The 68020-nt window shown below is 52.9% G+C and overlaps 5 protein-coding genes across 9 annotated transcripts in view; 2 read left to right on the top strand and 3 right to left on the bottom strand.

Annotated features, from left to right (window-relative positions):
* Positions 1–18080: 18080 nt before the first annotated feature.
* Positions 18081–30770, top strand: NELFCD (negative elongation factor complex member C/D). 3 transcript variants are annotated; one of them, XM_060621314.3, is made up of 15 exons: positions 18081–18214; positions 21893–22008; positions 22247–22356; positions 23461–23570; positions 24658–24765; positions 25369–25521; positions 25737–25867; positions 26521–26686; positions 26922–27056; positions 27499–27638; positions 28346–28460; positions 29465–29560; positions 29640–29780; positions 30135–30264; positions 30358–30770. In XM_060621314.3, the coding sequence occupies exons 1-15, from the start codon at positions 18095–18097 to the stop codon at positions 30390–30392; spliced, it is 1806 nt and encodes a 601-aa protein (XP_060477297.1). In that variant the 5' UTR covers positions 18081–18094; the 3' UTR covers positions 30393–30770. The 3 variants fall into 3 exon arrangements, with proteins under 3 accessions (XP_060477297.1, XP_060477307.1, XP_060477302.1); XM_060621324.3 differs by having other exon boundaries at positions 29640–29691; XM_060621319.3 differs by having other exon boundaries at positions 18092–18214; positions 21896–22008.
* A 60-nt stretch (positions 30771–30830) lies between these two features.
* CTSZ (cathepsin Z) lies at positions 30831–39544 on the bottom strand. The gene is made up of 6 exons (XM_078443905.2): positions 39377–39544; positions 38835–38998; positions 34532–34711; positions 32583–32733; positions 32136–32298; positions 30831–31327 (listed from the first exon to the last, which is right to left on the bottom strand). The coding sequence occupies exons 1-6, from the start codon at positions 39505–39507 to the stop codon at positions 31217–31219; spliced, it is 900 nt and encodes a 299-aa protein (XP_078300031.1). The 5' UTR covers positions 39508–39544; the 3' UTR covers positions 30831–31216.
* A 13522-nt stretch (positions 39545–53066) lies between these two features.
* TUBB1 (tubulin beta 1 class VI) lies at positions 53067–60422 on the top strand. 3 transcript variants are annotated; one of them, XM_060621265.3, is made up of 4 exons: positions 53069–53269; positions 56742–56850; positions 57360–57470; positions 57581–60422. In XM_060621265.3, exons 1-4 carry the CDS (start codon positions 53213–53215, stop codon positions 58675–58677), a joined length of 1374 nt encoding a protein of 457 aa, XP_060477248.2. In that variant the 5' UTR covers positions 53069–53212; the 3' UTR covers positions 58678–60422. The 3 variants fall into 3 exon arrangements, with proteins under 3 accessions (XP_060477268.2, XP_060477248.2, XP_078300030.1); XM_078443904.2 differs by lacking the exon at positions 53069–53269 and adding an exon at positions 55590–55680; XM_060621285.3 differs by lacking the exon at positions 56742–56850 and having other exon boundaries at positions 53067–53269.
* Positions 60423–62325: 1903 nt separating this feature from the next.
* ATP5F1E (ATP synthase F1 subunit epsilon) lies at positions 62326–65809 on the bottom strand. Its single transcript, XM_060621291.3, has 3 exons — positions 65670–65809; positions 63943–64069; positions 62326–62481 (listed from the first exon to the last, which is right to left on the bottom strand). The coding sequence occupies exons 1-2, from the start codon at positions 65699–65701 to the stop codon at positions 63946–63948; spliced, it is 156 nt and encodes a 51-aa protein (XP_060477274.1). The 5' UTR covers positions 65702–65809; the 3' UTR covers positions 62326–62481; positions 63943–63945.
* Positions 65810–66682: 873 nt separating this feature from the next.
* The window catches only part of PRELID3B (PRELI domain containing 3B), a 9530-nt gene continuing 8192 nt past the window's right edge, over positions 66683–68020 (bottom strand). Inside the window, exon 6 of the mRNA XM_060621256.3 lies at positions 66683–68020. This exon is cut by the window's right edge and continues 420 nt beyond it. The gene's annotated coding sequence lies outside the window, so the exon portion shown is untranslated.

A 68020-nucleotide genomic window follows, 5' to 3' on the forward strand; every position in this document is an offset into this window, starting at 1 on the left:
TTCCCGCCTCCGCCTTCGGGGAAAACCTACCCGGGCCTTTGTTCCGGGGCCAGGCTGCGGGGCCCTTCCCTTTGTGCCGTGTCCCTCCTCGACTTGCGCTGCGTGGCGAGTCCCCCGAGGCGGTAACAAGGCCCCGGGGCCGACCGCCGTCCCCCAAATCGGCGGCGCCCGCAGGTGGGGAGAGCCCTGCAACTGGGGCGCGGGGGCAGCGCCTGGCGGGGACACCCGAACTGTCGTCGACCAGTTGCCGGAGGCTCCGTGTGCCCTGTTCTGAGGGGTCACAACTCCGGCGGGGGGGGAGAGGGGCGGGCAGAGCTAGGAAGACCTCCACTTCGGCCGTTTGCGTCCCGGAGCCCGCCGCGGCCTCGGCTGTGGGTATCGGAGAAAGTTCCGTGCTGCTTCCGGTGGGGGAAGGGCGGCCGGAAGCGTTTCCACGCACGCCGGCGCCTTCCGTGCCTCTGCTCCCGGGTGGGTGCTCGCCGGGGAGGCCGCTCCAGCCGGGTGCTAGGGGGCATGGCCGGCCTGGGGGCAGCGAACCCCCGACCCGGGGCCGCTCCAGCGCTCCCGTGCCGCCTGAGGAGGGAAAGCAGGAGCAGAAGCAGGGGGGAAGTGGGCGCAGCCTCACCGAGGGACTGGGACCACCCCGCGGGCCACAGACGCTTGGGTCCCCCGCACCTGGCCGCGGCCTTTCTCAAGGCCCGTTCGCTGCGGTGCCTTCTACCCCGCGCATCATGCCCAGCTCTCGGCAGATAATTAAAAGGCCGAATGAAAGGTAATGTTAAGAGACAGAGCAAGCATCAGAACCAGACTCGGAGATGACAGCAGTTTTTAAAAATGAAGAGTAACATGCTCATCATTTTTACTGTAATGTTTATTTATATTTATTTATTTTGACACAGAGAGAGAGAGAGAGAGGGAGACACAGAATCCGAAGCAGGCTCCAGGCCCTGAGCTGTCAGCTCAGAGCCCCACACGGGGCTTAAACTCACAAGCCGTGAGATCGTGACCTGAGCCACAGCCCCACGGTTAACCGCCTGAGCCACCCAGGCGCCCCAACAAGCTCATCGTTTTAATGGGAAAAGTAGACAGCATGCAAGAACACATGGAGGATGTAGGCAGAGACATGAAAATTCTAGGAAAAAGGAAAATGCTGGACAGGCAACGCTCTGTGACAGAAAAGAAGAATGCCTTTGTTGGGCTTATTGGTACGCTGGATACGGCTGAAGAAAGAGTCTCTGAGCTTGGGAATATGACAATAGAAAGTTCCAAAACTAAAAAACCAAAGACAAAAAAAAAAAAACAAATAAGAAACCCTGAGAAGAAAATGGAACAGAATATTCATGAACTGTGGGACAACCAAAAAAAAGTGTAACATACCCATAATAGGAAGAGCAGAGGAGACAGGAGAAAGGGGTAGAAAAGTCTGAAATAATAATGGTGGAGAATTTACCCAAATTAATGTCAGACACCAAAGCACAGGTCCAGGCAGCTCACCGAACACCAAACAGGATAAATGCCAACAAACAAACAAACAACAACAAAACAAACACCTATGCATGTCATATTCAAACTTAAGAAAATCAAAGATTAAGAAAAAATGAAAGAAACCAGAAGAACGGCAACCCGGGACTAGCTTGGGGATGGGAAGTGAAAAAAAGAGAAAGAGAGAGAAACCAGAAGAATGATCCACCTCACCTACAGAAAAGCAAAGATAAGATTTCTCTCCAGCTCCTCCTTAGAAACTGTGCAAGCAAGAAGAGAATAGAAAGAAATATTTAAAGCATTTGGAGAAAAAACCCACCAGTCTAGAACTCTGTATCTTGGGAAATTATCCTTCAAAAGGGAAAGAGAAATACAGCCGTTCTCAGAAAACAAACAAACAAACCTCAAAAACTGAAGGAATTTGTTGCCAGTGGACCTGCATTGCAAGAAATGTTAAAAGAAGTTCTTTAGAGAGAAGGAAAATAATGTAGGTCAGGAACTCAGACCTGCAGATAGGAAGGAAGAGCACTGGAGAATAAGTGAAGGTAAAATCCAAACTTACTTTCCTTATTCTTAATTGATCTAACAGATGTGAGTTTGTTCAAAATAATATCAACAATGTGCTCGATTATGTATTGATACGTGTACATATCTTATGTGTGCTTCTGTATGGTAACATGAATGACAGCAGCGGCACAAGAAATGGGAGGGAGGGATGAGGAATAGTTTCTTATTATAAGATCTATAACTGTACCCACAAAGCAGTCTAGTGTTACTGGAAAGTGGACTTGGATTAGTAGTAAATGTATGGCAAACTCTAGGGCAACCGCTGAAAACAAAAATCTTTTAAAGGAATACAACGTATATGCTGAGACAGGAGAAAAAAAACGGAGTCACATAAAGAGCTCAATTAAATTGACAAAGAGCAGAAAGAATGCCAGCTGAAAAATAGGAACAAAGAATAAAGGCAACAAATAGAAAATAGGAACAAATAGGATAGGTATTAATCCAGTAATACTAATGATCCCTTTATTTTTTTTTTAAGTTTATTTATTTATTTTGAATGAGAGAGCACGAGCAGGGGCAGGGCAGAGAGAGGGAGAGAGATTCTCAAGCAGATTCTGCGGTGTCAGTCCAGAGCCCGATGTGGGCTTGAACTCAGGAACCACGAGATGGTGACCTGGGCCGAAATCAAGAGTCGGATGCTCAACTGACTGAGCCCCCCAGGTGCCCTTAATGATCACTTTAAATGTAAACGTAGGGGCGCCTGGGTGGCTCAGTCGGTTAAGCGTCCGACTTCAGCTCAGGTCACGATCTCACGGTCCGTGAGTTCGAGCCCCGCGTTGGGCTCTGGCCCGATGGCTCAGAGCCTGGAGCCTGCTTCCGATTCTGTGTCTCCCTCTCTCTCTGCCCCTCCCCCGTTCATGATCTGTCTCTCTCTGTCTCAAAAATAAATAAACGTTAAAAAAAAAATTTTTTTTAAATAAAAAAAAATAAATGTAAATGTAAGCACATCAATTAAAAGAAATTGTCACTGTGGATAAAAAAAAAAAGACTCATCCATATGTTGTCTACAAGAAACCCATTTACACTTGGACACGTACAGGGTAAAAGTAAATGGATAGAGGTGCACCTGAGTGGCTCAGTCAGATGAGCATCTGGCTCTGACTCTGATTTCTGCTCAGGTCATGATCCTAGGGTCCTGGGATCGAGCCCTGCATTGGGCTCTGCACCAAGCATGAGTCTGCTTAAGATTCTCTCTCTCCCTTTGCCCCTCTCCCCCACTCTCACTCACTCTCTCTCTCTCTCTCTCTAAAATAAAATTTTAAAAAGTAAATAAAGATAATGCTAACGCTAATTTAAAAAATGGGAGTAGCTACATTGATTTCAGATGGAGCAGACTTCAGAGCAAAGAAAATTGTCAGGGATAAAGACGGCCCTTACATAATGAGAAAGGGGTCAGTTCTCCAGGAAGACACAACAGCCCTTAATGTGTGTGCATCTAACCACAGAGGATCAAAATGCTTGAGGCAAACACTGGAGGAACCGCAAAAAGAAATGATGAACCCACTGTCCAAGTAGGAGACTTCAAACCCCCTCTCTCACAAATGGGTAGATTCAGCAGGCAGAAAACCAGTAAGGATATCGTTAAAGTTAATAATCCTGCCCATCAACTGGATAGAATTGATGTCCGTAGAATGCTTCATCCAACAAGAGCAGACTCTTCTCAAGCCCACATGGAACATTTACCAAAATAGACCACACTCTGGGCCATAAACCAGAATATAAAAGATAGAAGCATACAGTATCTTCTGTCAGACCACAATGGAATTAAAGCAGAAAGCATTAACAGAGAAACAGTTGGAAAGCTCCAAATATATGCAGATTAAATAACACGTAGGTCAAAGAAGAAATCACAAGAGAAATTTTAAAATATTTTGAATTAAATAAGGGGCGCCTGTGTGGCTTAGTTGGTTGAGTGAACGACTCTTGATTTTGGCTCAGGTTATGACCCAGGGTCATGGGATTGAGCCCCATGTCTGGGTCCACTGGGTGTAGAGCCTACTTGAGATTCTCTCTCTGTCCCTCTGCCCCCTCCCCTGCTTGTGCTCGCTTGCTCTCTCTCTCTAAAATTTAATTAAAATGTAAAATAAAATATGCTGAACTAAATTAAAATACAACCTTTCAAATTTTGTGGGATGTACTGAAAGCAGAGCTTACAGGGAAATTTATAGCACTGAGTACATATATTGAAGAGAAGAAAGATCTAAACTCAATCATCTAAGGTTCCACTTGAGGAACTAGAAAAAGAAGAGCAAAATTAAATCCAAAGTAAGATGAAGAAATATATAAAAATTAGTGCAGAAATCAAAGAAATTGAAAACAGGAAACCAGTAGAGAAAATCAACAAAACCAAAAACTGATTCTTTGCAAAGACCAATAAAATCAATAAGCTTTAGCCAGGATAGCTAAGAAAAAAAGAGAAGACACAGGGGTGCCTGGGTGGCTCAGTCAGTTAAGTGTCGCAACTTTGGCTCAGGTCATGGTCTCACAGTTCGTGGGTTCGAGCCCCGCGTCGGGCTGTGTGCTGACAGCTCAGAGCCTGAAGCCTGCTTCAGATCCCGTGTCCCCCTCTCTCACTTCCCCTCCCCCATGCTCGCTCGCTCTCTCTCAAAAATAAAACATTAAAAAATAGAAAAGAAAAAGAAGAAAAAAAGAGAAGACATAAATTACTACTAATATCAGAAAAGAAAAAGAGGATGTCACTACAGATCCCATGGATATTAAAATTATACTCAGGGAATATTATCAACAACTCCATGCCAACAAATTCAATAACATAGAAAAAGTGGATGGGTCAGTTCCTTGAAAGATACAATCAGCCAAAACTCACACAAAAAGAAACAGACAACTGAATGGGCCTATATCTATTAAAGAAATTTAATCAATAACTAAACACCTTCCAAAACAGAAAGCAACAGGCCCAGTTTGGTTCACTGATCGATTCTACTTTTAAGAAAGAAATCATACCGATTCTCAACCATCTCTTTCAGTGGAGAGAAGCTGAAGGAATACTCGAACTCATGCCTCTGAGGCCAGTGTTATTACCCTAATACCAAAACCAGACAAAGACAGTACAAGAGAAAACTACAGACCTACATCTCTCATGAACATAAGTGTAGTATATATTATATTAGCACATTAAATCTAATAATATGAAGTAACATCACGACCAAGTGAGATTGGTCCCAGATATGCAAAGCTGGTTCAACATTCAAAAATCAATTAATGTGACCCATCATATCAATGGGTTAAAAAAAAATAATAAAACCACAATGCATATTACTAAGTATAAGAAGTTATATATTGTGTGATTCCAAATATATGACATTCTGGGAAAGGCAAAACTATGGAGACAGTATAAAGATCAGTGGTTGCCAAGGGTCAGGGGAGATGGAGAGGCAGAGTACAGATGATCTTCAGGGCAGAGAAACCACTCTTTATTACACCATAAAGATGGATATGTAATTATAAATTTGTTCAAACCTTTAGAATATATAACACCAAGAGTCAACCCTAAGGTAATACAGACTTTGGATAATGATGTGTCCACATAGGATCATCCATTTTAATAAATGCACCACGTGAGGGGGGATGTTGATGTTCGGGGGCTCTGTGCATGAGTAGAGGCAGGAGGTCTATGAGAAATCTCTGTATCTCCAATGCTGCTGGGAACCTAAAACAATTAATTTATTTAAAAATGAAAGAAAGTGGTTGGAAGGAAGGAGGGAAGGGGAAGGGCGGGAGAGGGCAGAGGAGGGGAGGGGAGAAAAAGACAGCCCGTGAAAAGCCTTGTAAACATTTAAGGAGACTGCAGCTTATCCCAAGAGCATTAGGAAATGGGATGGCTGTTGTATTCATTTTCCATGGCTTCTGTAACAAATAATCACAAATCAGGGATTTAAAAGAAGAGAAATTTATTTTCTCACGGTTCCGGAGGCCAAAAGTCCAAAATCAGGGTGCCAGTGGTCCCCATGCTTCGCTTGAAGACTTTAAGGGAATCCATCCTTCCTCCCTCCCTCCCTCCTTCCCTCTCTCCCTCCCTTTCTTTCTCTCTCCTTCCTCTTCTACACTCACCTGGCTCTGATATTCCCTGGCTGTGTCCACCGAAGAATCACTCTAATATCTGCCCCTATTTTCACATGGCCTTCTCCTCTGTGTCTCTTACAAAGACACTTATCATTGGATTTAGGGCTCACCCAGATAATCCAGGATGATCTCATTTTGAGATCCTTAACTGAGTTACAACTACAAAGACCCTTTTCCCAAATAAGGTCACATTCACAGATTCTGGGGGTTAGGACATGAACATCTCTTTTGGGGGACCACCCTTCAACCTGCTACAATGTTAAGCTTCTTAACACACATCTGTTGGGTTGCTGCATGAGTTAAGCCTCTTTAGGTGACTTTTGCAACCTACTCTGGCCACAATAAGCCAAAAAGTCGGGGAGGGGACACATGGGGGTTACTGGAATATCACCGGGAAGGTGACAAAATTGAAGGAAAAGTGAACTAGCTGGCTTTAGAAAGGCCCAGGGCAGCCCCAGCAGTAAAAAATCACGAGTTACTACTTTAGATCAGGGGTTGGCAAATATTTTGTGCAAATGACCAGATCGTAAATATTTTCAGCTTTGCAGACCGTACAGTCTCTATTGGAACTGCTCAACTCTGCTATTGTACACGAAAACAGCCACGGACAGATACAAAGGAATGAGCATGGCTGTTTTCCAATCGTTATTCCTTGTTTATTTATGAAATTTTCCAACTTGGGGCACCTGGGTGGTACAGTTAGTTAAGCATCCAACGCTTGGTTTCGGCTTAGGTCGTGATCTCACGGTTCATGGGTTCGAGCCCTGTGTCGGGATCCATGCTGTCAGCACGGAGCCTGCTTGGAATTCTCTCTCTCTCTCTCTCTCTCTCTCTCTCTCTGAGTCCCTCCCCTGCTGCTCTCTCGGTCTCTCTCTCAAAAATAAATAAACTTAAAAAAAAAATTCCACCTTGGTTTTCAAAAGCAGGAGAGCGTCTCATTAGCGCACGGTGGTCACATGCCCACATCATTGCTGGGACTTAGGGTAAGGTGGGGAACAGCCAACAGATGGACCCACCGAAAACGAGTGAAATTGAAGACTTGGTTGCCCACAGGAAAACCGAGATGCTATTACCAACAAAAGGGAGAAAAAGGTACGGCCAGCATCCTAGTAGCTAGACCCATGCAGAATGCGGGATGTGCCAGGCACGGAGGGCCCTGTATGAACAAGAGGCATCATGACGGTAGCTCTCACGAAGCCCAAAGCATACGTGATTTTGGAGTAATAGACAGAGATGCACACTCCAGAGGAGAGGAACACAGGTCCACCACAGGGTGCTTCAACCTCAACACCACGGACACTTGGGGCTGGATGGATCTTTGTTGTGGGGGCTGTCCTGTGCGCCGTAGGACGTCTAGTAGCACACTTGGACTCTATCCACGAGATGCAAGTATCAAACCCCACCTACCTCTCAGTTGTGACAACTAAAAAGATCTCCAGACTCTGCCAAATGTCCCCTTGGGTGCGGGGAGGGGGGGCAAAAATGTGCCTGGTTGAGGACCACTGGTCTACAAGAAAATACACTAGGGGAACCTGCTCTCTGCTGGGGAGTCAGAAAGGCTACCCTGGGGAAATGAAGGATGAATAGAAGTCACCTGGACCAAGAAGAGGGCGTCACAACCCAAATTGAGAGAACACGGCAAATGCAAAGGCTCTGTGGCCGGAGACAGCGGCGGCAAGCCGAGGAACCGAAAAGGGAATGGCAAGGCTAGACCCAGCCACGCGGGAGTTTGGCTCTGTGCGAAGCCACCGCGATATTTTAGCAAATCAGCGACAGTAAGATAACTAAAACAAACGAAACAAAGCAGCCACAAGAACAAAACTCCCACGGCGGTAGAACAAAAGCCAGCAAGAAGAGGCACGTTGGAGGCTGGGGCTGTAATCTAGGTGAGACAGGCCAGGCCAGTTGGTGGCGTTGAAGACGGAGAAAAGTAAAAGGATTCAAGGTCAGGGGCATTAGGCGATGAATTGCAAATGGGGTGAAATGGACAAGTTTCAGGCATGACTTTTAGGTTTCTTACCTGACCAGAAGCGGTGATAAGCATTCGCCAAAGGGCTGAAAGAGGACAGGGGCGAAGATTAGTGTGGGTGGAGGGAGCCCATGCTGTCAACTTTGCCCAGGTTGCATTTGAAATGCCCTAAGAGGGGCGCCCGGGTGGCTCAGTCGGTTAAGCGTCCGACTTCGGCTTCAGGTCATGATCTCGTGATCTGTGGGTTCGAGCCCCGCATCGGGCTCTGTGCTGACAGCTCAGAGCCTGGAGCCTGTTTCAGATTCTGTGTCTCCCTCTTTCTCTGACCCTCCCCTGTTCATGCTCTCTCTCTGTCTCAAAAATAAATAAATGTTAAAAAAAGAATTTTTTTTTTTTTAAATAAAAAAGAAATGCCTTAAGAGACCCCAGGAGCTGTTGACAGAGAGGTGGACGTGTAATGGCCTGGAGCACAGAGAAGGACTTGGGGCTGGGGAGCTACATTTGGGAGTCACGAGGCAAAAGGGCAACGGAATCTGTGGGTGGGGGTGCAAATACAGAGCAAGAGAGAAGGCCTAGAGCGAGCCCTAAGAACCTACCTTTAGGGGCCGCCTGGGGGGCTCGGTCATTTGAGCGTCTGACGCCTGATTTCGTCTCAGGTCATGACCTCAAGGTTTGTGAGTTCAAACCCCGTGTCAGGCTCTACGCTAACCGTGGAGCCTGCCTGGGATTCTTTCTCTCTTTGTCCCTCCCCCCCCTCAAAATACATAAACATTTTTTGGAAAAAAGGAAAAAAAATGAATCTCCAACATTTAATGGCCAAGAGGAGGACAAGGAGGGGTTGGCGAGAGAGGTCAGAGACCAGTGGGAGAAACCCTGGAAAGCTGGAGGAGTGGGAGGTGTGTCTTCTCTTTTATTAATGTGTTGTATTAAGATTATTGATTTGAGACCTGCCTTCTTTTCCAAGATAGGCACCTACAGCTATGAATTCCACCGTAATTTATATGTGACTGCTTAGTCACATCCTGTACATTTCCTTACGTTGTGTTTTTAATTCTCCTCAACGTTGTTTTTTTTTTTTTTAACTTCTCTTGTGATTTCTTTTTGGCTCTGTAAGTTATTTAGAAGTGTTGCTCAATTTTGAAAATCTTCAGGTTTTCCTAGGTGTCTTTCAAGTGGGGGTTTCCATTTTAATTCTGCTGTGACCAGAGAATGTACTTTGTATGGTTTTAATCTTTAAGAATTTGAGCCTTGTTTTGTGGTCCAGCTGATGGTCTATCCTGGAGAATGTTCCATGCGCTCTTGAAAAGAATGTGTATTCTTTAGCCTTTGGGTCTTTTCTATAAATGTTAGGTCAAGTTGGTTGAGAGTGTTATTCAAATCTTCCGTATCCCTGTTGATTTTTGGAAACTGTGATAAAAACACATAACATGACGGGGCGCCCGCTTGAGATTCTCTCTCCCTCTCCTCCTCTCTCTCTCTCTCTCAAAAAAAAAAAAAAAAAAAAAAAAAAACCACACATAAAATGTATCATCTTAACCATGGTTAAATGTACAGTTTAGTAATGCTAAATATGTTCCCATTGTTGAGATAGGGATCTCCAGAACTTTTTCATCTTGCAAAACTGAAACTCTACACCCACTGAAAAAGCAACTACCCTTAGCCCCTCATAACCGCCGTCCTACTTTGTTTCTGTGAATTTAAGTATTTTAATTTTTTTTTAATGTTTATTTACTTCTGAGAGAAAGAGAGAGAGAGAGACAGAGGCGTGAGCAGGGCAGGGGCAGAGAGAGAGAGACACAGAATCCGAAGCAGGCTCCAGGCTCTGAGCTGTCGGTACAGAGCCCGACGACGCGGGGCTCGAACTCACACACTGAGAGATCGCGACCCGAGCTGAAGTCGGACGCCTAACCGACGGAGCCACCCAGGCGCCCCTCTGTGAATTTAAGTATTTTAGACACCTCATATGAGTGGACTCATACAGTATGTATCTCTTTGTGACTGGCTTGTTTCACTTAACATAATGGCCACCGGCTCATCCATGTTATAGCAGGTAGCGTGTAGTATGTTCATCCTTTTGAAGCCTGAACACTATTGCCCTGTATGCATATACCACATTCTGTCTACTCAGTTATCCATCCGTGGGCATTTGGGTTAATTCCACCTCTTGGCTATTGTCAATAGTGCTGCTATGAACAAGAGTGTGCAGATACCTCTTTGAGACCCAGCTTTCAGTTCTTTGGGGTATATACTCAGAAATGGAATTGCTGGGCCATACGGTAATACTATTTTTAATTTTCTGAAGAACTGCCATATTGTTTTCCATAGCTGGCGTACCGTTTCACAGTCTTACCCTTGCTGACTTTTTTTGTCCAGTTGTTCACGAATTGTTGAGAGTGAGGTATTGAAATCTCTACCTACCAGTATTGGATTGTCTATTTTTCCTTTCGGTTAAGTCAACCTTTCCTTTATTTCTTTGGGTTAATCGACGGAGGTTGATAATATCCATATACATTTATAATTGTTATATCTAAGTCACATATTGACTGTTTATCATTATGAGCTGTCTTAAAGTCTATTTATCTGATATTAATATAGAAACTCCAGCTTTTTTTTTAATGTTTATTTATTTTTGAGAGAGAGAGTCAGAGCATGAGCGGCGGAGGGGCAGAGAGAGAGAGGGAGACACAGAATCGGAAGCAGGCTCCAGGCTCCGAGCCATCAGCACAGAGCCCGATGCAGGGCTCGAACTCAGGAACCGTGAGATCATGACCTGAGCAGAAGTCAGACGCTCAACTGACTGAGCCACCCAGGCGCCCCAGAAACTCCAGCTTTTTAATGTTACTATTTGCATAGTATATCTTTTTTTCTATCCCTTTGCTTTCAACCCATTTGTGTCTTTCAATCTATGGTGTTTCCATGTATAGATAGCACATAGTTGGGTCTTGCTTTTTCATCCGTTCTGACAGTTTCTGTCTTTTGAAATATTTAGTCTATTCAAGACTGGATATGATTAGATTTATGCCTGTCATTTTACTGTTTATTTTCTTCTATCTGTCGTATGTCTCTCTTTTCTTCTCCTTTGCTGTCTTATTTTATGTTAAATATGTTTTCATGAATCACTTTGACTTGTCTATTTTTTTTTGTACTATCTTTTGAGTTATTTTATTAGTGGTTGCTCTAAGGATTCCAACATGCATTTTAATTTAGCACAATCTGCTTCAGAATACTAAATTTCAGTTACATACAGGAACTTTCTCCAGCATGTCTCATTTTTCTCCCCGTCCTTGGCGTCATTATAAACGCAACCATACAGTGTTAGGATTATTGCTTTGCCCAATCTCATATTGTGTTAAAAGGCAAGAGAAGAGACGGAATTTACTTATAGAATCTGTTACATTTACCGTTTCTGCTCCTCTTCATATCTTCTCATGAATTCAAGTTACCGTCTGGTGCTAATTTCAACTTGAAGAGCTTCCTGTAGTATTTCTTGGAAGGCAGATCTCCTATCAACAAATTCTTTCAGTCTTTGTTTATCTGCAAAAGTGTTTGTTTCACCTTCACTTTTTATATTTGCTAGGTATGGAATTCGTGCTCGACAGTGTGTTTTATTTCAGCATGTTGAGTATGTCATTCTACTGCTCTTGGATCCATTATTTCTGATGAGAAGTCAGTCACCAATCGTATTTCCCTTGTCGCTTTCATTTGACATCCATCTGTACGATAAATAGTACTCCGTCCCCTTGCTTTCAACTGGCAAGTGTCTTTAGGTCTGAAGTGAGTCTCTTGTAGGCAGCATATGGATGGGTCTTGTTTTTTTTTTTTTGCTTGTTTGTTTGTTTTAAATCCATTTGGACACCCTATTTCTTTGGATTGGAGCATTTAGTCCATTTACATTCAGAGTCATTTTTTTTTTCAGAGTCATTGATAAATATGTACTTAGTGCCATTTTATTACTTGTTTTTTTGTTGTTTCTGGAGATTTTCTCTGTTCTTTTCTCGTCTTTGTCACTTTTGGTCTTTCTCTTATTGCTTTCAAGAGTAAGGGCATCCAGGAGCGCCCAGCTGGCTCAGTTGGTGGAGCGTTACAACTCTTGATCTCCGGGTTGTGAGTTCAAGTCCACTGGGTTCAGAGATTACTTAAAATCTTAAAAAAACAAAAAAGAATAGGAACATCCACAGGCAAAAACGTCACAGATTTCATACTTAACTGAAGTTTCATAATTTTCATTAATAAATCTCAGTTTATTGTATGACTTTGACCAATGTCCAGCGGGTTATGATGGCTATGTTTGACAGTTTTATCCAGCTTTTTAAAAAAAATTTTAATGTTTATTTATTTTTGAGAGACGGGGAGAGAGAGAGAGGGAGAGAAAGAGAGAGAGAACATGGAAAATGGGGGAGGGACAGAGAGAGAAGGAAACAGAATCTGAAGCAGGCTCCAGGCTCTGAGCTGTCAGCACAGAGCCTGATGTGGGGCTCAAACCCATGAACCATGAGATCATGACCTGAGCCGAAGTCAAGACACTTAACCAACTGAGCCACCCAGGCACCCCTGTCTAGCTTTTTTATTTTTTAAGCTTATTTATTGAGAGAGAGAGAGAAAGTGCAGGGGAGGGGAGAGAGGGACGAAGAGAGAATGCCAAGCAGGTTCGATGCTGACAGCAGAGACCCCCATGTGGGGCTCCAACTCACGAAGTGTGAGATCATGACTTAAGCCAAAGTCAGATGCTCAACCAACTGAACCACCCAGGCGCCCCAACTTACTTTCTTTTTGAATACTTTTTAAATGTTTATTTATATTTGAGAGAGAGAGAGAGACAGTGTGCAAGCAGGAGAGGGGCAGAGAGATGGAGACAGAATCCGAAGCAGGCTCCAGGCTCTGAACTGTCAGCACAGAGCCTGGCTCGGGGCTCAAACTCACAAACTGTGAGATCATGACCTTAGGTGAAGTCGGCCGCTTAACCAACTGAGCCACTCAGGTGCCCGCCTCCAACTTACATTTTTAAAAACACCCTGGATACTTGTATTAGTTAAGTATTGCTCGTAAGAAAGCAATTAGTTAAGTATTGCTCATAAGAAATACCCCAAATGTATTGGCTTAAAACAACACATATTTATTATCTCATAGTTTCCGTAGGTCAGAAATTTAGAAGCAGTTTACCTTCATGCTTCTGATTCACGTTCTCTCATGGGGTTGCAGTCAAGTTGTCACCTGGGTCCTGACTGGGGGTCAAAATCCATTTCCAGGTTCGCTTCCTTGGCTGTCGTAGGAGGCCTCAGTTCCTCACCATGTGAGTCTCTCCGGAGGGTTGCCCGTGATGTGGCATCGGTCTTCCTCCAAAGCGAGTAATGCAAAAGACAGTGTAACCGAGATGGAAGTCACAGGGTCTTTTTATGGCCTAGTCTGAGAAGCCTCACGGTGGCCCTGCTTCGCTGCGCTCATTAGAAGTGAATAGCTAAGTTCAGCCCACACCCAGCGGGAAAATTAAACACCATCTCTTGAAGAAAGAAGTACTCGAGAACTTTATGATGGCAAATGAGTCACTTTAGAGAAACAGAAGGAAATTAAGGGGTGGAAACCATACCCTATAAGTCATTATAGACACAGCTGCCAGGTTATTCTCATCATATGAAGGTCTGTCCACGTGATTTTCCTGCTCAAAAGTCTTCATACTTTTCCATTGCCTACACCCGACAGGACGAAGCTTAAAATCTGTAGCGTGTAATTCAGGGCCCAGCTGCCCCTCTCCCTTTCCCGTGGATCGACCGAACGGAGACATTCTTCTTCCCCACGCCTTTCCTTCTTGTTCCTCCTCCCTAAAATGTTCTTTCCTCCAATCTCGACATGCCCAAATCCTTTTGGTACCCGCCTTGCTATCTTTGGATTTCTTTCTTTCTGATAAAGTGACTTAGCAAAATTAAAAAAGAAAATGCTTTGTGGATGTTTGGAGAATGGACTGTAATAGAGCAAGGATAGACGTAGTCGGGTTTGTTCAAGGCTATTGCAGACATGTGAGTGAGGGCTAGTGGAGACCTGGACCGAGTGGGAGCAGTGGAGACAGAAGTGGATAGGTTGCATGTATGCTCTTACAGTGGAACTGATACGGGATTTGCCTTAGCACCGGGTGGGCGTGCAGCACCATGGAATCGGGGATGACTTCCAGGTGTTTGGCATTGCTCATTGTGGAGCTGGTAGCCCTATTTCCTGTGAGAGGGCCACATTTGGGGTGCTCATGCCGACGTGGAGATGCCCACAGGGAAACCTATGGTAAGGTCAAGGGACAGTTAGGTCAATTAGAAACATGGGTCTGGAGATCAGAGAAGACAAACTTGAGAGTTCTCAGCATACAGATGGTTTTAGGATGGGGCATGGGTGGGGTCCCCCCAGGAAGAGAGCGGAAGAAGAGGAGGGTCCACACCTAGTTGCTGGGGACCTGCAGGATCTAGAGAACAAGCAGAGGGACAGCTCAGAGGGAGAAGTCTGAGAAAAGCTGAAGGGGGAGGGAGAGAGCCAGGAAAGGGTGTGCCTTGTTTGCAGAGAAAGGATAATATTCCAAGGAGGTTGCAGGGGCGCCTGGGTGGCTCGGGCAGTTGAGCGAGCGACTTCGGCTCAGGTCACGATCTCACGGTCTGTGGGTTCGAGCCCCGCGTCGGGCCCTGTGCTGACAGTTCAGAGCCTGGAGCCTGCTTCGGATTCTGTGTCTCCCTCTCTCTCTCTCTCTGCCCCTCCCCTGCTCATGCTCTGTCTCTCTGTCTCAAAAATAAATGAAAACATTAAAAAAAAAAAAGAGGATTGCAGCTGTCTGTGCCCGTTTCTCTTGCAGTATTGAATGGATGAAAACGGGGAAGTGTTTTTGGATATGGAAAACTTTTGGCGTTGGCAGGTGTAGTTCAGTAGCAAGAAGGAGACAGAAGAATGAGAGCAGTGTGGTGAAATGGGATGGGAGGATGGAGAATTTAAACACTCGGGTATTTGGTCTACACTCACCCAGTAAGACCCTGCAAACCGCACTGTGTGGCCTCCTGAGCCTCTCCCACGTGTCCTGGCTTCATCCTTACGCCTGCCTCATTCTCAGTTACCACCAGGTCTCACCTGATCAAGTCCACTAACAGCGTCCCCGCCTCTACTTTGCTCCTTCACATCCTTTCTCCACGGCAGCCAGAACGACCTTCGGAAAACCCTACATCTGATCGCATCACTCCTGTGTTTCAAAGCTTTCAATGGTCACCATTACCCTGGGGATGAAGTCCAAACCACTGGCGAGTTTCTAGGTCATCTGGCTCCGGCCTCCCTCCCTCCCTCTCTCTCCCCCCCTTTTCCCACATCTGCCCTCCAGTCCTTTTCTTTCACCGTCACCTTCATTTTTCCAACTGTGCCCCACGGTCGTTGTCCTCCAGGTTCAAGTCTGAAGTCTTAGCTTAAACACGGTTCCCCTAGAAAGACCTTCCTTCACCTCTCCTTGAACCCCCTCCCCTCTACACTGTCATCTGAGATGGCTTTTCTTTTCTCTGCCATTCGCACCAGGCAGGCTGTCTCTGTGCTTTACGACCGTGTCACAGCACTTAAGACCAAGTAGGCGCTCAGTAAATATTTCTTGAGTGGATTAAGGGGAACCAACTTCTCATTTCCATGGTAATGCTCCGCCAGAATCTTTCGTAAATGGGAAAATATCTTAAATGGCTTTATTTACTTTCAGCAATGTAAGCTAATGTGGACATTTTAGATGAGGCTTTTCAAAAATCAACAGGTCAACAATATCTCGGGAGGCAAGACCCACAGACTCAATTATTCTACATCATTGCGACTTATAGATCGAATGTAATGCTTTCATTAAAGGATTGTTTGTTAATCCAGTTAATAATGAGTCACCTATTGAGGTTGAACGAGAGGTGAGTTAAACAATCCCTGATTCTGTAGGAGTAATTAGTTATCCATATATTAATTTGCCTGCTTTCAATTCAGGCACTATTAAAACAAAAAAATCCAAGGGGAGAGGTAGTAGGAGTTTAACAGCCATCCATTCTTTGCAACGTTTTCAGAAAGCAAACGAAAATGAACGCTGAAACCAGCCAACAGCAGGGGCACTCATTAACTTAATGCACTTTAATCTTGTGAATAGAAGCTAGAGCTTGAATCATGGAATCTGGAGCTGCAGACTTCCACCCCCAGCCACCTGAAAGACATCTCCACATGGCTGTTCTGATGGCACCTCCAATTCAGCACATCCCAATCTGAACTCGTTATCCAACACATTGTGGTTCTTTGCGGAAACCCGCCCTCCTCAGCAACATCTTCCTGGGTGCACTCCTTGGCCCCCTGAAAGTGTCAGGTTACCACATCTTGGGGACAATCTCGCAGCAGCCACCCTGGTCCCTTCTCAGTCTCCTGGATAACTCTCACTGAGGCCTCTTAAATTCCTTTCCCACCTCCATGTTCCCCTCCATAAAGCCTCCTGCCTCAGGTATGGAACTCAGCTTTGAAAACCCAAATATGGTCCTGTCACTTCCGCAAAGCAAGTAAACCAAAAGACCCCCAAAATATCTCATCCCCATCGTAATAACTCATCCTTACTGAACACTGATTGTGTGCAAGCTCCGTGCTCAGTGCCCTGCATACGTTATTGCATGAAATCCTTCCACATACCCCTCAGTTAACATCCTAACTCCTCACCAACATCTGGCCTCCCTGTCCTGCCCACTTCATCCAGGCTTCTCCCTGGCTCGCCAGGTGCCAGTGGGCTTTGCGTTGCCAGGACACATGGCAAGCCTTGGCTCCTCAAATGCTCTCTGCTTGGTCCAAGCTCGCTTGACTTCCTTTGTCCTATGACTCTCAGCTCAAATGTAAGTTTCACAAAGAAGCCTTGTCTGATGGTCCAAAGTTGGCCCCTCCTATTATCATAAAACACCAGCATTTGTTACCTTCTGTCATTACTTTTGTTTGTTCCCTGTTCAGCTCCCTCAGCAGAAGGTAGGCTCCTCCAGGACAAAGCCCAGGTCTGATTTGTTCACCAGTGAGCTGGAGGAGTAGCATGGGGCCAGATGATTGGGGCGCTCAATAAACAGGAGTGGAATGAATAAGAGAAGGAATGAACGAAATCACAGTTCCCAGTAAGCACTCTGGAAATGGTCGCTATTATCAATATCCTCGAGCTCACATCTCTAGTGCTCTTCCTCACCGACCCGGGCTTTCTCTCCAAGCACCCAGATCTGACAGTGTTGACGCCCCTGCTCAGATCTTTCTGTGATGATCACAAGACTATCACTTTGGTATCTCCTACTACGTGCAGGGAACCATGATGTGGGCTTAAAAAGCATCATCTCAGTTATCCTTACCGACTACCCCACGAGGTAGACTCTCGTTTCCAGGGCATTTGAGAGCGGTTTTGCCTTAGTGAGCCCTTCTTCCATAAAGAAGTATTTAATGTTATATATTACACTGCATCCACTGGTAGAATTGGTATACCAATTATACAAATACAATCCAGGCTGGATTCATTTTTACAATATGCATTGTTATTCTGATTTTAAAGGAAATGGGAACATTTTCGTGGGCCCTGGACACTAGGCCCAATAGGTCAGCCCTGCTCTTGTGCCCCGTTGTCAGATGAGAAAACTGATGCTCTCAGGACCGAAAGTCACGGCGAAGAAGGAGTGGAGCCGGGACCCGAACCCAGGACAAGAGAGAGTCTGGTGTTTAACTTCTATCCGGAGTTAAAACCCCTGGGACCCACCCAGGTTGTGCTCCAGGATCCCTTCGGGGCGCTCTGTCCTCCCCCGGGGGCCCAGAGCCACCAGCCCAGGACAGCCTTTGTGCCCCGCCCCCTCGCTCAGGCCCCGCCTCCCGCCGGCTCCCGCCGGGGTCCGGGCGCCTGGAGCCACGACTGTAGGGCAGCTCTCTATGCCCCGCCCCTTCCCCGGACCGAGGCGCGCGGCCGCGGGGGGGGGGGCGGAGCCGCGGGACCGCGCGTGCGCTCGCCCGCCTCTGCCCGTGCGCATGCGCCGTGTTCGCGCGCGCTCGCGGGAGAGGATGGCGGGGGCCGCGCCGGGCGCCATCATGGAGGAGGACTACTTCGGGAGCGCGGCCGAGTGGGGCGACGAAGCGGACGGCGGCCAGGTGAGGGGGGGCGCCGGGCGCCCCCGACGAGGACCGTTGGTCTCCGTCGCCGGCGGGCCGGCCCCGCCCCCGCCGCGCCGGGCCCCGCGGTCACCGAGTGGTTCAAGCACAGCCCGCCCCGCCCCCTCCCCGCCCGGGGCGCGCTCCCCGCGCCCCCAGAGCGCCCGCCACCCGCCTTCGTCCCCGGGCCAGCGGGGCCCGCCCAGAGCGCCGCTGCCCGTCGAGGGGCGAGCACGCGGCCTCCGTGCGTCTCCGTTTCCTCCCTTGCAAACGAGTGGGGGCGGGGACGGGGCGGGAGACCCGGGCGTGAGGTCCCCCGGCGCCGCGGCCGCCTCGCTGGGGTCTGGGCGGCGGAGGGGTAGACGCCCCTACCCGTGGTCCCAGTGGCCACTCCCTTGGGGCCGGCCTCGGCCTACCGGCCCGCCAGGCATAGAAGGCACGAACTCGACGGCGGATCGGGCTCAGAGCGCCAAATTTGAACCACTAAGTCGCTTAGAAAGTCCAAACCAGCATCATGAGGGGGAAAGTACAACTTGGGGCTTTCGTAACACGTGTTTTACTGTTTGTAAAACGTACTTTTCGGTGCTTTGGTCTGATCCAGTCAATCCTTCCATCGTTGACCTGGAGGGGTTTGGTATGGAGGCTGAGGAGGGGTCTTCCCTTGTCCCCCCTCCCCCCCTCCCCCAGGAGGGTTGGGAACTCCGACCTGGTAGCCCCAGCCCTGCCAGTGTAGTCCAAGTTTATTCTAATCTGAAAACCCACGAAGTGCTGGTTTAACTTGCAGCTTCTCAGGTCCCTCCCCTGGAGCAGATAGGTTGGCCTGGAGGGGAGCCTGGGAATTTGCCGTTTAGCAAGAGTCCACATCAGGTGTGGGCAATACCGAGCGCTTTGAAGGAAGGACGGAGTGGGGCGCAGGTGGTTGAAGGGGGCAGGGGTGCAAGGAGGGCTTGGGAGCTGAGGATCGGAGATGCGAAGACAGGTGCTGTGTTTGTGGAGCAGAAAGGAGTCCTCGCTGGTGAGCAGTCTGGTGGATGCGGCGGCCCGAGGTCTGCGGGGGAACCAGGTCTGAAGGGCCTTTGACGGCTGCTGAACGTGACTTGTTCAAGAGTTTGGGGCGGGGAGTGACAGCACAAGGTTCGTGTGTTTGGAGGCAGCTTCAGCGGACGGCCCGCGCTCGCGCTGTCTCACTCCCCTCGCAGGATTGCGAGCTGGCGAAGGAGTGGGGACCCAGCCCAGGTCCTTTGTCTCCACCGCCACTTTATCACACCGCTGGACAACCAATGGGACGTGAATGAGCTTAGTGGTGGCTTCGTGTTCCGAGCGTCCCGTTCAAGATGTCACGGCACTGGTCACTCTGGGCCTTCAAGTCATGACCTTACCACTGAGGCATATCCAGGGGCCGTCTAGACCAGGGCCCTCGTTTTATAAGCCGACAGTCCACCTTGTGCCCTAGTGTGTGCCGCTAGGAACGGCAGGGCCAAGCGTAGACCCCGCCGACAGGAGGCTGGGGAGTCTCGCGTTCGGGGAACTTTTGTCGTGACCCCCATTCGGTGCACCGACCCTCATAGGCTCTCGGTGATGAGAGGGGTGGACCAGATGTTCCCTTCACGTACATGCTGACTGCTCAGAGGAGGAAGAGGAAGTCCAGCAAGGTGACCGAAGGGGTGACGTGAGCTGGATTTCGAACGATGGGGGTGGGTCAGTTCTCGTGACGCTAGGTGTGCTCACTGGACGCCACGTTGCTGGACCTGAGAGGCGGAAGACGCGCACGGAGGCCACGGTGATGTTAAGTCTAGGTGATGACAGTGAAGAGCTGCTGAATGCCGGTGGTGCAGTCTGGCTTCGGGTTGCCGGTGGGGGCTGGCAGGAGACGAGACCGGCCAGGTGGCAAGTGAAGGGTTACAGTCATGCTAGAGGTGGGAGAGCCTTTCTGAGGGAGACTGGAAGCTTTACGCAAGAGAGAAGCATCAGACGTGCGGCCTGTGAAGACCGTGGTGGCGTCAACATGGAAGGTGACCGACAGGCAGGCGTGAGGCTGAGCCGCCCGGGACATACCGCTCCCGCAGGCACGCACAAAATCAGGAACGGGAAAGGCGGGAGGAGGGGCCAACGGGAGAGACCCGGGGGAAGCAGAATGGGCGGGTCCTCACGACGGGACGCGCGGTGGAGTGAGGGAGCAGAAACCGAGGGTGACTCACACCTTTGTGAGTTTGGGGTACCAGGCGGACGACGGAACCCTTCACTAAAACATAGGTGGTGGGACAAAGATCTGTTCGGAGGTCAGTTCTGGACCTAATGAGTTTGGAGAAGTAGCAGGCATCCGAGGGGCAGTGAGAATAAACTGCTGACGCTTGAGTCTGGAGCTCGAGAGAAAGAGAGAGATCCAGGCTAAATTCTAGATTTATGAGCAGGGAGGTGGCATCACCCAAGAGAAGAGGGAGCAGGAGAGAGGAGGGCTGAGGACAGAGGCCCCAGAAAACAGCCCCACAAGGACGAGTCTCGGGGTGAAGGCCAGCCTTCCTTCACGGCCTCCTCCAGGCTCCCCGCACAAGGCAGGTCTGAAAGACTCCCCAGTCCCCACGGAAGGAATCTGCTCCCAAAGCATTGCTTACAGAATTGCCCAGGGGTGGGCAGACTTTTTGGTAAAGGACCACATACTAGACATTTTAGGCTTTGCCGGTCCCTGTCCCGACTACTTAACTCTGCCATGATGGGGAGAAAGCAGCCATAGACAATATGTAAAATTCCAAAAAATTCTCAGATGGGTGTGGCTGTGTTCCAACAAAACTCTACTTAGAGAAACAGAAGGGCTGGATTTGGCCCTGAGCCGTGGTTTGCTGATCCCTGGTCCAGCTCTTACACCATCATGTTAGTCACTTGCATGGAAGGTTGGTCTCTCCTCGTTTGTAAAGTCCTTTGGCAGAAAAGGCTAGATCCTGTCTTCTATTTCCGGGGATTTCTAGAGGCGAGTACAGTGCTCAGTACAGAGTAAGCATCTAAAAAGCATCTGCCTAGTGGTTGGGATGACCGTGTTAACACCGGATGGACCTTGATGTCACACATCATCCTGCTTTGTTCTTAGATTCAGTGACTTGCCTAAGGTTGTTTCCACACAGAACAGGGCCTGGTGTCCAGCCAGTCCTGCTGATTGGAGGCAAGTCTGTGATCTCTGCTTCCTAACAGCGTATTGATGGCTTGTGCCTTCGAGAATCACTCCATCAGTCTTTGTTGGAAAGCATTAAATGGCACGTGTGAAATAATAATAGTGAAAACAATAATAACTGACATCTGTTGAACTCTCACTGAACGTCAGGCGCTAGGCTTGGTTCGTCCAGAAATTAGGTTACAGAATCCTTCCAAAAGTCCAATGGGAACAGCACTGGTACGATCTTTAATAGAGGAGGAAGCGGATACCCCGAGAGCTTAAGTACCTTGCGTGACCACCGTACACACGCGTGCCAGCATGTAGTTGCGATACAGACCCCCTTGGTGTGTTTCTGGATTCCATTTTCTTAGCCACTCGTTATTTGTCCAGCCCACTTCCTGAGATGATCACAGAAGTCAAATGAAGTAACGTATGTGGAATGCTTTTGAAATGGACAGGGTTCTGCAGATTTAAGGTGAGATTGCAGGATACTTGCGTTGATGAAAAAGTAGCCTGGCTCTTTTTATCACCAGCAGGAGGATGATTATGGAGAAGGAGAAGACGATGCGGAGGTCCAGCAAGAATGCCTACATAAATTTTCTACCCGGGATTATATAATGGAGCCCTCCATCTTTAACACTCTGAAGAGGTGTGTGAGAAGGGTCATGTGTGTGGGGAGGAAGCTGGGGAACTTAGAGACTGTGTAATGGACCCAGAGGGTGATCTGCAAAAGCCAGAGTAATGTGATTTGGGAATGGAAAGCTTCTAGACCCCGCCCCACCCCGCCCCCGCTTTAAAAATCTTAATATCCTGACTATCTTGTCATTGATCCCCATGCCCGCCTACATTCCTATGAGTGTCCTAGCTTTTTTTGTTACCTTTTCTAGGTATTTTCAGGCAGGAGGGTCTCCGGAGAATGTTATCCAGCTACTGTCTGAGAACTACACTGCCGTGGCCCAGACCGTCAACCTGCTGGCTGAGTGGCTCATTCAGACAGGTGCTTTGTGGGTGGCCCCGTCGTCCTGCCTGGTCACCCCCCCCCCCCCGACTTTTTTTTAATAGACCTTTGGATCATTATAATGCTGATAAACCAGAAAGGCCTTGTTTGTTTTCCTGGTTTTTAAGACTTCTGTAAGTGGGAACTGAACTTCTTACCCATGTTCATCTGCTTGATTCCTATCTTTGATTCACTAATTTGAGGTTTACGGGTAGCCTGCAAATGGGATTCTCATGGAGCTGTTTTCCCTACTATGTTGTAGAATTATGGGGTCAGACTGTATATCCTCACTGCGTCATTTCTTTTTTTTTTTTTTTTTTTTTTTTTAATTTTTTTTTAATGTTTGTTTATTTTTGAGACAGAGAGAGACAGAGCATGAACGGGGGAGGGTCAGAGAGAGAGGGAGACACAGAATCTGAAACAGGCTCCAGGCTCTGAGCCATCAGCACAGAGCCCGACGCGGGGCTCGAACTCACGGACCGTGAGATCATGACCTGAGCCGAAGGCGGACGCTTAACCGACTGAGCCACCCAGGCGCCCCTTCACTGCGTCATTTCTAAGAGGTCTGTTATAGCAAGCGGTGGATGATGGATAATTTAGGCCTGGGTATGATTGTGGCTTTTAGCTAATCTGATCAGGGTAGAGCCTCACTGTAAGGCCACTGAGCTGGGTGCAGATGACGTCATGGAGTAGGTGCTGCTGGAAGGCAGTGGGTTCCCTGCTGCCCCAGCTCCTGAACACGGTGCACCTCTCACGGCTGGCATCTGCTCTCTTTCCACCCTGTCGGGTATGTCTTTCTGTCCTCCTGCCTGTCTGTTTTGGCAGTTTGTCCTTGTCTTTACCGAGGCGTCCAAGATGCTGCTGTCCTTTCCGTGAAGGCAGACGGCCTTCTGTGTTCTGCCTTGGGCTCCTTTTTGGGGTCTTACCGTTGACCAAGGTTAATAAATCTGAATTTTTATGAGAGGTCCCGAATTCCAAGTGGTCAGAAGCAATTCTGTGATCTTTGGTTCACATACAGACTTTTGACCTGTCTACTTTTTCCAAAGTAGTGTAACAAATTGAGAGATGGCCATTTTCCATCTGGCTTTTGTCATTTTCTTTCAGGTGTTGAACCAGTGCAAGTTCAGGAAACTGTGGAAAATCACTTGAAGAGTTTATTGATCAAACATTTTGACCCCCGCAAAGCAGATTCTATTTTTACCGAAGAAGGAGAGGTGAGGAGTCTGTCTTCTTTTTCTAATGCCAGTTCCTAGGATCTTTTGCTCATTCCACGTGTACGGTGGAACGTGGCGTATCAGGCAAGTAATGCAAAAAGTTGGGTCCTAAAGTCAAGGGGTGAGACAGAAATTGTGTAGAGTCAGAATTGCCCTCAAAATGCTCTCTGCAGGGTAGTGAGCTCTTGCACACTGAGAGGCACACGGGTGGTGAACTAGAGAGGAGGACTGGCAGACTCACACCTCCCACTTCTGTCGACTCTCGAGCACCGGTCCTGGGAGTGGTGTGGGGTACTCGTCCGGGTCCTCCAGGAAGCAGACACCAGGCCGGGATTCTGTGTGCAGGAGATACGAACAACACGCCTGTGAGAGAAGACGGGCGGGGGCTGGGGAGCCACGATGCAGGTCTGGGCTCAGAAGGCAGAAGGGAGGAAGGAAGGTTGGGGGTGAAGAGCCTTAGGCGACCGTGCAGTTTTCAGAAAGTTCCAGCGGTGTCAGTGGGTGTCTTCGGGCCACAGTCCCCTGTCGCTGGAGCCCCATGTCTCCTGGGAACCAGCCTGCCGGGAGCCCTGCCGTACTCGATTGGTGGCTGGGAGTATCCGGCGGGCAGCTGGCCTTGGCACCGGTGGGGGGTGGACTCTGTCAGTCACACAGTAGGGGAGCTGAGAGACGCGTGTTCGCGGCCACCACACATGGCGATGGCCAAAACCTCTGCCCTATCACACGGCCTTTTCCTCTTGCCAAGGGCAAGATGTGGCATATGTGTTACTTGTGCCTACGCTGCGGCCACACTACGTGTACTTCCCTAGACTCGAGTGGCTCCGAGAAGCGCCCTTCAGTGCACTCTGGTGTGCGGTTGAGTCTTCCAGAAGCCGTGAGTGGGCTTTCAGGGCTCCAGCGCTGCCGCTCGGCTGCCCGTGTGGCGTCGCCGGCTCTGCTCTGCTTCCTGTGCCGGGACCACAGGGCTGGAGCTCGACGCTCACGGGGGCTCTTCCAACTGGAATGTCCAGTGGTTGTTTATACGATACCGTCTTCACTAAAGCTCAAGCGAGGCCTTTTATCTCGCCGTCCATTTGTTTGTTGGCAGACCCCAGCTTGGCTTGAACAAATGATTGCACATACCACGTGGAGAGATCTTTTTTACAAACTGGCTGAAGCCCATCCAGACTGCTTGATGCTGAACTTCACTGTTAAGGTAGGCAGGGGACTAGTGTCACAGAAAAGGCGAAGGCATTTATGAGTGAGAGTTATGTTAGTTGGGAAGTGGTCTGTTTCTTTTGAAAGGTCATATTTGCTTTTTGGTAAAGGTCTCCATCACTTCGCCTCTGTAAATCTGAACGGTGAGAAAGAAAAGCATAGAATATGTATATATGTTTTTGGATCAACGTGGACTGTGTTTTAGGATTTGGCAGGAACGTATTTTTAGAGTCCATCGTGTGCTGAGAGGACCCTTTAAGAAGGCCTGGTTTGGGGCGCTCGGCTGGCTTAGTCGGAGCATGTGACTCTTGATCTCGGGGTCGTGAGTTCGAGCCCTACGTTGGACACAGAAATTAGTTTAAAAAAAAAAAGGCGGCCTCGTTCGTCCACTTCATGTTACACACGAAGAAACCGAGATGGGATGGTTAGCCTGGGCCACAAGCCTAGTCAGTGGTGAGGCGGGGATCAGAATAAGCGTTTGAGACCTGAGACCGGTGTTTGCTTGTCCCACCTTCCCACGCACGCTGACGACAAGCCAACTTTCTGTGAAACGTGTGGTCACTACCTGTTGACGCTCTGGCCTCTCGTTTTTGTATTGTAGCTGATTTCTGACGCAGGGTACCAAGGGGAGATAACGAGCGTGTCCACAGCCTGCCAGCAGCTGGAAGTGTTCTCTAGAGTGCTCCGTACCTCTCTAGCTACAATTTTGGACGGAGGAGAGGAAAACCTTGAAAAAAACCTCCCTGAGTTTGCCGTAAGTTCTTTGTGTGTCTCAGAAGGCGGCCGTGCATCGGGGTCATGCGTTCTCAAACATGAAATGCTTCTTGCCTGGAGAGAATGTCCAGGTCAGAAGGCCAGTTCCAGCACAATAACTCGCATGCAGAGTGGTTGGGGGTTTGGCTCTTTTGTCGACATCTGTCACTGCTGCAGTTACGGAACCCCAAACCCTCTCCCCCTGCAACGTTCCAGAAGATGGTGTGTCACGGGGAGCACACGTACCTGTTTGCCCAGGCCATGATGTCCGTGCTGGCCCAGGAAGAGCAAGGAGGCTCCGCCGTGCGCAGGATCGCACAGGAGGTGCAGCGCTTCGCCCAGGAGAAGTGAGAGACGGTGTTTGTGCTCGTCCTGGTCCTGACTGGGTGCTCCCCGCAAAGCTCCCCCTTCGCCCTGTGTCCACCGGCAGAGACTCTAGGCCCTCCTCTTGACAGACAGATTAACTGCCTTCTGTCTAGTAGAGCTAGAAAGGTCAGGGTAGTTTTAGATACACGGAGAGAGCTTGCTTTCTGAAGTTTGGCTTTGATGAGTACTTTATAAGGTACTTGATTATTGTGCAGTTCACTGGGTTTGTGAACCTGTGTTTTCATATATTAGGATTCATCAATAGCAAATGATAGCGGTCCTGAAATAGTTATTCAGTAGTTTAATTGTTCTGTTGTGGTCCATATCTTACGGAATAAAATTAGCCCTTGCTGGCTTTATTCTCTCCTAACGGGGTCTTAATAAGACATGAAAAGTGAATGGCTCCTCTTGGAAAGTCTGCAAGCTGTATCCAACCCTTCTTTCCCAGTTAGCTCTAAATGCTGTTTTTGTGGGTCAGTCAAGATACCAGTGAATGACAGACATATGAAAAAAAAGGGACCCAAACAATTCCAAGAATGAGGTGTGAAAAAAAAGGAAGGGAAGAGGCAGAGAAGGAAGGAGAGGGCAGGGAGCCACCTTCCTAACAGTGGGATCTGTGCTTTCCCTCACCCAGAGGTCATGATGCCAGTCAGATCACACTTGCGCTGGGCACAGCTGCCTCCTACCCCAGGGCTTGTCAGGCTCTTGGGGCCATGTTGTCCAAAGGAGCCCTGAATCCGGCCGACATCACGGTCCTCTTCAAGATGTTCACGAGCATGGACCCGCCTCCTGTTGAACTCGTAAGTTGCTTTCGTTTTAATAATAAGGTGGGACCCCCTCCGTGCCGATTAGAAGGGTTATTTTGGAAAGCCTGTGTTTCTCCTAAGTCCCTGAATACAAATTCGTTTCTGTCCTTTTCCTCGTCCTCCCCCGTCACGTCCTCGGCGTGCCCTCACTCCTGCCGTAAGCGCATGTGGACTGACCTGACGTCTCCTCCGCGCGTTCCTTTTCATCGAGCCCTGTGTGTCTCCTCAGATCCGGGTGCCGGCCTTCCTGGACCTGTTCATGCAGTCGCTCTTTAAACCAGGGGCCCGGATCAACCAGGACCACAAGCACAAGTACATCCACATCTTGGCGTATGCCGCCAGCGTGGTTGAGACCTGGAAAAAGGTGCCATCAGTTCTGAGGATCGATGCACTTTTAGGGGGACAAGTAACCTCCTCTCTTTGGTGTTATTTGGGAATTTGGGCTGTAAGAAGTCATGAGCCCAACTAGCGTCAGAAACCTGTTTGTAGCGCTCGTGCATGAAATAGTCAAAGTGCTGAATGTCTCAAGAGAACGTGCATAGCATCTGTGAATACTTTTCACACTGGCATTTGAAGTGCGACTACAGAGATAAGCAGGTCCCTCTCTGCCACAGGCCCAGCCTCACTGGCTTGTTCCTGCACGCTGGGCGACTCCGACGGGTGGCAGCCGAATGGACTCGGCTCCAGGGACAGGGGAGGGGGTTTGCAGAGAGGGGTAGCCCGTAGCAGATGACCCCAACTGCAAGGCCACCGGGACTCACTAACTCTGTGTGTGTGTGTGTGTGTGTGTGTGTGTGTGTGTTCAGAACAAGCGCGTGGGCATCAACAAAGATGAGCTGAAGTCAACGTCAAAAGCCGTGGAGACTGTTCACAACTTGTGCTGTAATGAAAACAAAGGGGCCTCCGAGCTAGTGGCCGAGCTCAGTACACTTTATCAGTGCATTAGGTGAGCAAATTAAACCTTAGTTCTGAACTTGATCCTTCTGGAGGAAGTTGGTTGAATTTTCATTTTATTAAAGGCTTATGTATTTAACAAAAGCTTCAGAGACACTTACGGGTTTCAGTTTTTTTGTAAAATGTATCTAGAGGACTTTAAATTGTTTCAGCAGCACGAGTACTTCTCAGGTGCTTATCTGCCAGAAGTCTGTTCATGAATTAGCCTAAGGAAATGGAAGACCAACCAGAATTACAAAAGCTGCTTCGGAGGGAAGGGTCTATTTACCGTAAAAATCAGGCCAACGAAGTGTTGCTTGTGTAGAAGTGACGTGATCACAGCAAGGATACAGACGCCTGCGTTGATCAGACAGGCTTACAGATAGGGTGGTCCTCTTAGGTGTTTGAGGCTTTCCCCTGGTAGTCTCTACTAGGGACAGAGAGAGGGTTTGCCAAATAAAACTTCAGCCCAGTCCAGGCTCCCTGAGAGTTCTGCATTAACGATCTTCTTTTAAACCAATAGTGGTTGAAAATAAGCCAGTAACTGAGTTTGGGTCCCTGTAGCACACGTTGAGAGGATCCTGGCCTCCTGAGACCGTCTCTCTGACCAGCATCTCCTTGGCAGAGCAGAGGGAGAGCCACTTGCTGGGATAGATGGGGCGGTGGCGTTTCTTTGTTTAACTTCATTTAAAGGAAGCATTGTGCCCCATTTTCCCGTAGGTTCCCAGTGGTGGCCATGGGTGTGCTCAAGTGGGTGGACTGGACTGTGTCAGAGCCGCGATACTTCCAGCTACAGACCGACCACACCCCGGTACACCTGGCCTTGCTGGACGAGGTACGGGGGCTGCGGGGCCTTGGGCGGCACTCCGTGTCCGTGCCTTATCCTGCTCGTGCCTGTCCTGCCAGTACATCTGTCACTGAACCCACAGGCTACTCGGTACAGAGCTAGTGACTCTTTATCCTCAGGGAGGATTTTCCTTTTAAGGAACTGGTTTTCGGGTGCCTAAATGGCTCAGTCTGTTAAGCGTCTGACTCTTGATTTTGGCTCAGGTCGTGATCTCACCATTCGTGAGATTGAGCCCCCCACCAGGCTCTCTCCACTGACAGCACGCAGCCCGCTTGGGATTTTCTCTCTCCCTCTCTGCTCCTCCCCCTGCCCCCAGAAAAAAATTTTTAATGTTTCCTGATCTATTTTAATTTTTTTAATGTTTATTATTTATTCTTGAGTTAGAGAGACAGCACGAGCAGGGGAGGGGCAGAGAGAGGGAGGGGCAGAGGGGGAGACACAGAATCGGAAGCAGGCTCCAGGCTCCGAGCTGTCAGCACAGAGCCCGATGTGGGGCTCAAACTTGTGAGCCACGAGATGACCTGAGCCGACGTCGGATGCTCAACCGACTGAGCCACCCAGGCGCCCCTATTTTTGAGAGAGGGAGCACAAGCTGGGGAGGGACAGAGAGTTAAGGGGACAGAGGATCTGAAGCAGGCTCTGTGCTCCCATCAGAGAGCCCGGTGAGGGGCTCGAACTCGGGAACCATGAAATCGTGACCTGAACCGAAATCAAGAGTTGGACGCTTAACCACTGAGCTTCCCGAGGGCCCCCAATAAAAGAAAATTTAAAGAAGGAACTGGTTTCATTGGCTTCATAGATTTCTCAGTTTTTAGCAAGTGTTCCGAAAGGACGAGCAAAGGCACGGAAGCTGACCGGCTTCGGGCGAGGGCTGCCGTCACTAGCCGCCCGCCGTGTGCCGGCCGCGACGGTGATGGCGGTTCCGGGCACCGACGGTGAGCCCGGGGGCCCGGCCGCGGTGCTCAGCGAGGCCCCCTTTGGCGTGTTTGTAGATCAGCACCTGCCACCAGCTCCTGCACCCCCAGGTCCTGCAGCTGCTTGTTAAGCTTTTCGAGACGGAGCACTCCCAGCTGGACGTGATGGAGCAGGTGAGCGGGCGGCCCACGGGCTTCTGGCGGCCGGGGAGGGGACCCGTGGTGACGGCTTTGTCTGCCCCCGCCCTCGTAGCTCGAGCTGAAGAAGACCCTGTTGGACAGGATGGTTCACCTGCTGAGTCGAGGTTACGTACTTCCTGTTGTCAGTTACATCCGAAAGTGTCTGGAGAAGCTGGACACTGACATTTCACTCATTCGCTATTTTGTAACCGAGGTCAGCAACACACCGTTTGTTTGTTTCACGTTTCTACTGTTAACGGCTACTGCTAGCGGCGCCTTTGGGCTTAATTAGTTTATTTCGCGCCCAGCTCTGAGAACTGTGCTCTCTGCTGATCGTGGGGACAATGGTTACATACCATTTACCAAGCACATCCCACCTTCGGGAGCCATATTATGTTTTGCCCGTGGAACCACCTGGGGTCTTGACGTTGGAGGCTCGTATTGTCGCCGGGGAGCAGAGGGCGGGGAGGGGAGGGTGACTGTCCCCAGACCGTCTGCCGTTTCATCGGACGCCGGTGGGACGCCGCTTGTGGCTGTGGGGGAACGGCCTGGTGCGCTGTCGTCCTAGGTGCTGGACGTTATCGCTCCCCCATACACCTCCGACTTCGTGCAGCTCTTCCTCCCCATCTTGGAAAACGACAGCATCGCAGGCACCATCAAGACAGAGGGCGAACGTGACCCCGTGACGGAATTTATAGGTAGGGTTGGGACGTACGTGTCCCTCCGCCGCGACCTGGTCGCCGTTCGCCTCCCGTTTCTAACCCCGTGCCCGTTTTCCTTCCGTGTTAAAGCTCACTGCAAGTCCAACTTCATCCTGGTGAACTAATGCAGCGCGCCCTCCGGAGCCGACACACAACGTTCCGAGACCAGCTGTGGGGAAGCCCTCCCAGGAGCCGTCGCCGAAGAGGCCCCGTCGGCATCTCGGGACCGGGCCCGGGGGGGGGGGGGGGGGAGAGGTGGGCACCGTGGAGCCGCTACCACGGGCGGCCCCCTCTCCTAGGGGCTCGCGCTGCCCCCAGACCCTGCGGCCCGCGGTCTCCCCCCGGCGAGGGAACGGAGTCCCTCCCACGGGTCGCGGCGAGCTCGGGACCAGAGACTCGGAGATTAACTGCCTTCCGAGGTGACTTTTCTCACAAGAACCCGATTGGTCGGCATTTTGTCATGTTAATTTTCCAAGAACAAATTAAAAAGTCTTTCCGCTGGATGGGCAGGTGTAGGTCCCGGTGGTGTTCTCGTGTGTAAATAAGGCACGCTCAGGCTCCGCTCCCGCGGGGAGTCGTGTATTTTATTCATTATCACTCGGGTGATCTGAGATGGCCTTCTCCACCCCCACCACTGATTCCCAGGTGACAGAACAACTGGTGATCAGTCTGACCTCGTTTACCGCATTATAGGCCACCGTTGCCAAATAGAAAACACCAAATCACGTACTGAGGAGAACGGAGACCACACTCCGGCCGGGCACACCGTGCTGCCGGCCCCGGGGTCTCCGCCCTCCCATTTCCGACCCTTGAAGGATGGCTTCCCCGTCAGCCCCGAGTTCCTGCAGACGGCGGCACTCCCGGCCCAGCGCCCTCGGCGACGGGATCCCCCCTGACGAGGGCTCACGATACCATCTCTTAAACCCCGGCTCTTCCGGAGGCCTGGGTCTTAGACGATGGGGTCCCCGAACGTGCAGTTCTCCTCGATAGCGAGGTTGTAGTCGGCACCCTTCCCGTCTTTGTAGGTGCTGGTCACTATCCGCATCCAGCCTCGCTCACCCTGTGGGGGGGGGGGGGGGCACCACACGTTCGCTCACCCCCGTCTCCTGTGCCCCCCGCTGCCCGTGCGCCGCCCCGCCACCGTCTCAGGCAGCGTGCCTGCCCTTCCCGGGACCCCTACTCAGAAATACCTTCTGTGAAAGACTTTGGCTTGGTTAATATTTAACAAGCAAGGTACATGGCCCTGTGAGCCCAAAGAAAATTAATGTAACTAAAATGTTGACTCTTCAAGCCGGATGACTTAACTACCTATTAATATCCCCGGTTTATGGTCTTTTAATAAAAACACCGAGTTCATCACTTCGACATTAATCACTCTCCCCCACTTCATAGTAATGAATTTGTGTCTTCAGCTGTTAATGGTTAATACTAGGCCTTAGAAATGAAAATTCTGGCAGTTAATTTATCTCCCCTGGATTTTTGACCAACTCAAAAGTAGTTTTGAAAAAATGCCGCCGTATTGGGGCGTATCTCCTAAGAGAGCCGAAACTGTGCCGGCAGAAGAGATGAGACGGTTGTAGAGGGACGATCGGGCTGAACCGAAAGTTCCAAAACAGTGCTTTGCAACCAGGGCGGGGTCCCCAGGAGACACTTGGCAAAGTCCAGAGACATTGTTGGTGGCCACGTGGGGCGGGGAGGAGCCACTGGCGTCTAAGGGGTAGGGGGGCTTGACAACCCTCCCCCCACGAAGGATCTGACCCTAGATGTCACCAGTGCTCCTGGGCCGGAGCAAGGAGCCCCCCAGCCCCCGCTCGGCGCCGCAGTTCCCGGCTGCGGAGCCTGGGGGAGGGTGGGGGGAGGGCGCCTACCCACGGTTCTCCCCAGGAGTTGCGGACGATCCAGTACTCCGTGCCGTCGCTGACACCCCAGCCGGCCACAGAAATGACGTGGTTTATGTAGGCCCTGTCGTGGTACTCCGCGTAGATGCCTCCCGTGTAGTTGACCATCTTCTCCGTCGCCATGATACCGCAGCTGAGCGCAACCACTTGGATCAGCACTCGGGTGGGAAGGACTCACCCCCCTTACAGGCGGCCCCGTGGACCCAGCCCGGGTCGTGCATCGGGACGACCCTGCCCGAACTTCTGTCCCTCACTCGAGTGTGCGCACGTGTGCGCGCGCTTCACCCTCGCTACGATCCCAGACGCCCTACGATCCCTCACGCGCCCAGACAGGGAAGTCAGCCCCAGGGAGGGGGCGGGGGGGTGACACTGACTGGGGCCCCTGTGCCCAGCTGGCGGGGGGCTCCGGCTCCTCACCTGATGGGGCCGTTGGCGTAGATTTCTGCCATCATCTTCTCCCGCCCGGAGAGGGAGCCATAGTCGCCGACTTTCCAGAGGGTGTAGTTCTGGATGGCGTGGCACTCTTTGAATTCAGTACAGGTTCCACACTGGTTAAACTTGTCGCACTCTGCGGGACAGCACGCGAAGTCGGCGTGAGACGGGCTCCTCGGGGACCCGCGAACAAAGAAGCACGTGCACACGCCCTCTCCACGCTTAACAACCGGGAAGCATCTTGCCGACGGGTGCTGCCGAACTAGGCTCTTCGGCTGCGAGGGAGCGGGGAGGACCCCCTCCCCAGGCTTTGGCGGGGAAGGAGCACACAGGTTAATCAGCTCATAGTAGGCACTCAAGAGCGAGCCTGTTCTCCTTTAAAGGCCAAGAGCAGGGTCTTTTCACAATACAGCTGAAAGGAGTGGAATTAAACTATTAGCTTTTAATAAGGTAATTGTATTGCTGGCTAGTGAACAGGCCAATTTGGAAAATTTGGAAATTTTTGGAAATTTTGGAAAATTTGGAAAAAATTTGGAAAAAATTAAGCATTTTCTTATTTTTTTAAATTTTTTTGGTTCGAGGAGGTTTCAAGAAGTAGGCTAAAAAAAAAAAAAAAAGACCAAGTGTGGCTCTTAGTTGTGTAAGAAGACACCATCCCCTGCGCTGTCCCCAGGCCCTCAACATCCCACTTTGCACCCCTCCACCCTGCCTTGTTACGGCTCTCGTGTCACCTACTTGTTACAATTTCCCAGCCGTCCAGATTCCTCCCCCAGGACCACAGACTCCTTGAGGCCTAACCTGCCGGTTTCGTTTGTCCCCAGGACACCAAGTGCCCCAAGCCCAGCATCACTGGCAAGGGACAGATCCGTGGCCACATTTGCTAATACAAAGAGCGGACTATGTACTGCAAACAGTCGGCTCTGCTCAGTGGCACTGGTGGGTTGGAGGGGCCTGGCCTAGGCTGGACGAGACCAGTGCAGGGTGAGGGAGGGCAGGGCCCCAGGGACCACCTGATCCCCCATCCTGCAGAGCCTTCTCCCCTTCACCTGCCCTCTCCTTGGTTCTCTGACCCCTGTTGTATTTACCACTTCAACAAGACTCACCCAACCAGTCTGGGGGAATTCTTTCTGGCTGGGCACTACGGCTCCGGAGGCGACGTGAGGGCACCGTGGGTGTGGCCCAGAGTATGCTCGGGCCCTGAGGGGACACTGGGTGCTGCCGGAACTCACCCTTTTATGGAGGGAGAGGGCAGGGGCGGAAACGCACTCGGGCTCCCCCTTCCTCCAACACTGCGGTCTCAAATGTCCCATTAAGTTCATCCCTGTTCTCCGCCCTGGCCAAGAGGGAGCTCTGACAGCGACAGGTGACTTAACGGCCAATTACGGGCTGGACCTTCTTTCCTTCGGCTTCCAAGGAAAGCAGCCTGGGGCTGTGCCAGCTCCCGAGACTCCAGGCAGGCTGGCTCTGCTGGTCCCTGCAGGACCCCTCGGCCCCACCCCTGCCCGTGTGCTCACAGCCCAGGCCGGGGATCGAGCTGATGCCGTGTTCCAGCTGGGCCCTCGTGCCTCCAGTTCGGGGCCGCAACCCACCTGCAGGCCTGCTTTCCTCACCCAGTCCTGGAAAACCTTCTCTTCCCTCTGCAGGGCTCACCTTACAGATGCCCAGAAAACCCCCAAAATGCCAACATGGCAGAACCCAAGCACCGTGGCCAGTCCTGGCCACAGGGGACACGAGGCTGGAGACACCCGCCCCAGGTCTTTTCTGGGGGTCTTCTCAGGAAGGACCGTGGACTCCAGCTGCCCGCTCCCCCAGCCCCACGGGGTTCAATTTCAAGGTGGCGGGGGGGGGGGGGCGCTCCCCGCTCCGTCCCGCCCTCCCCCAGCGCCCCAGCCGCGCTCTCCCCGGGGGGACGGTGGGGGCGGGCGGGCACCTACCCTGGTCCTTAGCCTGGTAGTTGTTGCAGGTCTCGTCGGGGATGCCGTGCTCGTGGGCGTACCCCCACACCGGCAGGTCGTTGCCCCCCTCGCAGGAGCCCGCGTCGCCGCAGTCGATGACGTGCTGCACGGACAGCAGGGTGGAGGGCCAGGCCCCCTTCCTCTTGATGTTGATCCGGTCTGCGAGGGCGGCAGCACGCGCACCTGGTCAGCGCCCGCCCCTCAGGGTGTCCGCACTCCAGGGCCCCCTCCCCCAGCCCTTCCGGGCACGGAGGTGTCTGTCCACACCACTGGCCACCCGGTGCCACACGGGCAGGGCCAGGTCCGTCTGCCCGCGCCTCGGAAGGGCCTGCTGAAGGGCCGGTGGGCCCGCCGGTCCCCAAGACAAGAGCGAGGGACAGGACAGTCCTGCCCCTTGAGGCGCCACCCCCACAGCAGCCCCGGGGCCCCCTCACCTCCCTGGTGTCACCGCACAGACCTCCACTCCTCTGACCAGCCCCGTGCCTTCAGAAACCCGCCGTCAATCTGCGCCCGCTGCCCCTTCCTCCGTGCTCCCTGGCCGCTCCTTGGCCCAGAGAGCCGTCCCTGCGGACACCCCTGTGCAGCCCCCCGGCCTCCCCGGCCGCGCCGGCTCCAAGCAGCTGCCGCCACGTCACCTGCTGACCACTGCACGTACTTCCCTGGGCCCGTGTCCCGCAGGGCTCAGCTCCAGACCCCAAGCGCGCCGCCTGACACGCAGCAGGGGCTCACGAAGTACCAGCCGCGTAAACGAGGGAACGAATTTTCTTTTCCTGACCCGAGCCCGGCCCTGGCTGCTGACCCCGGGAGGTCACGCCCCTGGCAGCTCCTGATGGAGGCTCCCCAGCCTCACAGCCCGCGGTGCAGGGCCTGCGGGCCAGGTGAGGGCCCCCTTCGCCCCACTGCCCTCTCCAAGCCATTTTGCCTCCACCGGTCTCGGTTTCCTTCCACACCGCGGTAAGGGTGTCCCCGTCCTTGGGCTGATGCCTGCTGGTGCACGGGAGGGTTTGCCCTCAGGCTCAGCCCCAACCCCCACCCATCTGAGGGCTCTCCAGATTCCACTGGAAAACTCCAAGGCAGGTCCCTCGACTCCCTGCCACCCGGCGTACAGGCTTTCTGCACCCCCCACCCACCTTCTGTGGCACATCCCTGCCCGCCCACCCGAGGCCCAAGTGGGCCCTGGGCCCTCTCTCCCCCATCAGTACCTGCACACACGTGGACCTGCCTCTCCTTCCTCCCTCCCTCCTCTCTCGTCCTTCTCTTTCTTTTTTTTAATGTTTATTTTGAGAGACTGAGGAGGAGAGGCAGAGAACATCCCAAGCAGGCTCCATGCTGTCAGCGCAGAGCCTGACGTGGGGCTGGATCCCATGAGCTGTAAGGTCATGACCTGAGCTTAACTGACTCCGATGCTTAGAGCCACCCAGGTGCCCCCGACATCGGCAAAGGGCCCCTGAGCCCCGCACGCGCCTCCCCATACACCGCAGTTCTCTGCTGCCTCGTGAGGCTCCCGGCAGCCCTCCGGGTCTCCATTCCCAGCCCCGCTGTCCCTTCGGCGCCTTGCCAACCTGGCTGGGGTCTCCTCCCCACTGAGGAAGCTGCTCTCGGAAGGCCGAGGACCTCCAAGCTGCCAACTCTGAGGCCTACTTCCCCAGCCTCGTCTCCTCCGGCCCCTGCCCGGCAGCGGTGGGCAGCAAGGCTGCTCCATCCGCGGCCCGGTCTGGCCTCCCCTGCACCCGGATCAGGCGTCCCCTCCCTCCCTGACCCAACCCCGGGGGGGGGGGGGGCGGTCAAAGACCCTCCCCGCGTGGCCCGAAGGTAACTGGAAGTTCCTCTCCACCTGCTCATCTTCCTCCATCACCCACAGGTGCTTGTCCACACCTGCTGTGCGCCCGGCTGTTCTCCGCACTGGGAACCCAGCGCTGGACAGAAAAACAGTCAAAGCCCCGACCCGTGGGGTCCCCACACAGGACAGGGAGCCCGCGTACAGAGGCTCTCGTAGGTCAAGTAAGCATTCTGTGCTCGCTCTGCGTGCAATCGCGGAGGGTTTCCAGTGGGACAGAAGTACAGTCCGACCTGGGGCTCAGTAGACGGGTCTAGGCTGAGACGGGACGGCAGGGGGGCGAGGGGGCAGAGACCAGGCGGTGCCAGCGCCCGGGGCTCAGAGTAGGGGTGCAGCGATGGGGGCTGCAAAAAGCACAGGGGTTCAGAACATACCCTGAAGGTAAAACGGACAAGATCCGTCCCAGGATCGTACGAGGGGCGGTACTAGGCTTCCACGGGAGCGACGGGAAGGATGAGTGGCTCAGCCAGGCGGGGTGGGGGGTGGGGGGACTGAGGCGTGAGGTGTCCGGGCAGAGGGAGGGCAGCGGACAGCTGGTGTCACGGAGGCGCAGGTGAAGGCTGAGTCCCGGGGAAGCCAGTACTCAGGGGGAGGGGGAGGAGCTGGCAGAGGATATGGAGGCGCAGCCAGGAAGTAGGAAGAGCCGTAGTGTGTGGTGAAAGGCGGGGACAGCGCGCCAGGGACAGGTGATCAAGCGCGACCACGGAGGGCGAGGCCCGGCGGCTGACGGCTGCACCTGCCGGCGTGGCGGCCCCTCGCGCCGAGTGGGAGGTGAAGCGAGGCTGGACGGGGTCTGAGGACGGAGGAGGGGGCCCGCAAGTGGGGCAGTGGCTGGGGCGGCATGGGCTCCAGGCCTCCTGCTCATTTGCTCCTGGCGATGGCCGGGTCCAAGCACAGGGCAAAGGGCCCGGGGACAGGAGGAGAGGCAGACCACGACCGGCTGTGTTAGGTGGCAGCCAGCCGGGCCGGCGCCCCTGGAAGTCCCCTTTTGAGGGCTTCTGGTTTCTCAGTGAAAGAGGAAGGAGGGTCCTGCTGCTGGGGGAGAGCGTCATTGGAGGAGACGGTTGCCCCGGAGAGTCCGCTCCGGAGATGCGGCAGGGCTGACCCTCTGAAAATGGAACCAGGTGGAGGGCTCGCCCCGGTGACCTTTGTGGCTCTTCTGTCCATCCCCCACCCCGAGGGCCACCACAAAGGCCCTCTTTCAGTTCCGCGCTGTGAGCACCATGCCCGCCGAGGCCTTTGCCCCGACCCTCCGCCTGGGGCCTGCCCACACCCTGCCCGCCCGGCCCAAGGCCTTGCAGGGGCTGCAGGGGTTAAGCCTCTGGCTCCACATCCCAATCAGGGGGCCTCCCAAGCCTCCCACACCTTGCAATGGCGCCGCAGCCTATCTGCCCCCCTTTCCTCCTCCTTCTGGCAGGGCCAGAAGGATGCCCCAGACCACCCCCCTCCACTCCTCGACCCAAAGATGCCCGGCAGAAGTCCTGGCCCAAAGGCCAGGCTTCTGGGCTCTACTCCCAGCTGCCACTCACACCACACCCGAGTCTCCTGACCTCCTTGCCAGGGACCTCAGCTTCCTCATCTGCAAAGTGGGAACAGTCCCAGGGCAGCTCGGAGGCTTCAATGGAGCCACCAAGCCTCAGAAGCGGCAGCAGCCTCCCTGTTCTTAATCAAGTTAACACAAGGCCACGAGTACACCAGGCCTGCCCAGTGAGCTGCCCCGCGGGGACGAGGCAGTGGTCCCCTGCCCCCCCAGCCAGGCAGTCCCTTCTGCAGCGGAACTCACCGGAGGCCCCTGGGCCGCCACTGGAGATGGCGGAGCCCCTCCCACACCTCCCAAGCCAGCCTGGGGCTGAATGGAGGCCCGAGGCTGGGGGAGGTCTCTGCTCCCTGCTCTCCCAACGCAAGGCCCAGCAGCCCTCGAGGGTGGTATGGCCCTCAGCTTCCCCTCCTTCGTCCCCTCACCGGGGCCAGGGGCCAGATGAGGAAACCGGCCAGCCTTGCTCAATATTCCAAGCCCAGGATGGGCATCAGCTCAAATATTAACTGCTGCTGCAAAGCAGTTTCACTTCCTTGTCCCCAAATACTGGCAGGGGATTTTGGGTGAGTCTCACCTCTGGTCTGATCCCAAAGGGCCGGGGTCACAAGCTTTGGGGGAGAAACGGCACCTGGGAGCCGCATGTCACGGGGCGGCTGGCCCTCGTCCTGCCTGCCACCCACGGGCCCCAGGCGGACACACAGTCCAGCCTGCAGCACTTTGGCCTTCCCTCCACCGGGAGGAACCGCAGAGGTCACAGGTCAGCTCCCCTAGGCTGGAGAGGCTCGGCCACCTCCCACCCCACGCAGAGCCCGGGCGCAGAATCCCGGTGGCTGCCTGTGCCGCCCAGGAGGCAGTGTGGACAGGCCTTCGCGGCCCGCGGTCCGGAGGGGCTGCGGAAGCCCACCTACCCGCCATGGCGCTGGTGCTGCCGTGGGCCCAGCAGGAGCCGCAGTACTGGGGGATGTGCTGGTTCCTGGTGACACTGGCGTAGTTGACGCCGTTCACGTTCCGCCAGTCCCAGCTCTTGGGCAGGTCCCTCGGGGACAGATACTCGTGAGGCCGGGGGTATGTCCTGGGAAGAGACCAGCACGAACAGACTCAGCGCCCGCTCCCCTCCCCAGAATGACAGGCTGTGGGAGTCAGCGCCCGAACCCCCAGGGCAGCCCCTCTCCCAGGGGGCACCCCAGCCCCCCTTCCCCCGGGGTCGTGAAGGAGGTCGCGCAACCCCCCATGCGGGAACCACATGGCTTCCCCGGCAAGCCCCCGCCCCCACCCAGGCCCCCAGGTGAGGCTTGTCCCACCTTCCAAAGGTAAAGAAAAAGAGCGATCCCCCCCAGAAAACACAGGATCTGGATTTGACCCTCAAAGGTCACGGGAGGCAGGCAGCACGCCAGGTTCCTGGAACCCGGGGGAGCCCCGGGTGGGGGGCCCAGCCCCGCGCGCGGCCGACCTGCGCCCCAGCTTGGACAGCTGGTCCCCCCGCAGGGGCAGGCGGCAGCTGTGACCCGCTCGGAAGTAGGGCCCGGCCCGCGCGCCCGCCAGCAGCAGCAGCAGCAGCAGCAGCGGCCCGGACGGCGCCATGGCTCCCGGCCCGCCGGCCTCTCCCAGCCCTCCCCGCCCCGCCCGGGCCTTAAGCCGGCCGCGCCCGGCGACACACCCCCGGGGCGGGGCCGGCCGCTGGCCCCGACCCCGCCCGCCGCCCCGCCGCCCGGCCCGGCAGGTGCAGCCGCCCCCGCATCCCGCGCGCGCATCCCACCGCGAGGCCCGCGCGCGGCCCCAGGTCTGCGCCCCGGGCCTGGCCTTCCCGGCCCCGTTCCCCAGAGGCCCCGGCTCTCCCCGGAGAGGCGCTCCCCGTCTGCAGAGAAGGAAGGAGAGATCCTTCTAGAAGATCCCCGCCCCCCCACCCGCCCCAAGGAGAAATTCCACCCGGCCCAGAAATCATTACCTCTACATTCCAACTTCCAAAGTTGCTTGAAAAGCTTTCCTGCTAACAAAACGCGTCATGGGTCACAGGGGAACCGAAAGCAGAAGTGGGTCCCCGAGGCCCTGGTTTTACGGACTTAACAGTTGCCTCCCTCCCTCCTGCTCCTCGTGGGTGGCAGTCCCTTGAGCAGACCCACTGGCGGCCGCCTTCCTCCGGGAAGAAGAGGTCCGGGCGCTTCATGCCAGGGGCCTCACGGGCCGTGGGGGCCACGGACGAGCTCACGCCGCTCTTGCAGGGCTCGAATGGGCATTCCGTGGCCTCCCCGCGGCCCCTCCCTCTGCCCGCGCAGGGCTGGCCATCAGACGTGAACACGCGTGCCTCGTGGGCTTCCAGCAACTTCCCAGACCACCCTCGGAAGCGCTGAGGTGGTCGGGGAATCCCGGCAGAGCGGGGAAGCCTGTCTGGCAGAGCCTGCTGGAGCCCGGCGGGCCACAGAGGCAACGTCCGGCCCCGCTTTACCCGTCCAGAAGTTTAGTCCCTGCTCCTGAAAAGCCGTTCGCGGAGGCACAGTGCGGACCTGGGCTCTAACCACTGACGTGTCCTTTAGCTTCTTGCGAAGTCGGCTCCTGGTTGGGAGGTGGGGTGGGGGTGGGATGGGGCTGCCTCCTGGTTCTGCGAGATCGCGCTCAAGACTGCACTGGGGGGAGGGGGCAACTGAAACCCGGCCTCTAGATGCTGGTTTGCCCCCGCACGTGTCCCGAGGCCTGGCCTCAGAGCCCTTTGCTCCACTCTGGGTAGGAAATGTGTCGCACAGGCTTCCCCTGCCGCGTCACATGCACTAAGGTGAATCAGGTCACCCACATGGGGGAAGAAAGCCAGTGGCTGTCCCTGCCATGTCACCGGGTGGGGTATTCCTGAAAGGTGGACTTCTGGTACCTTCTAAAGAGAAAGCTAGAAGTTCATCACTGCTTCGGGACAGCCAGAGTGCTCACAACATGGAGGGTGACAAATATCGTGGAGACCCTTATCGCGACAGACGGTCACGGTCCAGACGCCAGTCACGTGTTTTACAACATCGGATCCCAAGGTCCAGGATGGGGAAGGCTCACTCAGTGCTTCCCCTCTGATGGCTGGGCTGTGAGGTCTGAGGCCTCATCCCTAATAATGGGTGAAAATGTGCTGACCTGTAAGTTTCTCCACCGCAGGGGCTGAGGGCAGGTCACCCGAAGTGGCCGCTTTGGCATGAAGGTTACTCTCAGCGGAAGGCAGCTGAGACCCCGCGGGCTCAGAAGGAACATCTGCCCCTCCCTTAACTCCATCAAAGAATCTAAATTGCGGGTTTTTCCCGGAAGAAAGGTTACTGGCGAGATACATTTTATCTGGGCGACCCATCTGTGTGGCAGGACCCACGACGACGTCTACTTCCCTGCTCTGCTCTTCTTATCTCCGTGTGAAGGGCACTCCTTCCCTCTCAAGTCCCAGACCCCGTCCCCCTAGTTCAGGTCACGTATGCCTCATTTTGCCTGTCGTTGGAGTTTCTGTCTGCGTGGATTCCCGGTACGCACGCCATTAAATGTGATTTTCTCCTGTTACTCTGCCTCGTGTCAATTCGATTCTTACTCCAGCTAGAACAACCTTTGAAGGGGACCGGAATCCTTTTTTTTTTTTTTTTAATGTTTATTTACTTTTGAGGGAAAGAGAGACAGAGAGTGAGCAGGGGAGGGGCAGAGAGAGAGGGAGACACAGAATCCGGAGCAGGCTCCAGGCTCCGAGCCGTCGGCATAGAGCCGGACTCGGGGCTCGAGCTCACGAACCGCGAGATCATGAGCTGAGCCGAAGCCAGATGCTTAACCGACTGAGCCACCCGGGTGCCCCAAAGGGGACGCGAGTTCTTGCTCCCCAGCATCACTCATACCGCAGTGGGCGAGCTGGCTGCTCTGAAGATGCTCTGGGTGTAGACACTGCGGACGCAAGCGTGTGACCCCCGTGCTCAGCCGGTGCCCCGCTCGGTCTGACACTGGCTTTTGCACCAGGCCCGGGTTTTATTTTGCTCCAGGCCCTGCAAATTCTTTGCTGGGCCTGACTGCTCACTAGGCCTCTCGGGGTGGTCAGGGTCAGACAGAGAGGTGGTGTTTTAAGGTTCCCTGACCCAATTCTAGCCTGAGACGCGGGTCCCCTTCCCGCTACCCCCCCAAACACCAAGCAGTTCTCAGACACCAGTTGGGTGTCTGATTTTTCAGTTCAAATCCTGACATGGTCTGGTGCCGGATTCCAGTCCTACAAGACTGCCCCCCCCCCCCCCGCCCCCATCAGAGGCCACTTGTGAGCCCCAGGCTGTCACCTGTGCTTCTGGCCGATCGACTACAGATTGGAGGTTCCAAAGACCGCCCCCCCCCCCCCCCCACCTTACATTCGATTAATTTGCCAGAGCAGCTCACAGCCCTCGGGGAAATGCTTACATTTACCAGCTTATTAAAGGATAAGAATCAATGGCCAGATGAAGAGATACGGAGGGCGAGGTACCCAGGAAGGGGGCGGGGCTTCCAGGTCCCCTCCAGAGGCCTCCCTCCCTGCCCCGCCATCCATTAACATAACAAAAGACTTTTATCGCCCTGAACGCTTTCAAAATTCCAAGGCTTTAGATTGCTGTGAGCTAGAAACTGTGGACAGGGGCACCTGGGTGGCTCAGTCGGTTAAGCGGCCGACTTCGGCTCAGGTCATGATCTCACGGTCCGTGGGTTCGAGCCCCGCGTCGGGCTCTGTGCTGACAGCTCAGAGCCTGGAGCCCATTTCAGATTCTGTGTCTCCCTCTCTCTCTGCCCCTCCCCTGTTCATACTCTGTCTCTCTCTGTCTCAAAAATAAATAAATGTTAAAAAAAAAAAAATTAAAAAAAATAAAATAAAATAAAAAAAGAAACTGTGGACAAAGACCGAATACCTGGGAGAAACAGATTTTGGTCATCCAAGTGACCAAATATGAAGTTCCTACAAATCACGACATTGCAGGTGGAAAGTCAGGTGGAAAGGTCTGGAAGCATCAGCCCTGTGGAAGGCAGGTTGCAGGGAGGGGCGGGGTAACGAACAGGACCTCTGGAGGTGGCAAGTTGGGACACCCCAGGATCTTCCTGACAAAGAAGCAGCTCACGCTCAGAAAATGACGGAAAACCGGACAGGAGGAGGGGGAGGGAGTTCGGACATTTCAAATCACAACTTTCGGGCCGCCTGGGTGGCTCAGTCGGTGAAGCGTCCGACTCCGGCTCAGGTTATGATCTCGAGACTCGTGAGTTCGAGCCCCGCGTGGGCCTCTGTGCTGATGGCTCGGAGCCTGGAGCCTGCTTCGGGTTCTGTGTGTCCCCCTCTCTCTGCCCCTCCCACTCACACTCTGTCTCTCTCTCTTTATCTCTCACTCTCAAAAATAACTAAAACATTCAAAAAAATTAAAACCACAAGTTTCAAGGCAAGGAGAAGGAAGTGAGGTCTCATGTGATCACCCTGTCGCCTCGGCCCCTGTGATGTTTCAAACCCGGGGAGCCAAGTGGACGTGGGGCTCTCTCTCACCTCTGAACTTGGCTGTGGTCTGTGGGCGCCTGTGTGCCTGGCTGACCGCTATCAGAGCAGGCTGGCTGCGTCACTTTGGGGGTTACTGGTGTGGCAGGATTTTTTACCACAATACCCGGGATTCATTGCTGCTTCGAAGAAGGAAGAGGTGAACACAAAATGAGCAGCAGCCAGAAGTTTCTTAGACTGTAAGATCAGAAACAGAATAGTAGGAAAGCTCTCTCTACAGAGGAGGGACGTTCCGAAAGTGAATGCCTGAGGACTATAGGCGAGGGTCCTTCTTTTTTTATGTTTTTATTTTTTAAGGTTTATTCATTTTTCAGAGACAGAGCGTGAGCAGGGGAGGGGCAGAGAGAGAGGGAGACACAGAATCGGAAGCAGCTCCAGGTTCTGAGCAGTCAGCACAGAGCCTGATGCAGGGCTTGAACTCATGAGCCGTGAGAGCATGACCCGAGCCGAAGTCAGACGCCCAAAACAATGAGCCACCCAGGGTCCTCGTTTTATAACGTTCTGGTCAGTGCCCCTTCCCTGCCTCCTGGTTCCTTCTCAGGTTCTACCCTTACTGGCTTGACAGCTCTGGGCACTGGATTGTCCTTCCCGATTGGCTCCATTGGTTTCCATTGTACAAAGGGTGGTCCGTGGCCCCACTTAGGTCTTTTGTCAAATTCCCGAGGGCAACCTGGGGGGAGGGGAGCAAGTGGGGTCTGTTCCATTCTTAAGTTCCAAGATAGGTGTCTTCCCCCTCCCCCACTCCCGCCAGGGACCTCAGGCCCTAATCTTTCCCTCTCTGCCCACTGAATCCTACAGCCACCGGGTGGGGGACTCCTTTCCACCGACGCTTCCAAAACACGTTCCATTGGGGGGGTGGCTGTGGACACAAGCGAACCCGATTTCGGCCCAGCGGCTGTGCCGAGAGCAGTGTTAGGATGAACTGCTGTTGGTGAAGCGGGTTTGGCCCCGGAGCCCTCGGAAGGGCACGCAGATCAACTTGGACGGTGCCTGGGACCCAGAGGAAGGCACCTGCCTGAACTGGCCACCTCCCCCAGTGGCTGCCCCGGGTCCCGGTGGAATCTACCCTCAGGATCTGCTCTCTTCAGAGCAGAGCCACCGGACCAGCAGCTTTGGGGACTCGGCAAACCGGAGTCTACTCGGTTTCGACTCCACTCGGCTGGTTCCCGACTCCGCTCGGCTTGCCTGAGGGCATCATCAAGGATAATGACTCGTCTACTCTACCCGCCTGGGCTGGAGGAGGCTCAGGGCAGGGCCCCAAGCCCAGCTCGTCTCTGGGGCCCCCGCTGCCTGGGCTTGGCTCTGGCCGCTGCCCTCTCAGCTATGGTTAAGCCACCGGCAAGGAGTCTGGGGCAGCATCTAGAAGCTATGTGAGAACTCAGAGCCTCCCCTGAAACCGCTACAAAGTGGCCTTCCTGGGAACTGACTGGGCGCCCGAGGCCCTTCTTCCTGGATGAGACCAGAGTCATACCTGTTCCCCCGGTTGGTGCTTAAAGGCAGAGGTGCTGGCATTCTAGAAGACTCTGCAGTTTGGGAAGTGTCTGTCCTCACTTGATTCTTGGCACAGTTCCGGGAGGTGGGGGTCAGAGCCATCGTCCCATTTCACAGGTGGGAAGATGGGCTCCAGGAGGTCGAGAGACGCACGGTCAGCGTGAGGCCTGTCGCTGGCAGGTTTGAGAACTCTTTTAGGTTTTTTTTTTTTTAACCCCATTAAAAAAAAAAAAAACTCCTGGCAAACACGTGACCCAAGGCCCCAACACAAAAGCCTGCTCATTTCTAAAAATAAGGGGGATTTCCCCCCCCCTCATTGTGAGGAATAGCACGCAACCTTACAGTTAGGCCCGGGCTGGCCTGCCCTCGCAACCTGAAGGACACAGGATGAGCTTTCGTTTAATCTGGGGTTGCCTCAAAATCCTTTCTTTCCTCCTTCTTTTGTGCCGCGTCGTCTGGTTCCCGCCCGCCGAGCTGCGGACATTTCCCATCATTCCACATTCCTGAGTGTGGCCACATCCTGGCTCCCGGCGTCTGTTTTGCTGGGTGCCGACGGTGCTCGGTGCTCAGTAGGCAAGTCTGGCTTTGCGGGGCACCGCGGCCTCCTTGCACATCCACACTCACGCTCACTTCCCAGGCACCTTTGCAGCGAAGGCCTTTCCGAGGGGCGGCCAGGTGCACAGGCCATCCTGCCCCTGCCCCCAAGTGCCTTCGTCGCCACACCCTCTCCTGGCTGCACCCGTCCGCTCGGGAGGGAACGCGGCTCCCTGTGGCCCCACCGGCAGGCTGACCCCCAGCATCACCTTCAGAATGCACGGGGCACAGCTGGGCAGGCCACATACAGCCCACTCGGGAGCTGGCCCGTGACCAGAGGGGTCCTGGACACTCAAGGACTGATCAAGGCTGTGGCCTCTCTACAGGCAGGCTGTCAGCGGTTTGTGGCAGGTCACTGTCCCAGCCCTGGGGATACAGCAGAGGTAAAGTCCTGGGGGCAAGCTGGAGACAGGGGTCCTCTGGGGAGTTTGGTCTGGGATGGTTCTTTTGACTATCCAAGGGGTTGTTGGGATTGAACGATGAGGACATAGCCATGGAAAGTGCTGGACTCTTAAAACAGAAGGATGTATGCAAAGGCCTTGAAATACAAACACACTGGCAAGCGTGACCAACTGGAAGAATGCAGTGGGGGTCGTGAGTGGCCCGGAGGTAGGCAGGGGTGGAGTCACCGGAGAGCAAACGGGACCCTCTGCGCACCTCCCAGACGTCACAGCCACAGGGACCCCAGCTTCGACCTTGCACCCCAGGTGATGCTCCCACAAGAGCCTGCCCGGTTCTGCCCCCCTCTCAGGGCAGGCCTGCACCTGGCTCTGCTCCGGCTCCCCCCACATGCCCCTGACAGGTGTCTCCCATCAGGGATCAGAATGACGACACATCAACTGTGGCACGAGGGTGAAGAAGGTTGGTTTTACGCTGGTTGCTGCTAGTTTCCCGGAAGGCAGTGGGCGAGGTTTGATTTCTGTTTTATGAGATCTTGTGACCATGGGGAGGGTGAAAGGAAGGAGGCAGGAACAGGGGGGATGGGGAGGTCCAGGGGTCCTGTGGTCGTGGAGGGTAGAGCTGGTGGCGATTGGGGGTGGGCGCTCCCAGAGAGGTGGTGACAGTGGACGCATAGGACCACGCACCTGGGAGGTGGACAGACCCACTTACCGACCAGAGGCGAGGAGGAAGGTGAGCTGAGCTGAATGGTCCAGATGCCTCAGATGCCCAGCTGGAGGCCGTCTGGCCAGCCTTCTTCTTCTTCTTCTTCTTTTTTTAATGTTTATTTATTTTGAGAGAGAGAGAGAGAGAGAGCACAAGCAGGGGAGGAGCAGACAGAGAGGGAGAGGGAGAATTCCCAAGCAGGCTGCGCACTGTTCGCACAGAGCCCAGCATGGGGCTTGAACCCACCGACTGTGAGATCGTGACCTGAGCCGAAATCGAGAGTCGGACACATAACCGACGGAGCCACGCAGGCGCCCTAGCCGGCCTCCTTCCTGACCTCGAAGCGTATCCCTGGACGTCAGGGTCCGAAGACCCGGGCCCCATCCCCGTTTCTGCCATGTTCTCCTGGGAGGCTCCCTCTCCAAGCCTGTTTCTACCGCATGTGGAGAGCGCCTTGCTCAAAGGCGGGCCCGAGATGCCAGAGAGCTGGGCGAAGGCCAGCGGGAAGGGGGCGGTGCTGTGCCGTCTCCGGGGTGTGGGGCCCAAACCTTCCTCTTCCCGGAGGTCCCTCAAGCCCCCACGTGGTGCTCGGCCAATATCTGTTGGGTAAATGGATGGATTTCTGAGACTTTACAGCAGAGGTTTCTTGGGCAAATATGGGGCCTTGAGCAGTACGTGTTCTTGTTCGATTTCGGCTCCGGGTACTGGGCCATACACACGGTGCTTATCTCTGCTCCTGCCACGGCATGACGCTGACCAGGAGCTGCACGCCTTGGGAGACGGGAGACATTCAGCTGAGGTCAGCGTGGCCACCCACCTCCAGGGTCACCGCGGCCCAGGGGACGTGATGTGCGTGCACCTGCGCGTGCGTCTCCTCCTGCAAACCCGAAGCTCAGCATTGACTCTACCCGGGCCCAGAGGCTGGACGGGGGTGGAGGGCAGCCCGGCGAGTCCCACGAGGTGCGGCGGTGGGGGCGACGGGCTGCCCTCCTCCGTGCAGCGGGGCAGCCCGGCTTTGGTGGAAACCAGCGATGTCTTCCCGGTTCTCTTCTCTTCTACTGACTTATTCATCCTCCCAGAACTTTCTTTCACAGTAAGAGAACACGCAGAGAAGCGGAGTACAAGAAAAGTAGAACTCAGTTCATCTGATGATCTGCCCACACCCGCTGACTCACTCATAATGGCCCCTCAGATGTCAGTTTCTTGCGAAGACATTTGGAAAAATTTCTGCTTCTGAATCACAAGCAAACACTATAATTCAACAATCTTCTCTGAGTTATTCAAGGAACTTCAATGCGCTCAGAGGTGGAAGGATCAGGGGTGGATGAAATCGATGAAATCTCTGAGTACCATGCTTTTTTCTCTTAACTCGACTTTGTTCGCCAGATGGAGGCGGGGGTGGGGGTGGGGCTGGATCTGACCACTGAGGGGCATGTCCCGGGGAAGTCTGGAAGCGGCCGATTGGGGGTTTCTGGGTGACACTTGGTTTTCCTTATCGTCTTAGGGCTGTTCCCATAATAGAGTCAAGTGTCATCCAGGAAAAGGCCGGCTACCACCGCCTCTTCTCGTGGACTGATGGCCTCGGCCTGCCAGGGAGAAGGTGTCATGGCTCAGGGTCGGCCTGGTCGTACTTTGCCCTCTCGGCGTCCCTGTCCTGTGGCATCACCCACCGTGCAGTCGCAGGGAGGCTTTTGCTCCTGCCCTCTGCCTTCTCGGGCGGAGCTCTAACCAGCCTCTGCCACAGCCCTTCTTCGTGGGCAGAAAATGACTTTCTCCTTCATCACAGACCGTCGCTCTGAATCCCTGCTGCTGTTCAGGCCTGGGGGTGGGGGGTGCCTTCAGCCGGGCTGGAGAACGGACCACGGGGAATGGTGGCCTCTCAAGGGCCACTGTTCACCTGCGTCCCGGGAAGGGACCATTTCTGTTAGTCTGAGAAAGGCACACACATCCGCCATTTCCCTGGCTTTTTGCTAAGCGGGCGTCCGAGGAGAGCTCTTTCCTCGGGGGAACAGGTACCTTGGTAAAGAAGGACACCAGAGCGGAGGCGGTGGGGTCTGTGCTTTCCCCTGGGCTCCCTCCACACGGTTCAAGTCCAGCGCGGAGCCCTCTGTCTGTGCCCCTGACACACAGTAGGCACGCAGTTCCTAGGTGCCGAATGAAGGGCGTCGTCCACGCATCTGCCTCCAGCCTGTGACGCCCGTGTGAAAAACACTGCCTGCAAAGGGGCGTTGGGGGGCCGCCCCTGCCTACTCTGTCTTCCTTGCAAACCTGGGACTCAGGACCATCATCCCATTTCACAGCTGAGAAAATTCAGATCTGGGGAGGAGGTGGGCCCCCCTTTCGAGCGGCAGGGCCCGTCCCTCCCCCCACCCCTGGCCGCAAAGTGTCCCTGCCCAGATCTGCCCTGCCCCTCACAGCATCCGAAGCTCAGACAGCCACCCAGACTGAGTCAACACTCCCGGTGGAGTCCAGAATCAAAGCAAACAGGGCTCCTCTGCCCCCCTCCCCTTTTTGCCAACTGCCCCATTAACAGAAAAACCTTTTAAGCGCCCATCTGGAAAGCTGGCCTTTTCCCTCCCTGAGCAAACTGAGATGACCAAGGGGAATGTGCTCCAGGGTGTAGGTTTGGCGGCGGGGGGCAGGGGGGGGGGACCCCAACACACTGGCTCCTGCTCATACAGCAAAGAATGAACACAGGAAGATCAAAAATGCCCCCCTGGCCCGGCCCAGCGGTCCCTGCGGCAGCCAACACGGGCTCTTTCAGCAGCCCTGCCGGCCTCTGCTTCCCGTAATAGCTCGTGCGGTCGCTCCTTCTACAATCTGCTCCTGGCACCCAGTTTTCTTGGAACAGTCTCTACTCTCAGTCTAGACCATCTCTTAGAGGCCAGAGAGAGAGGTCCTCAGGCACCACGCCCCCACCTGGCCCATCAGGACATACTGGTGAATAAATACATCATGGGCTTTAAGAAAATTTGCCATTCTGGGGCGCCTGGGTGGCTCGGTGGGTGAAGCATCCGACTTCGGCTCAGGTCATGATCTTGCAACTCTGAGTTCGAGCCCCGCGTCGGGCTCTGTGCCGACAGCTCCGAGCCTGGAGCCTGCTTCGGATTCCGTGTCTCCCTCTCTCTGCCCCTCCCCCGCGCGTGCTCTGTCTCTGTCTCTCTCAGAAGTGAACAAACATTAAAAAAAAAAAAAAAAAAAAATTAAAAAAAGGAAAAAAGGAAACTTGCCATTCTGAGCATGGCCTCAGCCCTGCCCAGCTGTCGGTGTGCGCTCTAACATTTACTGAGGCCCCCTCATGGATCGGGTACTCTGGGGACTCAGAGGTGAGGTGACAGGTCCAGCTCCCGGGCCGGCGGGGAGATGAGGCAGGGGCATAAGTAAGTAGCAAACACAGCCGCGTGCGGACACTGTCCGCTCAGTGCTGGCGAGGCCGCGGGGTCCCTGACCCAGGGAGCTGCGAGCGGGATGACGGGCTCCTGGGGCACAGTCCACGGGCTGCCTTGGGCTTTTGCGCTCTGATGAACAGGGGGAGGGCGGGGAAGGCAGGTGAGGGGTCACCAGGAAAAGCAAAGGGTCGAGCAAAGGCAAACTCGGGGCCGGCGGGGGTGGGGGTGGGGGTGGGGGTGGGGGCTGACTTCTATGGGAGCTGAAAGGCTCATTCTGCCTGCATTTTGTACCTTGTGAAAAAAGACTGCTAATTCCATGCAAATTTCCTCCTCTTGAATTTACACTTTCTTCTCTGTACTTCTCTGCACCACACTTCTTCTGTTTGCGGCTGGCGGGGTTTGGACCAGAAGCGTCCGTAATCAGGCGGTCATTCGGATTTGAGTAGGAAAAGATTCCAAACTTAGAAATGTTGCAAGAGTATTCATCTTGCACTCGGTTTGCAAAGATTCACCGACGGTTAACATTTGGCCGCGTGCGCTGAACCTGTCTCTCTCCATTTACCACATTGTTACTGTTGTTGCCCAACTGTGTGAGAAGACCCTGGACCCTGAATATTACATAGTATCTTTTGAAAGCAAGAATTTTCATTTGTGTAACCCTGGCCATGATCAAATTCAGGACCTGTAACACGGATACACTGTGATTCTCCAAGCCACACAGTCTGTATTCGAATCTCATAGTTGTCCTGGGACCGTCCCTTACGGTAACTTCTCTCCTGGCCCGAGACCAGACCCAGGGGCACTGGGTGCTCTTGGCTGGCACGTTGCCTGCGAGGTCACTGGACAGTGGAGGACAGGAGTGCAGTGCCGGCATCCGCAGGACAAAGTCCTTGTTTTCCATGTGGGTCTTCTCTCCTAGGGTGCTGTTCAGCTGCTCTTACTTTGTGGCTGAATTCCTTGGGAGAAGGAGAAGCTATTTTCCAGCAAAAAGGCCACGAAAAACCAGTTAATGACTTCCCCGTCCGTATCACTGACCTCCCTTCTTGGGCCTCACCTGGCGCGTAGAAAGTGCACAGGGTTTAGGAGCTGACCGTCAGGGTGGGGCTTGGGCCGAGGCAAGGCAGACCCCTCGGTCAAGGTCACCTGTCAGAGGCAGGGGCAGGGGCAGGGGCAGGGGCAGGGGCAGGGGCAGGAGGGCCCGGAGACCGGTTTTCAGTTCTGCCTTTGAATTCACGTCCAGGGGCCTGTGGCTTCCATGGAGAGTTCCTCCACCAGTTCAGGGACTGCCCACAGCTGTCTCCGTCATTTCCATATCCCCGGTTCCCAATGTGTGCCCGGCATATGGCAGGTCCCTGTCTGTAGCTGTTCAGAGAATGGGGGCCTGCGGAGCCTGGCAAACACTGGAGAGAGGCCTGGAGAAGCAGGTGCTCGCCCGGTGTGGTTACCTGCTTCCCGGGGGCTTGAGGAGAGAGGCTCCGGCCTGGGAGAAGTTCTACAGTCCTCAGAAGGGCAGGGATTGGCGTGTAAGGCAGGGTGTGAACCAGCGTGGCGGGAGAGGGAGGTGGCCACAAAGCCGACGGCCCCACGTGGAGGCATCCAGAGCTCTGACGGCATCCTTGCCAAGGAGTGAAGTCCAGGAAAGGGGCTGGAAAGGAAGTTTGGGGCTACGTGGAGAAAGGCCTCGATGGAGAACCACGGAGTTTCGATTTAATCTCTCTCTCTCTCTTAAAAAGTTTATTTATGTATTTGGAGAGAGAGAGAGAGACAAAGATTGCAAGCGGGAGAGGGGCAGAGAGACAGAGAGAGAAAGAGAAAATCCCAACCAGGCTCTGCACTATGGGTGCAGAGCCCAATGTGGGGCTCGACCCCACAAACCGTGAGATTATGACCTGAGCCAAAACCAAGAGTCGGATGCTTAACCAACTGAGCCACCCAGGCGCCCTTAGATTTCATCTCTTGATAGTTTCCCCAACTCCGAAGAATCACATGTTGCCTTCACAACTTTGGCCAAGTTCAAAAGGACAATTTCTCTTCTTATCATTTTACTATTATAAATACTAGTTATTTTTTTCTATTAACATTAAAGTAGACAAAGTAAGAATAAAAAACTGTCCCTTCGTGTTCCACCCCCGAGGGCCCTTCTGTGCTGCCAGTGGCTGTCAGACCAGTCCTTAGGAATCACAGCTGAAGAGCCTGGGAGCCATGGCCAGTTCCTAAGGCAAAGTAGGGGCATGTCTCACCAGTCCTGTGGCTACGGTGAAGTCACTTCATGCTCTGGGATGTTGTGGCCTCATCTGTCATGTGATGGGCTTAGACAAAAGGATTTCTTTCTTTCTTTTTTTTTTTTTTTAACGTTTATTTATTTTTGAGACAGAGAGAGACAGAGCATGAACAGGGGAGGGGCAGGGAGAGAGGGAGACACAGAATCTGAAACAGGCTCCAGGCTCTGAGCCGTCAGCACAGAGCCCGACGCGGGACTCGAACTCACAGACCGTGAGATCATGACCTGAGCCGAAGTCGGACGCTTAACCGACCGAGCCACCCAGGTGCCCCTCTTTTCTTTTTTTTTAACGTTTTATTTTTTGAGAGAGACAGAGTATGAACAGGGCAGGGGCAGAGAGAGAGGGAGACACAGAATCTGAAATGGGCTCCAGGCTCTGAGCTGTCAGCACAGAGCCCGACGCGGGGCTCGAACCCACGAGCGGCGAGATCATGACCTGAGCCGAAGTCGGACGCTTCACCAACTGAGCCACCCGGGAGCCCCTGGACAAAAGGATTTTTAATAACACAACTGGCTTGGTCAGGGAAAGCTCCCTACAGGTGGTCCGGTCACCCCCCGATCTGGGAGCTGGGAGCTTGTCATAGCGTGAGCCCGGGGCCAGCGCTGGTGCCCCGAGTCCACCATGGCAAGACCCACACCTGCTGTTAGACCACCGGGCGCTGTGCACAAAGACAGCCTCTGGTCTTAAACTCTAGGAAGTGACTGGGTAATATTCTGTGTTGGGAGAGGAAGAAACACCCCTCTCACCAGGATGATAGCAGAGTGGGGGCTGGGTCCCTGGGCCGGACACACCCTTGGAGCAGTCACACTGGGACGGGCTTGGGTCAGCTGGTCCCATCACCGCAGTGCCCAGAGTGTGTGGGGGTCACACGAGTGAAGGGCGGCTCCAGAGACGGAAGGTTCTGCGAAGATCTTACACTTGGACGGGAAGCGAGGATGCGTGAAATCGTACACATTCAGATCGGCCAGTGTGGTAACCAGATCGGAGCCAAGGTAAGGAAAGTTCTATTCCTAGGACCAGCTTGCCTACTGCCCTAGGTGTAGCCAACAAAGAAATATCTTAAGTCAGCAGGTGAGACAACAAGTCAGCAGATGGAAGGAAGCACTTGCTGAATACTTGCCTCCTGAAACCACACCCTTTGCTAAAGAGACACAGGAAGTAGTAAAGGCTTAAAGCGTCAATTTAATTCATGTTAATTTCGTCATCAGTTACATGCCACCCATGTTTACCTTTATGACTTTAGCAATGAATTTTTCATATCTAAAGATATGAAAACGCTGGGCTCACTTGGTTAAGCGTCCGACTCTTGGTTTCAGCTCAGGTTATGATCTCACGGCTCATGAGTCTGAGCCCCGCGTCGGGCTCTGGGCTGACGGTGCAGAGCCTGCTTGGGATTCTCTCTCCGTCTCTCTGCCTCTCCCCTGCTCACGTCTGTCTCTCTCAGAATTAAAAAAAAAAAAAAGTAATTTTCTCAAAACAGTTTTCCAGTTTGTTGGGCAACTTTTTACAGCATATTACTAAGATGCCTTCCTTCTCTCATGTTTATATTACAAAGTTTAAAAAAAAATCACCATGTTTGATTTAGTATGAAATAGAAAACTAAGGAGGCAAACCTAGAAGTTTTGGGGTGTAGTAGCAGAAACAATTAAAATACAGTCTCTGGAATGAATACAAACGCGTGTTTGTTCTCCCCACCTAAATTTTTGTACAAAGTGCCTGGTTCAATGGCTGACACTATGAAAACAGATGATACAGCCTAACAGGTCTCTAACCTGAATTTGAATCCTAATTTTACACAACTGTACTGTGTAACAGCTGATTGTTCCCTTTGCCATTCCGAAATTACTTTCACTAGTATGAACTGCATTAAAAATGTAATTGCATTAAGCGTTAAGTTCTTAAAAAATTGTGGTAAAACTGGGGCACCTGGGTGGTTCAGTTAGTTGAGCATCTGACTTCAGCTCAGGTCACGATCTCACGGTCCGTGAGTTCGAGCCCCGTGTCGGGCTCTGTGCTGACAGCTCGGAGCCTGCAGCCTGCTTCGGATTCTGTGTCTCCCTCTCTCTCTGCCCCTTCCCTGCTCACGCTCTGTCTCTCAAAAATAAATAAAACATTAAAAAAATTTAAAAATTGTGGTAAAATACAGTGTACAATTTATCATCTAGCCACTTTTTTTTTTTTATCATTTAACCACTTTTTTTTTTTTTTCTGGCACTGTCTGTCTGAGAGGGCACAAGTGAGTGAGGGCGAGAGAAACAGAGAAAGGGAGAAAATCGCATGAGGGGTAGAGCGACAGAGAGGGAGAAGCAGGGCTCACTCAAAGTGGCTCAAGCTCACCAACTGTGAGGTCATGACTTGAACTGAAGTCAGATGCTTGACCCACTGAACCACCCAGGGGTCCCATCCATCTTAACCATTCAAAAACATTTTTTTTAATGTTTATTTATTTTTGAGAGACAGAGTGCGAGTGGGTGAGTGGCAGGGAGAGAGGGAGGCACAGAATCGGAAGCAGGCTCCAGGCTCTGAGCTGTCAGCACAGAGCCCGACGCGGGGCCCAAACTCAAGAACCGTGAGCTCATGACCTGAGCCGAAGTCAGAGGCTCAACCGACTGAGCCACCCAGGCGTCCCTAAATGTTTATTTTTGAGAGAGAGAGAGAGAGAGAGAGAGAGAGCGCGAGCATGAGTGGGGGAGGGTCAGAGAGAGAGGGAGACACAGAACCCAAAGCAGGTTCCGGGCTCTGAGCTGTCAGCACAGAGCCCGATGCGGGGGCTCGAACTCATGAGCCGTGAGATCATGACTCGAGCTAAGTCAGACACTTAACCGACTGAGCCACCCAGGCGCCCCATCCATCTTAACCGTTTTTAAGTGCGCAGTTCAATAGTGTTAAGTATATCACCGTGTTGTGCATCTAATCTCCAAAATGCTTTTCCTTTTGCGAAACTGAAACTCGGTCCCCATTAAATACTAACCCCCCACACCCCCTTCCCCAGCCCCTGGCACCCACCCTTCCACTTTCTGTCTCTAAGAATTTGAACTCTTCTCGGGACCTCACAAAAGTGACATCACACAGTATCTGCCCTTCTGTGTCTGGCTTATTTGTCTCAGCGTAACGTCTTCAGGGTTCAACCACGTTGAAGCCTGCATCAGAATCGCCTTCTTTTTTAAGGCCGAATAATAGTCCATCGCGTGGATACACCACGTTTGGTTCACCCGGTTATCCGTCGACGGACTCACGGGTCGTTTCCAACTTTTGGCTATGGCGAGTCATGCAGCTACGAAAAATGAAAGTCTTCTAATGTGGGTGTTTAAAACCTGGGGCAAAGAATATCACTGCTTGGAAAGGAGTTGCCACCTTCCCATGCCACAGCGATGAGCTGTTCCTGAGTCAAGCACGCAGAGAGGTGGGAGGCCCAGCCCCACTGCTCTGAAATGGGGAGATAATCCGGAGGGAGGCTAGGGAGAGGAATTGCGGGGTCCAGATAGGGTCTGAGCACTTACTCCACAATCATGTTGTCTGGCAGTTCTAGCCGCACCGACTACTGATTACTTGGGGGTCATAAGAACTGTAAGAGACTTAAATTTATTTATTCTTTCAGACCCAGAACAGTGCAGGTAATTTACTATGAAATAGAGTCTGGTTAATGAGACCAAGGCCCGAGCAGAGCCATCGCTTATAAGACATGGCTGGGAAAACACCCTTGGGGATTTTAACATAAATGAATATATTTTCATTGCACATATGTGCTTCTCCAGGGCAATGAAAGGGGCCATTTCAGTAACTGTTTCCGTATTAAGAGCTGTGCGCGTTCCTATATTAATAAATACTGTATATGTGATTGAAATTGTCATGTTTCAAACAGTTACAAGAGCTGTACGTAATTTTGAATTGTATGCATACCTGATCGTGAAAAATGCACATTGCTAAAAACCATGCCTAGATGTCCTAGTTATGGGCTTTTTGGGAAAACTGCATGAAAATAAATCCCCAAGTGAAAGGAGATATTACTGTGAAATCGGATAAGAATTCAGTCTATTTTCATTTAATGGGATCTATACTTTACTAGCTTGAAGCACTATACGGTGAAATTAGAGATACGCTCACTGTCGGACGTGAAATTGTAAAATAACAGCTTTAACGTATACAATGGCCTCCACTTAATAGGAGCAAAATCCATTTTAATATTTTATGTGTTGGCATTTTATTTAAGGGGTTCAGGTGGGGAGAAAACACAGTCTTCATACTCCTGTTTAGTGGGGGCAAGAGGAAATTATACAGTGGTGGAGGGGGCATAAAACGGGCCCAAAAACATCTGGGGAGAGAAAGGGAGGCCAGACAGACCCCACCAAGCAGGCCCAGGGGTGCTCACTGTCTGTCTCTGGCCAATCTGCCGGCTCACGGGTGCCTCTCTGGCCCTTTCTTGGGGTCCCTCCGTACACTGACCTCCCCTCCTGCCGTTTTCAGTTCTGGGAGGTGATTGGCAAGGAGCATGGGATCGACGCGGCGGGGGGCTACTTTGGTGACTGTGCCTTGCAGCTGGAGAGGATCAGCGTGTACTACAACGAGGCCCACGGTAGGACACTGTGCACGGGTGGCCGTGGTCACCAGCCCCAGGTGGACGGTCGCAGCAAGGTCTGGGCAGAGCAGCAGGATCCCGAGGGTGACAGGTCCCCAGGCCTTGTGCAGGGCAAGGACCCGGGAAGAAGTCACTGGGGGGGGGAGAGGGGTGGGGGGGGGTAGCGGGGGAGGGGGGAAGGGCGCGTCTCAACACCAGCAGGTTAAGCACCAAGTTTCCTTTTTAGTTTTTAAATAAAAACCGGAGTCCCTTCCACGAGGGACAGCATCTCTGTGGTTGGCGAGACGGCAAAAGAGAGCACGATGGGAAAAGCAGTTCTGAGGTATTTGGGAGATCTGTGCTCTCGCCGTAGGCATCAAGGACGTTATTTCAAATGTCTTTCTGCCAGAGACACCTTCTAGAAGAATGCCATTTCCTTTGGCCGGTGTCACAGGGTTCTATTTTGACGGAACATTAACTTCTAGAAACGCGGCAGTCGGCCCACTTCTTGCGACCTTCCTCCACAGGTGGGAAGTACGTGCCGCGGGCCCTGCTGGTGGATCTGGAGCCGGGGACGATGGACAGCATCCGCTCCGGCCAACTGGGAGCCCTCTTTCACCCGGACGGCTTCATCTACGGTAGGTTTTCCTGCAAGGCCCCCGGGACCCGTGAGGGTGCCCCCTGGCGGGCGCCCCGCCCCCTCCCCCCGGGGGCCAGGTAACCGGCCTCCCCTCCGCCCCCCGCACAGGTAACTCTGGGGCCGGCAACAACTGGGCCAAGGGCCACTACACGGAGGGCGCCGAGCTGGCCGAGAGCGTGCTGGACGCCGTGCGCAGCGCCAGCGAGGCCTGCGACTGCCTGCAAGGCTTCCAGCTGGTGCACTCGCTGGGCGGCGGCACGGGCGCGGGCATGGGCACGCTGCTGCTGAGCCGGATCCGCGAGGACTTCCCCGACCGCATCCTGAACGCCTTCAGCGTCCTGCCGTCGCCCAAGGTGTCGGACACGGTGGTGGAGCCCTACAACGCCGTGCTGTCCCTGCGGCAGCTGGCGCGGCACGCCGACGCCTGCTTCTGCATCGACAACGAGGCCCTGTACGACATCTGCTTCCGCACGCTCAAGCTGGCCGCGCCCAGCTACGGCGACCTCAACCACCTGGTGTCCCTGACCATGAGCGGCGTCACCACGTCCCTGCGCTTCCCGGGCCAGCTCAACGCCGACCTGCGCAAGCTGGCCGTGAACATGGTGCCCTTCCCGCGCCTGCACTTTTTCACGCCCGGCTTCGCGCCGCTCACCAGCCGCGACGGCCGCCAGTACCGCGCGCTCACGGTGGCCGAGCTCACGCAGCAGGTGTTCGACGCGCGCAACGCCATGGCCGCCTGCGACCCGCGCCGCGGCCGCTACCTGACGGTGGCCTGCTTCTTCCGCGGGCGCATGTCCACCAAGGAAGTGGACGAGCAGATGCTCGCCGTGCAGACGCGCCACAGCGCCTGCTTCGTGGACTGGATCCCCAACAACGTCAAGGTGGCCGTCTGCGACATCCCGCCGCCGGGGCTCGGCATGGCCGCCACCTTCGTGGGCAACAGCACGGCGGTGCAGGAGCTGTTCGGCCGCGTGTCCGAGCACTTCTCGGCCATGTTCCGGAGGAGGGCGTTCGTGCACTGGTACACCTGCGAGGGCATGGACGTCGGCGAGTTTGCCGAGGCCGAGAGCGACATCCACGACCTGGTGTCCGAGTACCAGCAGCTTCAAGACGCCAGAGCGGTTCCCGAGGAAGACGGAGACGTCGTGGGGGAGGCAGAGATGGAACCGGAAGACGGGCCCCGGGCACCTGGCGGGGCCGTGTGAGCCGCGGCCGCAGGGAGCCCCCCTCTCGCCGGGGGCCGCCCCGGGGCCGCGCGACCGCAGGGACCTCAGGGCCTTCCGCCGGCATCTGCTGACCTTCCAGACTCCGACGTTCAGTGCACCCACCCTCTACTAGCTGGTTTGAAATAGCAAAGCGAATTCATGGGGAATTGCTCCCTTTGGGCCGTTCCTGGGCGCACGGCCCGTGCCAGGCATCGAGACCCCCCGCCTGGGTCTCGTGTGCGGCCTCTGCAGCCCACGCTCGCCTTCGACCCCCTCGGGCCGCCCATCGGCGCCCGGGAGCCCTTGCCCGGCATCCTCGCCAGGTGTCTCGCCTCGGCTTCTCTGCCATGCACTCTGCCCAGCACCCTACCTCCTGGTACTTGCTGGCCTCCGGAAAAGCCAGGTGACTAATTGGTGCGTGGGGAGCTCTGCAGCCGAGGCAAAATGTGAGTCAGCATCCACTAGCGAATAGCGCAGACCTCGTGTGTGCCTGTCAGAGTACTAGCCGCAAAGGGAAAAGGGAAGGACAAGAACAAGTGGCAGTGCCTGATCCACTGAGACACCTGGCCAAAGACACCCCCAAGCAAGCAAAAACCCACCAACTCCAAACCTCTGCTCTTTACTGCTGCACAGCTGGCTTTTAACACACACGGTTACACTGTCGGTTCCTTCTTAGTGCTGGGTTCTGGGAATTCATGAATCACTGTCTTCGGTTTCCCTGGTAAAGGCTATTTCAAAATGCCCTTTTCACTTTCAGTCAGTAATCACCTTCTGAAAATGCTCTGTGGCCTCTGCTCTTTCAGAAAGGGCACACGGCGCGGTGCGCCGGGCGGCCATTCACATGCAGGAAGGAGGCAGCACCGGGCTGGCCGGTGTCCTTCTCGGTTCCAGGAGGACGCCGTCTCATTAGGGAACGTTTACAGTTCAAATTAATTTGCCGAAGTCGCCATCAACGTCGGCACGACGAGACAGCTTTCACCGTTACACGATTTTGATCTGCTCACATTACAACAGGACGCAATACACGAGAGTGTAATCGAATCATCCATAACTTTTTAATTAAGGTTTACCTATTTCTGACATACAGCACAGCCATCCCTTCCGGGCCCGTAAGGGCTTTAATGGCCTTCTGGAACGACCACTGAGCTATACTATAGGATCCGTGGTCAGCCAGCAATGGGAAGATGCTCCGACCTTCACTGCAGGAAATATTTACTTGCGGGCCACCAGGTTCTCCTCTCCCGATTCGTTTTTGTCACCTGCAATAATACAGTAGCAGGTGGACGGATGACAGTACCTCCTTCAGAAAAACTTCACTCCTTCCCATATGCATTGTAAGGAAGTAACGAAGACACGTACGGAGAGAAAATTAAGTCTTGCTGTCAGTATCATGACAAGCCTTCTATTTACAAAACTTAAAAAAAAAAAGTTGTATACACTTTCTCCTTGTGGTTCAAGCACTAAAAACAAAAGCAGATTTAATAAGCTGTTACCTATCCACTCTCAGAAGTTCCTAACTTCTTACAAGCCAGAAAAGACTTACGACCTCTGAGTTTACAAGAATTGATACACATGCTTCCTCTAGCAAGCACTTTCCTTCTCAAATCCGAAAGGGAAATCAAGTAGATGCAAGGAAGGATACAGACCCAAATTAAAAAAACCAAAACCCAAAAAACCTGCTGATTTATATTACTGTCAAGATTTTTGTTGCTCAATAGTAATCATTAAAATACAAGGAAATTCAATTTTAAATGGCTAAATTGCTTTATTTCAGACTAAATAAATTCCTTTTCTTGGAGCCTAACCGCCCAGACTGATTAATTTGAGTAGTTAAAAATATTTCAAAATGTATCTCACCATCCTACTCTTTTCTATGGTAGGAATAGATTAAAACACACACACAACACACACACACACACACACAAGCCCACCAGAAACCAAAAGAAATCTGTCCCCTCAGATTTGGAGGAGCCTAGTCCTTCAGTGGTACAGTTGCCATGGCAACACTGGTCTTGGAGACGAGAGACCTGGGATCAGAATTTGAGAGCTTGTCCGGTTCCTTCACTTCCCTCCCAAGAATGCTGCGCGAGCAGAGACTGATGAGTCCCTCAGAAATCACTCACATGGTTAGTGAAATACCCACCACTAGGTCTGATCAGGGTGCCCTGGTCATCTGGACACAGTAGTCCTGCCGGCTGACCCCCAGCCCCCAGGTCTGGATGCAGGAAGTTTACTTCATCACGGTGATCAGTTCAGGATTTTTAACTACAGAGAAAGAGGCTCAAAGAATCTTTGCTGGGTGGTAACCTGGCTATTTTTACTTTTCCCCCTTTCCCTAGAAGCAGCCCTGGCCCCGAGTCTCACCTTCATTACCTCCCAAGCTGACCGAGGACTTCTCTCTAGTTACTCAGCTGCAAAGAATTCAGCCCTTTGACCATCAGCTTCGTCTATGAAAAAGGCCTGATGGCCTTGAGATTCATTTATTCCTGTCCCTGTAATGAGAGATGCTTCCTAGTGCCTTGACCTTGGGGACCTCAGCGCCGGGAATGGGGTGCCCTGACTGTAGAACAGCACAACAGCCCTGAGGGAAAAAGCTCACGAACTGGGGGGGGGGGGGGGGGGGAGGGGGGGGCTTGGAGTGGCTACTGCCCAGCAGCCACCTCCTCCCCACCCACCCCCATTCATCCTGGAGCTCTTCCTTGAGTGCCCTGGGCCAAGAATGAAATAAAACCTACAGGTCAAGTGTCCCGGGGCGGGGGCAGGAAACTGCCTCCAGAAGGCCGAGAACAAAGACATTTTCTTGGGCTCCTCCTCGGCCCTGCTCAGTGGCCCCGAAAACTTATTGTCAGCTTAAGTACCGTGGTGAGAACTGGTCCTGGCAGAGAAGCTGAACAGTGTTTCAGAATTTCCCGTTCACTTTTGATTTCTCCGTTCTCCAAAAACAGTTAAAATCAAGCAATGAACTTTGCAGTGGGTGTTTTACTCAGCCAAGTGCTTCCAAGTTTCAAAGGAAGATAAAAACAAAACACTTGCAACAAGTCTTCATGCCTGAGTACTTAATGAGTAAGCCAGTCACCACGCAAACGCCACCGAGCTGTCGTCATCCCCGCGCCCCGAGACCTGCAGGCAAGAATCTTACAAGATTTAACTTCAGCTCCGAGGAGCGAGTTACTGAAAGGCTCTGGCCCACTCCCCGTGCGAAGTGCTCCCAGGACAGATTCACCCACAAGACCACGTAAAGCACGTTTCTTGCTTAAATCCCGACATCAGTAATTCTTCTCTACAGGTGTTAAGTGTACGATAAAAAAATAAAAAAAAGACCACATTGTAGTGTTTTCTCTTCTAATCTATGCTTTTAGCAATTATTTTCATTATAACCCATCCGCCACTCTGACGTGATTTCGTAATTCAAAGATAAGGGACGGTGAAAGCCACACCAAGAGGCTCCTTTTGTTAACTGACATCACAAAAGAGAGAACTTTCTATCCTGAGACGTTTAAAACGTGGTTCCGGCATCCCTCAGCTCACTAGATACCACACCTGCTTGCCCCAACTTAAGAGACTCTGGCTCGTAAGGTCATATGCTGCAGGTACGCAGAGTTCCTCTGAAGAAAAAGCCTGAAGGAAAACAAACACCAACAGCAGGAGTGGACCATACTTCAATTTATTGGCATCGTCCATCTAGACCAAGACAGGGGTTTTTTTGTTTTGTTTTTTGACGAAGGGAGGTGGTTTCCAGTCGGCCATAGCATATACCCACACATCTTCACCTTGAAAACGCAGCATTTCAAGCTCTGGGCGGGTCTGGGAGGAAAAAAGAAAATGCAACAGTTGCGAGTTCTTTGTGTTTTAACTGTCCGGCGCGACCGTGGCAGTGACTTCCTTGTCATGAGCTAAGATAACTCTGGCGTCACTTCACGTGGCTAATGCTGACCCTTGGCTCTTGGCTGTAGAAAGTGCTGGTTCACGTGCACTGCCTCAGCTGCACAGGAACTTCCCTTCTAAGTAGAACCAAGTTCTCTCCTGGCAATAAAGAAACTACTCGGCCTTTCAAAAGACACTAAAAGCCCCCTGTGCTGATGGGCTGGGGTCATCCCCTGCTGGACCTCGGGAGAGCTGTTTTCTTCTACTGGATCTGGACACTAATTTCTGACCCCAAGGACACCGCAAGGTCAAGGGAGTGCGATGCGCAGCGTGGCTTGGCCATGCTGCAGAGGCTCAGTGACTTTGGCAGCCAGGTCACTTTTAAGACAAAACAACCCAATGTAAGACTAGGTCTCATTACTTAGAATTATGAGGGGAGACAGAGAGCCCCTGGAAGAAGGGCTTAGAAGAAGGGCTAAAACACTGCATCTCCAGACTCATGATAAAATATTTACTAATTCAAAATGAAAATGAAAAGTGCTTAGGGGAGACAGTTCCAATAAGTGAAATTGCTCATAACCACAAGCTGCCAAAGGATGAATATTTATCACATTTCTCTTCTACTGCAGGTCTGAAGCCTTTTTTAAAGCAAAACAAGAAAATTAAGTCTGAAAAACAGCTCTCTGGTTATTTGCCTTGTTTATCTTTGAAATAACGTCAAGAAAAAGGTTGAGAGATCACGTCGCTTTAGCAGTTTGGAGCGAAGAGTCAGAACTTATCAAGTGTACGAAACTGTCTTTTACTGCACAGGATGTAACTCTACGTGACCGACATCTCTGGAAAAGTAAAACGAACCAAGCACTCAGAAAGAATAATACATTTAGCAAAAGCAGTTTTCACTGCAGGGTCTTGGATTCTGCTGCTCGATAGCTTAGCAGGACCCTGGCCTGTACTTGCAGCCCTGATGTTCAGGAAGCAGTCCTTTGTGAGAACACTGGCAGACGTGAGGGAAATAAAGACGCAGAGCACTGTAATTTGTCATGCCCCTGAACTGTTACATAACTCTGACGGCAATTACAAAAGCGGGGAGTTTATCCTCCGAATTATTTGATGTTGTGCAGACAAATGAAACAGGTTTAATTAAAATAAGATGGCTCTCTACCTAAGCATTGCTAAATGAGCTGAAAATCAATGTGCCAATTACTTCTGCTTGTCAGGGCCTGAAACGAGATTCTTTCATGATGCCGCGGCACTATGCGCTTTAAATTACTACCCCCCGAACTAACACCTAAATGTACCGGTTGAACAAAAAATGGGCAGAACTGAAAAACTAAAATTACTTTGTGTTTCAAGTGCTCTAAGAACTTAAGGTGCAGGTCTTCTAATGAGTCAGTAACTTACAGATTACTCCTTCTTCACTTTCACAATTTTTACGGTGCTGCCAGAAGTCTTCTCGGCATTTGCTTTGAATTCTGTCTTCAGCGCATCTCTCACTGCTTTTGCACAAATCTGGGAGTATCGGATGTAGCTGGGAGGAAATCAGAGACAACATACAATTAATTACCAATGATCCAGCCGGACTGGTTGTGTTACTGTGATTTTTTTCTTCCCGTACGTTAACTTTTGGTTTGGCTGTACGGTATAGTGGAACTGGATTTAAAATTCACTAGTGCCAGAAGGAATCTATACAGAGTAAAAGACTAGAAAGAAATGTACTAAAGTCTTAATCTTGGTGTTAGGATGGGTAATCTTGGTTTCTCTTCTTTGTACCAATTTAATACCTGTTCATTTAAAATAAAAGACTCACAGGTATTTAAAAAAATCCTATAGCAGAGGAAACAGACTAAAATGTTATGAGAGGCTCTGATAGAAGGGGCATTTCCCCCCATGTCTCTACTTGAGATTTTTTCTTTACGCATGTTATTCTTACAAGGTAAAATACATAAAATTAAAGGAGAAAAACTATTTTGAATTCAACAGTTCTTCCTCGGAGTAATTATTTAAAGGTTTTCTGGAGAATACTGGATTTTGTTTCCTAAGTCTGCCATTGAAGACACTTCCCAATCAAGGTTTCTAAATTAAACCTAAAAGCTCTTTGAGAACATCATCAATTCTAACAAAAGATCTAACAGCCTGCTTCCTGTTTGGTAGATGGACTCCCATCAACATCTTATTTTCCAAAAGATGTCAGTTCAGTCTTTATACTTTTTGAAAACAGGAAGGCGGCTGGGGGGGGGGGGGGGGGGGGGAGGGCTGCTGTCTATTTTCTCATGTTTCAGATTTGTTTTCTGGGCCAGAAGCAGGCGTTCCAACGCCTGTCTGCAATGTGACTAACTGGGTTGACCTTCAGGCTGCTTAATCTTTCCGGCTACTTTATCCACCTGTAGAAACGAGAATAAAATAGAAGACTAATATTACTGGCCCCACTGGTGGATGGGAGGAGACACAAGTGTGAAGGGCAGGGCCCAGCACACCTGTCACAGAGTAGGTGCTTGATTCAATGGCACCCGTTACTGGGACTATCATCCTTCCAAGGCCACGGATCCGTGCTCAACCCCCCCCCCCCCCCCCCCCCCAGGTCAGGCACCTGCTGGGCTGCTCAGCTGTCCCAGTCATGGGCCCACTAGAAGGTGTCCCTCTGGGCAAGTCACAAGCGCTAGGTCCATCGAGGGCACAAAGAGCTCAGGTGCGAAGGCCGCACCGCTGGTGCCCCCATGTCACTAGAGGTCGTGTCTTCAGTCGCGTCAGTACGTGAGCCTCGCAGGAGCACCGCCCCCCTGCGTGCAGCGCTCTCCGGTGTACAGGGGCCTTCCCCCTTTGCACCGGGCAGGAAGCACAGGCATGTGCGTGCTGGGCAGAGGGCCGGGGCGCTGGCAGCTCCGGGGAGGGGCACGAGGACCCTGCACGCGGGTCCCGGCGTCGGCGCGCCTCGCGTTCACCCGGGGCGCTCGTGGGGGCGCGGCCGCACCCCCAAGGGGACGAGCGTAGGTGCTCGGCCCGCGGCACAGGCCACGCGCCCCGCACGCTCGAGGCCGCCCCGGCCGCCATCTTGGAGCCGCGCTCCCCCGGCCGCGACCCCCGCCGCGCTGGCGCGACCTCCGACCCCCGCCCCCCAGGCGCGGGCCTACCTGAGTCCGGCCTGTCGCCAGTACGCCACCATGATGTCGCGAGAGTGGGCGAGTCGGGCCAAATCGCGAGGACGCCTCAATGTCGGCCCGGTGCGCGGCCCAGCTGCAGGAAGGTCAAGCCTGTGAACCGGAAGAGGCGGGACTCCGGACCTGCCAATCCCGCCTCCTCCTGCCCCGCCCGCCGGCCCGAGCAGCCCCTGCTGCCCCGCCGCGGAACCCCCCCCGACGCCGGGAGCCAATGGGGACGCGCGGCCGGGGCCTCGCGTGCCAATCCCCGGGCGGGACGGCCGGCAGCGCCCCCCGATTGGCTCCGCGGGAGTCCCGAGCGTGTTCCCCGCGGGCTTCCGTAGTGCCCCGGCCGACGCGGCCGGGTGAAGAGGGCAGCTGGGGTCAGCGCGGGACACGGCCCCCACCTCAACAGCCCCCCCCCCTCCCCGCCGGGGTCACGGCCCCGCCCGGACGTCGGCACGGAACCCTTAAGCCCCCACCCCCGAGAGGCAGGGATCAAAAGCAAACCTCGGCCCTGACACAACCTTGGCTTTCGGGGTGGTCCCCCGACGTGCGACAGGACAGGATGGGCCAGGGCCTTGCTGGCGGCGCGCGGGGACGGAGGTGGGGGGGGGGGGGAGCGCGGGCTCGGGGGTGGGGGGGGCAGGTGACCCAGTGCATTCGCAGGAGGAACAAAATCTCTCTTGCGCTTCACAGTGATTAAAAAGAAATTATCATCAGGAAACACATCATGGTTAAAAGTTTTCAGGAAGAAAGGTTTTTCTTAATATAACTTCCATTTTTAATATTAAATAGGATAAGATGCTCCATGGTCCCCGAGTCTAATCTGTGAACACCGTCCAGTTTAGTCTCTCAAACACATCTACTTGCTGTATATTTGTATTTTAAAAGGTAAAAGCCACAAACTACCAGCTATTTCACTGAAAGTAACTACACTGGAAAATGAAAATTTCTAGAATTTTATCATTAGGTCAGAGTTAAAAAAAAAAGCAAACAGGAAAAAATTTTGTTCAGAAATCGTTTTATCATTAGGGCATTACACCTTTTTTACAAGTATAATTTACAGAAATTATACAAGGCAACTTTTAAATCAAATACCAATATTTTCCAATGTTTTGTTTAACTGAAATGTTATCTCAATTGTAAAAATCATCTCCGGTTACAAAAAATAATCAAAAACCTTATTGGATTTCAGTTGCTTTTACAAAAGTCCTAAGAAGTCTCAAGCTAAACAATACTTTAAGTAGAAAAACTCTAATTTTTAAATAATTTGCTATAGTATTTCTGTGGTTTATGTACATATATTAACTGGTTTCTTTTCCAGGAAACCTGAGGAGTTTATTACATTAAGCATTGAAAATAAAGACAAGAGCTGATCACCTTCCAAGAAAAATCCTCTATGCAACAACTGCAAGTATCGAAGATACTATTTACTGGCTGGTAACTGCCCGCCTACAAAATGGGAGATACATTTTCAGACTGCAGCTGCCCCGTGGTATCCAAAGTAAGGATTTCCCATCGATAAAAGCTGCAAAGCAATTCACATAGTGGTTGGTTTAGGTCAGTGCTTCTTTTCTCATTATTATTCTTTTTTTCTTCCCCTCCGCCCCCACCATATTACTAAAAACACTGAGTACCCGGGATTTATGCTTCAGGAAGACATCGGTTTGAGTAATTTCAAATGACGTACAGCTCTTCGTGTAAAAAAGACGTCTTGTGGTCACAAGTACTTCAAAAAGTAATTATATTCAAATAACCTGACATATCATGCTTTAGCAATTACGGAGCCAGGATTCTGACACACGGCAATTTGTAAGTCAGGCAAATGTGAAATGCTAGCAGATGCGTACAGCTGTTGTGTGTCAGTTTGGAGTGCTGCAGGATTTCGGCAATGACTTTCTTTTTTCAGTGAACATCACCAGCTCACGGGATAGCACGCTAAGTCATAAAGTACAAATCCAAGGGAGGGAACACCTTTCCCTAAGTTACAAAACTTTGGCAAATTAACACAGTACTCTTTAATACAATGAAATCCTTTCTGTTGCTGTTGGGAGTCATGTATTCTTTTAGTGATAATTTTCACTCCGAAAATGTCATTTAAGTACCAAAACCAAACACTGTGATTTTTTTAATGGTGGTTTATAGCAGAGCAAGTTATTTTACACAAATTAGCATGTCCTTTTAAAACTATGTAATTTCTCCTTTTAAAGAGCACCCCCTCGCGCCAGCTCGCGAAGTTTACCGCAGCGGGGTAACCGCGTGAACTTAGACGGCTCCGTTTGTTCTGGGGTTGGTCCAAAGCTAGGTAGAGTTCCAACGCACGAAAAGCTTTAAAATACTAC

The sequence above is a fragment of the Panthera onca genome, chromosome A3, assembly GCF_046562875.1.
Source record: "Panthera onca isolate mPanOnc1 chromosome A3, mPanOnc1 haplotype 2, whole genome shotgun sequence".
NCBI classification, from domain to species: domain Eukaryota; kingdom Metazoa; phylum Chordata; class Mammalia; order Carnivora; family Felidae; genus Panthera; species Panthera onca.

Coding starts and splice junctions, on each gene's coding strand:
- NELFCD (XM_060621314.3), top strand. CDS start 18,095: ATGCGCCGTGTTCGCGCGCGCTCGCGGGAGAGGATGGCGGGGGCCGCG. Junction 25,868..26,520: donor CAGCGCTTCGCCCAGGAGAA/GTGAGAGACGGT, acceptor TCCCTCACCCAG/AGGTCATGATGCCAGTCAGA. Junction 26,687..26,921: donor ACCCGCCTCCTGTTGAACTC/GTAAGTTGCTTT, acceptor GTGTCTCCTCAG/ATCCGGGTGCCGGCCTTCCT.
- CTSZ (XM_078443905.2), bottom strand. CDS start 39,507: ATGGCGCCGTCCGGGCCGCTGCTGCTGCTGCTGCTGCTGCTGGCGGGC. Junction 34,712..38,834: donor CAGCACCAGCGCCATGGCGG/GTAGGTGGGCTT, acceptor CCGCCCTCGCAG/ACCGGATCAACATCAAGAGG. Junction 31,328..32,135: donor ACTCCTGGGGAGAACCGTGG/GTAGGCGCCCTC, acceptor CCCCCCCCACAG/GGTGAGCGAGGCTGGATGCG.
- TUBB1 (XM_060621265.3), top strand. CDS start 53,213: ATGCGTGAAATCGTACACATTCAGATCGGCCAGTGTGGTAACCAGATC. Junction 53,270..56,741: donor GTAACCAGATCGGAGCCAAG/GTAAGGAAAGTT, acceptor TGCCGTTTTCAG/TTCTGGGAGGTGATTGGCAA. Junction 56,851..57,359: donor GTACTACAACGAGGCCCACG/GTAGGACACTGT, acceptor CTTCCTCCACAG/GTGGGAAGTACGTGCCGCGG.
- ATP5F1E (XM_060621291.3), bottom strand. CDS start 65,701: ATGGTGGCGTACTGGCGACAGGCCGGACTCAG. Junction 64,070..65,669: donor TGGCGACAGGCCGGACTCAG/GTAGGCCCGCGC, acceptor ATTTCCTCCCAG/CTACATCCGATACTCCCAGA.